The sequence below is a fragment of the Pagrus pagrus genome (assembly GCF_965226575.1).
Source record: "Pagrus pagrus genome assembly, chromosome: 22".
NCBI lineage: Eukaryota > Metazoa > Chordata > Actinopteri > Spariformes > Sparidae > Pagrus > Pagrus pagrus.
Window position 1 is genome coordinate 2,339,682 of NC_140204.1, and position 72,089 is coordinate 2,411,770.

The 72,089-nt window shown below is 39.2% G+C and overlaps 4 protein-coding genes and 2 long non-coding RNA genes across 6 annotated transcripts; 2 read left to right on the plus strand and 4 right to left on the minus strand.

The window, feature by feature from the left end:
- Nucleotides 1–3,547: 3,547 nt before the first annotated feature.
- On the minus strand, nt 3,548–4,766 carry LOC311251841 (high affinity immunoglobulin gamma Fc receptor I-like; the record flags this gene model as incomplete). The annotated part of the gene is made up of 5 exons (XM_084344486.1): nt 3,548–3,695; nt 3,840–4,085; nt 4,223–4,477; nt 4,586–4,630; nt 4,736–4,766. The coding sequence occupies 5 exons, from the start codon at nt 4,764–4,766 to the stop codon at nt 3,559–3,561; spliced, it is 714 nt and encodes a 237-aa protein (XP_084200612.1). The 3' UTR covers nt 3,548–3,558.
- A 4,780-nt stretch (nt 4,767–9,546) lies between these two features.
- LOC311251444 lies at nt 9,547–10,210 on the plus strand. Its single transcript, XR_014621407.1, has 3 exons — nt 9,547–9,617; nt 9,862–9,966; nt 10,162–10,210. It is a non-coding gene; the product is annotated as an uncharacterized lncRNA (long non-coding RNA).
- Nucleotides 10,211–10,537: 327 nt separating this feature from the next.
- On the plus strand, nt 10,538–15,162 carry LOC311251843 (lamin-B2-like; the record flags this gene model as incomplete). The annotated part of the gene is made up of 6 exons (XM_084344488.1): nt 10,538–10,660; nt 11,560–11,664; nt 14,290–14,403; nt 14,628–14,735; nt 14,908–14,997; nt 15,139–15,162. The coding sequence occupies 6 exons, from the start codon at nt 10,538–10,540 to the stop codon at nt 15,160–15,162; spliced, it is 564 nt and encodes a 187-aa protein (XP_084200614.1).
- Nucleotides 15,163–33,747: 18,585 nt separating this feature from the next.
- Nucleotides 33,748–36,371, minus strand: LOC311251844 (Fc receptor-like A; the record flags this gene model as incomplete). Its single annotated transcript, XM_084344489.1, has 5 exons — nt 33,748–34,158; nt 34,428–34,673; nt 34,888–35,133; nt 36,205–36,287; nt 36,361–36,371. 5 exons carry the CDS (start codon nt 36,369–36,371, stop codon nt 34,022–34,024), a joined length of 723 nt encoding a protein of 240 aa, XP_084200615.1. The 3' UTR covers nt 33,748–34,021.
- Nucleotides 36,372–36,393: 22 nt separating this feature from the next.
- LOC311251417 lies at nt 36,394–36,799 on the minus strand. Its single transcript, XR_014621399.1, has 3 exons — nt 36,774–36,799; nt 36,618–36,677; nt 36,394–36,471 (listed from the first exon to the last, which is right to left on the minus strand). It is a non-coding gene; the product is annotated as an uncharacterized lncRNA (long non-coding RNA).
- Nucleotides 36,800–38,484: 1,685 nt separating this feature from the next.
- On the minus strand, nt 38,485–43,210 carry LOC311251845 (uncharacterized protein; the record flags this gene model as incomplete). The annotated part of the gene is made up of 10 exons (XM_084344490.1): nt 38,485–38,626; nt 39,388–39,476; nt 40,151–40,225; nt 40,325–40,399; nt 40,573–40,650; nt 40,969–41,022; nt 41,183–41,350; nt 41,632–41,871; nt 43,026–43,085; nt 43,180–43,210. The coding sequence occupies 10 exons, from the start codon at nt 43,208–43,210 to the stop codon at nt 38,612–38,614; spliced, it is 885 nt and encodes a 294-aa protein (XP_084200616.1). The 3' UTR covers nt 38,485–38,611.
- Between the last annotated feature and the right edge of the window lie 28,879 nt (nt 43,211–72,089).

Here is a 72,089-nt window from a genome sequence, read left to right on the forward strand (position 1 = left end):
CATTATGGCGAGGTGCTTCGCTACAGGAGATCTGCAAAGCAGCCACCTGGTCAACGCCCTGAACCTTTGCAAAATAATATACTTAACATAGCAGCAAGCCCATCCTTTGGAGAGCAGGTGCTAGCCGCAATGCAGCCCTGAAAGGGAGCCTTATTTTTGTGTTTTTGTTACTCTTGCCCCCAACACTGAGGCCCAAGGGGCCCAATCTATCTTTTCTTCAACTCAGGCAGACTTGCGTCTGGCAGGTATCTGAGGTTTATTCCCCTCCACTACACCCTTGCGTCTTGCGGGGCTGGTAGGCCCAGGTTGGCGTCTTGCCACTGGGCTTATGGCAGGGAGCATTTGCATCTGGCAGCGCCATCAGCGGGGGGGTGTCTAAATAGTGTAAATAGTTCATTTATCTATCTATCTATCTATCTATCTGCACTTGTGCTTGGTCCGGACGGCCTCCTCACAGGGTGTCTTACAGAGGTTCCCCATACATATGTAATGGGTGGAGAGATAGTCTCGATACGATAGAGAACGCTCGGTTAGGGGTGCAACCTTTGTTCTCTGAGTGAAGAGACTATCTCTCCAACAAAGGGCCGCTCGGAGGCGTGTGTCGATCAGTATGAAGCACTAGTCCCACGGCAGCACAGGTGTTTTAAACAACACTTATCAAGGGCGTGGCCGGTACAACCAGTGCGTCTTAAAGAGTATCCACGTTGCACGATCCAGTAGGTCGATTCCCCATACATATGTAATATGTAATGGGTGGAGAGATAGTCTCTTCGCTCAGAGAACAAAGGTTACACCCGTAACCGAACAATGAATCTGCAGCCTTTGACTTGAGGAGTGCCACAGGATCATTACATCACAACTGTTGAGACCTCTAGATTGACACATGCACCTCAGCAGGATGATATTATTTATTTGTGTCTTCTAAAACTGTTACAAAGAACTGAAAATCATAATTACTATTGCCATTCTGAGTACTATACCTAACCATAAGTTCAATTTTACACATTATACACATAGAAACATGAATAAAGAGCCACTGTACACCACCTGCTCAGCAGCAAACAGCAGACAGACACAGTTAGAGACTAACAAAGTGGAGCATTTAGCTGTTAAAGAGACAGACTGCTGGAGACTAACAGCTGTAAGATGCTCTGCTGGTCATTGATCCACCTGATAAACTAGTTGATGTCAAGAAGCTCACAGAGGAGCAACAGAAGCTGCAGACCAAGACGGAACATCAGATCAGACCATGCAGTACCTTTCTGTCATGTCTTCTTCTGTATTTTGACTCACATACTTTAACAAGAGAAAAGATCCCTCATCATGTATCTTTTGTTCAGTCTCATCATCACTACTTTATTTTATCTGAAGATTATTTATGTGTATGACATCACATCACATTTGAGGGCTCATTCAACCTCAAGGCTGGAAAAGTTTTCACCATGAGTTTTGATTTCTCGATAAATGTTGTGAAATGTATCCTTTTGTTTCTCTTTTATTTCACTACTGTTGATGTGTTCCATTTGAAATAAAAGTAAACTTAAGGAAATAATAATAATAATAATAATAATAATGATTCAGTTTGTATGTTTGTGTCACAGGTGGGTTACCATAGTTATAGCAAGAGTAATCCTCCCGCTCACCTGGTGTTGGAGGACCATCACCTATCCTGGAAAGATATCGTATTAACTGAGAGATAATAATTAGCCCCGCTGTCACAGCATTATTTAGCTTCCCTCTTTTCTCCATATGAACTCTGACCGTCTCCTCTTTTAGAGGTTAGAGCCATCAGAGAAATGAACCATCCATAAACACAAAGATTCACTCTGAGGGGAAACAGAGCTGAAATCCAGCAAACTGAAGACATGAAACACCTGGAACAGCAGGACTCAGATGTTCCTGTGAAAACACATGTTGTGCTTGTAATGCAGTAAACATGACATCACATCACTTTGTTATCTGGAGACAAGACAGAGTGACCTTTGTTATTAATATTGAATCAAACATTATTACATGTTTCTCTTGTGACATATTAAAAATATTCAGTTGTTTTAAAGGATAAAATAAAGTCAACAAACTGAATATTTACATTAAACTTTATTTTACAACACAAATGTATATAAGGTCGTTATGTAACAGCAAGTGTATTCTGGATCTTCTTCACAGTAAAGATATTTTTATTATTGTGTTAACATTTGTAATTCAGTTTTAACTTTCTGTTTACAATTCTGTCAACTGTTGAATCTTTTCACCGTGTTTTTGTTTTCTATTTGCTCTGAGTGATATTGTTCCTTGATGATTTGTTGACCACCACATCTTTTTTATTCACACATTTTCTGTTCAAACAAAACAAATATGATTCTGTGTATAATCTGAACTTTATTAATACTAATAAAGATATTTAAATAAATTGAGCGGAAGGATGGCTGCTGTTCCTTTTTAGTGAACGATCATAAATGTCAATGAACATCTGATGAATGTAACGTTCACACAATAACATGTTGCCTGATTCTCTCCTGAACTATATGTGGATATTGAACAAACTGAAGCTGTGCTACTCTACCAGAGTTATATATTAATAAAGTCCTTCTGTAAAAATATCAGGGACTGTAAAATGCCAGTTTGAAGGAAAGAGAGAATTATGTTTAATATTTATGTTCCTGTTTGGATCCTTATGTCCTTATTTTGAGACAAACATTCACTGACTTCATGATAACTTAGCAGAACTGTTATTGGAAGTTTGCTGACTTTCTTTGTAAAACATGACCTTGTGTACTTCCTACTGAGAAACCAACCTCCATTATTACTGCCCAACATTTAATTCTGAAACTGAACTTTTACAAAGAAAACAGTTGAAAAATACAACTCAAGATAATTACAAAGTTCTCTACGTCTCTAAAGTCTCTGGTCTCTCACTACGTTCAGCTTTCTGTTATATTCTAATTTCATTATTTCAGTTTATTAGTTCAGTTTGTTCTGATATTTTGGGACTGACAGATAAAAACACAAACTCGGTTGACGCAGTAACACAGCAGATGGTTTAATGTGAATATTTAGACAGACTGACTTTACATTTCCTTATATACATTCGAGACACATCTGACACTTCAAGCTACTCAAACCATGAACTATTTGTTGTGTCCACTGAGCCTCCTGAAGCCTCGTCTACATACATGCAGACGTTTTCTCATATGGTTTGTGTCTGAGGAGCTCAAATTATCACCAGCATCTGTGACTCTAAAACAGAACCCAGAACAACATTTACTGACTGAGAGAACTGACATGTGGCTTTGTAAAAATAGTCAATGCATCAGTCAGTACCGCTGTGGATTTTAAACCTTGTCTGAGCGTGAGAAAGTCAAACAGCCACTGCAAGACTGAACACGTAGCACAGAGAAGCTCAACACCAAACTTAAACTATGATAAAAGTAAAAGACATGAAGATGAAATGTAAAACAATCTTTCTGACTGTCTCAGACCCAAAGCATGATGGTGGATCGTAATGACTAAAGACTCTGTTGGTTATTTATCAGTCCGTTACTTGTATATAAGTTTGAGTTATTTGAGTGTAACTCTGAGTTTCCCACAGTGAAGCAGTCCCACCAGCAGCAGCAGCAGAGGCACCATCAAAATGGTGAAAACAGTCCTTAAGAGGAGGAGGACATACAGGGAGGGACATGTCTCTCTGGGAAGAGCTGCAAAGACAAATTGAAAATCTATTATGTTGTTGCTATTTTGTTCTGATTGTCCTGAACAAAGACTTAGTCGATGGAAAGACTGCAGACATGCTACAACATTTTAATCTAATTTTAGCTACTTTAACTTTTGTCATGTTTTACCTCTGACAGCCAACCAGCTCTCTGGTGATTCTCCACCTCCAATGATCTGACACTTGTAGAGGCCTTCATCAGACTTGGAAACACTGCGGATGATCATCTGTCCTGTGAAAGTGCTCCCAATATTGACGCCTTCTTTATAGAAATCAGCTGTGAGGTTGGAGATGGTCGTCTTGTTTCTGCAGCTCAGCGTCACATTGTTGCCCTCCGTCACAGGGCGGACGGGACTCTCCAGGATCACAGAACCAGCTGGAAAACAAACGTTTTGTAGCATTTTCTGAAATTTTATGAAATATAATTTGTTTAATCTTCTTCTTCTAGCTCTCTCTACATTGTCTTTAACATTTTCAGAGATGATCTCATGGATTTCATTGCTGTAAACATACCAGTGACAGTGATCTCCACACTGTTGCTCCTCTCTCCTTCTTCAGTCTCACACCAGTATTCTCCGCTGTCTGCTCGATAGGCTCTTTGAATAGTGCAAAACACTACTGACATCTTCTCGTCACACGCTGTCATGAACCCCGCAGTGTTCCTGATGCCTCTCAACTGAGTGGAGCCATCGAGACCCTCACAGTGAAGAAAGACGGACTCGTATTCAAAGACCTGCAGTCGGTTTGAAACGATATGAACAGCTGCATCTGACACAGAAAGACAGTGAAGAAAGTTACAAAGGAAACATGCATGAGACCAATCTGCACCTTGTGACTTGTAATGTGTATCTTCAGCATCGACTGAGTTCTGCTCACCTCTGTTCTGAACATGTGCACCCAGCAGAATGAATACAAGCATTACTGGATAGACAAAGAAAACAAAATGAATGTCACCCATAGACTCATTTACTGCATACAGTACACCGTATATACACAGGAACAAGAAACCTGAGAGTCAGTACTCACACAGTCTGAAGCAGAGCGCTGCAGCCTCCATGTTGTCTCGCTGCTGACTGAACATCAGACTGAACTACAGCTCAAGTGTAACGCAGATGAAACTTCCTCTTCCTGTTCACTTTATTTCTCATGTTGATATAGAAGCTGAACTCAGTGTGGCTTCATCATTCGGCAGTGTGGTGCAGCCCTGTGACGTGGTTACACCCCGGCTCTCCGAAACCCAGCTGTTCCGAAGATAGACTTTCATTCTTCACAATGGCGTGGTTTCCCATTATTTCTAAAGACCCCGCTATTCCGAAAAGGCTATTGGGGAACCCCTGACCCTGACCGTAACCCTATTGAGAAGTAATTGGAAGTTGAGAGTCGGATTCGGAACAGTGTGTCAGAGTGGAGGGGTTACGCTATGGAGGTGTTTCAGAACATCAAGCTGTCCTCCTGTGCGTAGGGTCAAGGACTTGAACCATGAACTGCAAAGGGACGTCCACTGGCCTTAGATGTTGTACTTGTGGTTCTACTACGACATGGCTGAGAATCTTCACAGACATGATCGTCATCAACCTTTACCTCCTGCCAGGAGTTTCTTGTTGTCTACTCATTAGCATGATCGTGCACACTGGACAGATACAATATGCACTGGTAGGTGAATTTCTTTGAATAAGCAGTGCCACATATTTTGTCAGTAGGTGATTGTAAAAATGGCTGTGATGGATCAGAACGTAAAGCTGAAAGACAATCTAACATTTAGCTTGCAGTCAGAAACTCTTTTGTGAAGATCTTCTGCAGTCAGTATTAATATCACAGTTTAAAATTGGATCTGTATGCTGTTGTCCTCAATCAGCATCCAACCAATGTGAACCTGACACAGAAGACCTGCTCTGCCCCCTACAGTAAGATAACAGACCTAACACCTCACGACCGCTGTCGTTTTCTCAAGACATCAGAAGAACAGTGTTATCGCTCCTTATCCTCCTGTTTACAGCTAAGGTATTATAAGGTTATTGTAAGGTTTTATACAAGCCATCAGTTGCCTAGCAACAGGTTCAAAGTTCAGTCATGTGTTAGAAAGACACTCAAAGTGAAACTTATTTAAACCAGACAGAATTACAACACTGTGTTTAAAGATAACTGATCGATTAATGAATACATCATCTCAGCCATGGTGCTCAGACGTAAATCTGAAATATAATTTGCTTTACTTGTTGATTTGTTGATTCTGGTTTGAATTAAATCTAGTGGATCAGATTGTAGTTGATAAACCAGAATGAATTAAGATCACAAACTGCCAATGATTTACAGACTTTGGTCACGCAGTCAGGTGAAGTAACCGACACATCATACTACAGGTACGTCGTCTTCTTTATTTATATTTGCTTATTCTACATATTGTAACTTTCTACTTTGAAAGACACTATCACCTTCTAGAACGAACATAGCCCTGCATTTAGACCACACATGTATCTTATAAAAGAGTACTGTAGTTATATTTATAGCCTTTGGGTCAGTTGATCTGTTTGTGTTCAACCTACTCAGATATGAGGACATGGGTCATCTATGTTGAAAGGTGAAAAGAGTGTGATTTCATATATTTGTCCACACATGTATTTTAATTGTTCGATAGAGAGAAAATTGCCAGGATTGTGTGTGCTGTTCCTTTTTTTCATACACAACACAAACACAACATTACTACAACAATATAAGATACAGGACGTCTCGGCCTCGGCTGCTTTGATTTCAACATTTACATTTGTTATCATTTAAATCTGTGTCACAAGTTCTTCAACTCCACGGAGATTAAACACTTCATAGGTGGCCTGTCCCTTTACGTCTGCTCATGAATGTCTGAATTACTTATTTGACCTAAATATCAATTCAAAAGCGTTTCTTTTCAAACGCTGTATCCTTGGTCCATTTTCAGAGCTGCAGGATGCCTCACCAGACCCACAGACTGTCCTGTCCTTCACTGCTCAGACCCCTCCTCAGAGTTTGGGTTTTAAATCTGCTCCTGACACACTCTTGTAGAGGTATGACCCATGAATCAACCATTACATGGAAAGTGTTCTGTTCAGTGTTCAAACATTTTTCCTCTGAAGGCAAATTTAATGCAATTGGTTCAGTGAAGCACTCAGGGGCAAATGACTTTGTAATGAAAATGTTTTTGCTGTTGCAAATGAAAACTCTGGGAGTGTCAAGGTTTAAAAAAGGACCCAAATGCAAAACTCAGGGCAGGTAGGTTGTAGAAACAAAAGTCAGGCACAGAGAGACATCAGGCAGACCACCGAACAGCTGGAAAATGGGGGCACTGAAATTTTGGGAAGGAGAGGAACCAGAGTTCTCATTCAGACTGCCCAGGAGCTGCAGAGCAGGACCGAGATGGAGATCTCTGAGGGGCAACTGGGAGGCAGGGCAAAAGGGCAAAGACGGTCTGGAGGGTGATCATGTAGCTGAGTAGACTGAGGAGGCTGGCAGGTTAGCTGAAATGTGGGGGAAACCCCGCTGGGGACTGGTGGCAGGGGAGCCAGTGGAGTCAGGGGAGCAAGAGACCGCTGGAGCACAGGAAAAGTGGACGGCTGTTGGGCAGATCAGGAGGCGGGCAGCTGGAGATCTTGCTGGGTGTCGGCAGGGGCTGCCTACTGTGGGTGCTGTGATTCAGGGACTTCCAGCTGGAACTCGGCAGGGATGGTTACCTGGAGGTCCAATGGGTAATCAGGAGCAACAGTCATCTGGGTTGCTGACAGTTAACTGGGAGCAGACAAGACGTGAAGAGGTGGAGCTGGGTAGATGTCTCGGGGAGCAACAGTTCCTCCTGGAGGGTTTCCAGGGCAGGGCCAGGAAAAGAACTGGCTGCCTCTGTGGTTTCAAGCTGGCTGGATGCTTGTGTTGGATTCTAGTGCATATAGCCAGCGGTTAGCAGACTGAGGAGCTGTAGCAGGTAGGAGGCTAGCAGGCTTAGCTGTCTTGGAGGTAGACTCAGAAGTACTGGATTGGAGGCTATCATGCTGATGAACATTTTAACCTAGTTTCTTTGACACTTCCCTGTGTGCCATTCTCAGTGCAGCCTCCTCGTACTCTCTGCCACAGTCTCTTTTATACACTCCCTAAATACATGTAAGAGTATAACAACAAGTTATATAGCTCCTTCTCAAAGTCTCAGACTCCTCAGAGTCTGCTGGGCCCTGAATGGTCAGTTCATATTAAGGTTAATGACAAAGGACCCAATCACAAGCCTCAGGACAGGTAGGTTACAGAAACAAAAGGCAAGCTGAGTAAAAATTCTGAAACCATGATGGATGGAGTTATTTGGTTTCCTGCATGTGTTTATTAAAGCTGCATTGCAATGAATGAGCGATTGCAGGAACTGATGATTCAGTCTCAGCCAAACTGTCTCCCCCTCTCACTTTTCTATTGATTTATGGAAAACTGCTATGACTGATACTTCACTTTTAATTTACTTAAAAGACAAATGTTCTTGGAAACTGTCTCCTACAATACAAATTAATAAACACATCTATTTTCTTTCCAGGTCAGTCTCAGTTAATTGGTCCACCTCGGTCAATACTGGCAGGAATTGGCGATGACATAATTTTGCCGTGTCACCTAAAACCTGCGATGGATGTTAATGCAGAGACGATAGAGTGGACCAGACCTGACCTTGACCAGAGATTTGTCCACGTGAGGCGTTCTGGTCATGACCTCGTAAATGTGAAGAATCCATCCTACAAAGGAAGAACATCACTGTTCCCTGATGAACTGAAGAAAGGAAACATTTCACTGAAACTGTCCAAAGTACAACTTTCTGATCAGGGAACATACGTGTGTGACATCCCGCTAATGAATAAAAAGTCTTCTGTTAGGCTTGTTGTTGGTAAGTTGACATGTACAGTAACTGTTGATGTTGGTGTGGACGATATGACAGAGTTATATACGTATGTATGAAGTTACATAAGGAAAATGAAAGAAGATGTTTTCAAACTAACAGTTTCACAAAGGTGTTTTGCATATCATCAATGTTTTCCTTCCACTGATATCACTGTTTTAAACTTCTCCTCCTGCTCAGCATTACATACTGCATCCATACCTGTCATCAGTCTGTCAGGGATTGACAGAAACAGAGGAGGGGTGATTTTAAACTGTGACTCTAACAGCTGGTATCCAGAACCTGAGGTGTTCTGGCTGGACGCTGAGGGAAACCTCCTCTCTGCTGGACCTACAGAGACAGTCAGAGGTCCTGATGACCTCTATACTGTCAGCAGCAGAGTGACTGTGGAGAAGAGACACAGCAACAGCTTCACCTGTAGAGTCCAACAGAACCACACCAACCAGACCAGAGAGACACTCATACATGTTCAAGGTAGTGAATTATAAAATTAATGATGTGATCACTGTTTTAGTTTCAAACAGCTGAGGTCCAGTTTTCTATAACTGCCATGTTATTCTGTGTTTTATCATTTCAGATGATTTCTTTGAGGTTCTGTCCAGTGTTTCTTCTACCACAGTTGGTTTGGCTGTTAGTGTGGCTGTTTGCATCCTGGTTATTCTGATTCTTGGCTCTGTTGTGTGGAAATGGAGACAAAACCTATCCTGTAAGTCAAATGAAACTAATGAAGGAGACGAGACGAACGGCTCTAACCGTAACAGACCTGAAGACGAAACAGAGAGTGAGCCGCTCATGACAGACACAATAGTGCAAATGGAGGGTTTAAACAAGGTAAAGGCTGCACAAATCAATCCTGAGGTACATATGCATGTGTCACTTTGTGGTATCATCACTTACCTTCCATAATAAAATGTGTTGGTCTCGTCTCTGGTCATCTCTCTCCAGCAGCAGCAGAGGAGGGAGGCAGCTGAGAACAGAGGGGAGCTCCTGAAAGAGCTGGAGACCAAGAAGACTGAGGTTCATCTTCACTTTCATCATTTAAGATTGTGATTTCAGTTTAAAGTCACATCTTTATGTCTTTAATAGTGTAGAGAGGTCAATGCTGCAGCAGTCTGGCAGGTCAGTCACAAACTAAATGTCCACATGAGGCTCAGCAGGCTGAATCCAGACACATGTTGTTTTTTCTGTCACAGATTTAAAGTCAGTTGATAAGTGAACATGTCTGTCATTGTGTCTCTGAACCTTCTCTCTGTCCCTCCAGCTTAAACAGAAACAAGCTGATCTGCAGCAGCTCCATGAAGAGAAGCAGAGGAAGGAGGAGAACCTGCAGAGACTGAAGGAACATCTGGAGAACAAGAACACAGAGGTTCATGTCTTCATCTGCATCTGTTTTATTCTGACTGACACTTCAAATCATCTTATTTACTTCTACTCAGTAACATGTACTATATACCATGTAGTGACTGTATACAAAGATACTTGTTGTACTTAGATTAACTGTCATGTTGTATAATTATTCATCAGCTTTAATGTTCTCATGTCACTTTATCTTCTCTCACAGGTGGAGACATTACGAGCTGCAATAGCCAAACATTCTAGGTTATTTTGGGTAAGTGTTCATGATTTAAATACAGTAACACACTCTGATGTGTCCTCAAATAGAAATAACAAACAGGCAATAATGGTAATATATTCATTACTTTTACAAAGGATCCCTCAGTGCCTTTTATAACTAGACTGTGACTGAGATCAGTGCTGAGACAGACAGACAGACAGACAGACAGACACACAGACAGGCAGACAGACAGACTCTCTGCTGGTTGTTAATGTATTTTCTTCATCAGTTTCATTAACAGTTAACTTGTGCAGATTATCAGAGGCCTAATTTTTTTTACCATATGAGTCACAGTATTGTACATTCAGTCATGTCTCTTAATATGATCCAGGGTTCAAAAAAGGAGGAGCAGCAGCAGAAGAAGAAGGAAGCTAAAAAAGAAGTGGAGACACTGAAGAAGCAGCTGGAGACTGAAGAGACAGAATTAGCCACCAAAACCAAAGAGGTTTCTGTTCTATCTTTTCCTTTGAAACATTTGTTTCAGCCTCAAACTTGTTTGTTTTCACTTTTCTGTCCAAGTCACTTCCACAAACAGCTCAAGTAAAAAAGGTCTTGAGACAAACAGAGGAAGTTGCAGCGACTGCAGTGTGACTGTAGAGGCTGTATGTTCATGTCTGCACTCAGTGGAGAGACTCAAGCAGGTGGTTTCATTCAAATGCAGCAACATGAAGAGAGTTTTTGGTGCTTTGACTCAGACTGAGTCTTAAATGTTGCACAGAGAGCAGACATGTGAAAACATCTGTCTCCAGATGTAAAGTCTCTCTGCTGCTGAGATGATTGTCTCTGTTTATGACACAAAAACAAAACAAAAAACCCAGAACAGAATGCAACAATGTCAGTTACTAGTGTACAACCAGTGGATGATCTACAAACTGTGGATTGATTGTCACAGTGTGTCTGCAGCTGCTGTTCCCTGTAAGAAAAGCTTCAGTTCACAGATATATGTGATGAATCTGCAGCCTTGACAAAGGATCATTACATCACAGCTGTTGAGCCCTCTAGACTGACACATGCACCTCAGCAGGATGATATTATTCATCTGTGTCTTCTAAATCTGTTACAAACAACTGAAAATCATAGTTACTATTGATGCTTTGTCACTTAATGTTCATGTTGCTGTGTGACACTATCTGAAGGATTCATGTTGTTGGGAGGACAGTGTCTGTGTTGCTCTGACACTATCTGAAGGATTCATGTTGTTGTTGGGAGGACAGTGTCTGTGTTGCTCTGGTCGTTGCAGTTGGCCAATAAGAGTCTGAGCAGTAACTGAAATGTTTTTCTGTCTGCAGCAGCTTAACGTAGACGTACAAACTGAAATGGACTCTTATCTTTCTTTCCTTCCAGATTGATGACAAACAAATTGAAGTCCAGAAGCTGCAGGGCAAGATTCAGGAGATGGAGACCGACCTGAAGACCCTGACGAAGGACCTGGAGTCCAACAACAAGGAGGTTCATCTTTTGACCTTTTTATTGGTTAGAGCAGTGCTATACCCACAGAGTCCAGTAGAGCATGTAGCCTGTGTGAGCTCATGGTGCTACTAAAGGTCTAAAACTTCACAGAGAAGCTTTGAGATGAAATATTTTAATGTTAATGATTTATATTTTATTTTAATGTATTTTTAATGAAAGAATATGTCTCTATAAATCTCCCTCTTTCTCCTAAGTTGGAAAGAAGCCAGTCTGTCCCAGTCCAGTCTGTTCTAGTCCAGTCTTCCTCCTTTCTTGTAAGCTGTCTTGATGAAGTACAATTTCTTCACTGTGGTTTCCTCATCACATCAAAAATTCTGCAATAAAGTAGGTCCACTTTAGACAGCTTCTCTGCCTGAATTTTAGTCTGCAGCTGTTCAGAGGAAGTCCATCTCTGGGCTGAGGCTGTGAGGGTACAGAGAGAGCTGCTACCACTTCTGAGTCCAGGTCTGCACACTGGGACTCCAGCTAAAGCAGGAAACCCACCAGCAGACAGAACAGACACAGACAAGGAAGGATAAAATTAACACATAAAAACCTGAGATCATAACAAGTGACATATCTTATTAAAAGAATCAAATTAGAGCAGTAATTTCTGTTAGATTACTTCTGGTATACTCACATACTTTGCCATGTGATAGTGGATTTGTTGAACCAACAGCATTGATGCATTCATTTTGATGCCGAGTACAATATTGTCGATGAGAACTTTAACTTGCTCGGGGTCGGATTTCTTTTTGTGTGACAGCTTGTTCCTCTTCTGTCGATCTTTTGCGCTCTCCTCCAATAATGTACCGATGCCCATTCCCGTCTTGCGTCTTCGTACAATTCCAACAGCATTCAAATGACTTTTCTGCTGAATGTGACGCTTAAGGGTAGTTCAACTACCATTCAGTCCACACCTTTCCCTCCGAAAACTCGCTTGCTACTTTGGCTTCGCAGCATGTTTTGCAGAGCAGCCCTTTCTCACTCGAAAAAGATAAAATCTCACCCAGTTTCACCTCTTGTTCTTTTCTTCGCACATAGTCCGACAGCCATTCCATCTTAAAAGAACTGCATCTCTTTTGTACTTTGGCTTGATGAGTGGATGTGCCATTGCCCGTTCGTTTCACCATAATAATGGGTTAGCAGCATTTACCTCTCTTAACTCCGCCGCACCGTTAGCTATAAGCTAACCTGCAAAACAGTGGCACGTACACATAAAGCGATGTTAATGACATTGATTGGCTGAGTAAGTAAATACGTGTGAACCGCATCATATCATTGGCTGGACAGTGTTAGTCATTGTTTTACTGTAGTTACCGCTTGTTGTCACCTGTCACTCACTGAGTTGCATTGCAAAATGGTACAGAATAAATTGTTATGTGTTTATTTTATTTACAGTTCAGGTTGGATTTTATTTTATGCGCTGCATAGATTTGCTGTGCACGGAGAACGCGGGAGCAGTGCACAATTGCGCAAGCACACAGCTTAGAGGGAACATTGCAGCCAATTATTGTAGTTTATTCATAACTTTAACAAAAGGATCCCTCAGTCCTTTTATAACTAGACTGTGACTGACATCAATGCTGAGACAGACACACAGACAGACAGACAGACAGACAGTCAGTCAGTCAGTCAGACAGACATATTCTCTGCTGGTTGTTAATGTATTGTCTTCATCAGATTCATTAACAGTGAACTTGTGCAGCTCTGAACTCATTTATCAAAGCAGCAGAGAGGATCTGAATTTATAAAGCAGAATTTTACTACATGTCGGCCTGAGATTTCTCACCTGTTTTTCAGTAAAAATCAGAGGCTTCATTTTTTTTACCAAGCAAGCTTAAGAAATAAGTACACACACAATGGACCACTGTCAGTTCTTTGCAGCACTCTATAAGTCTAAGTCTCGTTTTTGAAAAATTATTCTACTATTCTACTAAACATTAATGATGAAGTTACACTTTTGGTCCGCTGAGAACTGGAGTTTCTGCATCGGTCATTGCTCTTTCCAAATTAATAGGTGTTGACAATCCTGAATTTTGTCCTCAAGAGCCTTTCAAACCTCGCTCCATCCTTTATTGTGAACGACTGAGCCTTTTGAGGATGCTCCTTTCATACCCAATCATGATCCCATCACCTGTTAACAGTGAGCCAGTTCACCTGTGAATGTCTTTGGAGCGTAACACAACTTTCACAGTCTTTTGTCGCTCCTGTCCCAACATGTCTGAAACATTTGGAAAATTCAGAATAAGCATATATGTATGAAAATCAATAGAAACATTAAATATATTAGTTTTTACTGATTTCTGAGTAAATGTTAAAACAACTGTATGTTTTACACAGCGTCCTCACTTTTTTGGAATTGATGTTATAAGACAGACAACAGTCTGAAAACAAAGTGTGTTTCAGTCGGCAGTGAAACAGTTCAGGTTCTGTCAGTCCGTCACTTCCTGCTGTGAGATCAACATCCATCTGTCTGTTTGTTGGCTGGAGAAACCTGAGAGGAAGCACTGAGGCTCACACATGCACAGACACACACACACACACACACACACACACAGGGATATGAGCAACATATTGAAATAAGTTGATTACTGACTGATCTGTGTGTGTTGTCTCCCCCAGAGAGAGTCTGAGGAACAGGAGAGGAACAGTCAGAGCTCAACCACAGGACCTGCAGTTGGCGTTAAGGTCTACCCACAAGACAAATATATCCAACTCATAAACACATCCACTGAGGTAAAGATGTTCATGTGTGGATAAACAATTGATGAGTTAACCAAGTGTATCAGGAACATTTCACGTGTTCAAACCAAACCAACATGAATCCATGTTCTCGTTTTCACATAAAGAGTGAAATGTAATCATTTATAAACACAAGAGATTTAACACTCGGTCACATTCATTTGTTCTCTCGTCTTTCTTTCTCTTCCTCCACCTGGCAATGAATTTCCCTCCTGCAGGACCAACGACTGGGAGGCTGGGCCTTACACATACAGGTCAACGACAATGAACCCATCAAACACACATTTAAGGAACCATGCAACCTCAAGGCTGGAGAAGTTTTCACTGTGAGTCTTGATTTCTCAACTGATGTTGTTAAATGTATCCTTTTGTTTCTCCTTTCTTTCACTACTGTTGATTTGTTCCATTTGGAAAAAAAAGTAAACTTTAGGAAATAATAATAATAATAATTATAATAATAATAATAATAATAATTCAGCTTGTATGTCTGTGTTACAGGTGGGCTGCTGTGCTTATGTCAGCAGTTATCCTCCCGCTGACGTGGTGTTGAAGGACCTGAGGTTCTGGAGCTCTGCAGACAAAGTGCAGGTCTCCCTCATCAGCTGTCCTGGAAAGATTCTCTATAACTTAAAATCGTATTGACTGAAAGATAATAATCAGCCCCGCTGTCACAGCATTATTTACCTTCCCTCTTTTCTCCATATGAACTCTGACCGTCTCCTCTTTTAGAGCTTAGAGCCATCAGAGAAATGAACCATCCATAAACACAAAGATTCACTCTGAGGGGAAACAGAGCTGAAATCCAGCAAACTGAAACATGAAACATCTGGAACAGCAGGACTCAGATGTTTCTGTGAAAACACATGTTGTGCTTGTAATGCAGTAAACATGACATCACATCACTTTGTTATCTGGAGACAAGACAGAGTAACCTTTGTTATTAATATTGACTCAAACATTATTACATGTTTCTCTTGTGACATATTAAAAATATTCAGTTGTTATGAAGGATAAAATAAAGTCAACAAACTGAATATTTACATGAAACTTTTTTTTACAACACAAATGTATATAAGGTCGTTATGTAACAGCAAGTGTATTCTGGATCTTCTTCACAGTAAAGATATTTTTATTATTGTGTTTCACATTTGTAATTCAGTTTAACTGTCTGTTTACAATTCTGTCAACTGTTGAATCTTTTCACCAAGTGTTTTTATTTCTATTTGCTCTGAGTGATATTTGGACTTTGATGATTTGTTGTTGACCACATCTTTTTTATTTACACATTTCTGTTCAAATATGATTCTGTATATAATCTGAACTTTATTAATACTAAGAAAGATATTTAAATAAATTGAGTGGAAGGATGGCTGCTGTTCCTTTTTAGTGAACGATCATAAATGTCAGTGAACATCAGAGGATTTTATGGTGCACCAGGAATCAAATTCAGAAATCATGATGAATGTAACGTTCACACAATAACATGTTGCCTGATTCTCTCCTGAACTAAATGTGGATATTGAACAAACTGAATCTGCTACTCTACCAAAAGTATATATTAAAATGTACATTTACATTTAGGGCATTTAGCTTTTACACTTTTGTCCAAAGTGACTTACAATAAGTACATTTGTCACAAGAAAGAAACCACAACATATCATCGTTGATAAAGTAGAAAACATAGAAACAATATTCAAGCCCTCTTCCGAACAAATATATTAATAAAGTCCTTCTGTAAAAATATCAGGGACTGTAAAATGCCAGTTTGAAGGAAAGAGAGAATTATGTTAAATATTTATGTTCCTGTTTGGATCCTTATGTCCTTATTTTGAGACAAACATTCAGACTTTCCTTGTAAAACATGACTTTGTGTACTTCCTACTGAGAAACCAACCTCCATTATTAATGCCCAACATGAAACTTTTACAAAGAACAGTTGAAAAATACAACTCAAAAAAATTACAAGTTATCTACGTTTCTAAAGTCTCTGGTCTCTCACTGCGTTCACCTTTCTGTTATATTTTTATTTCATTATTTCAGTTTATTAGTTCAGTTTGTTCTGATATTTTGGGACTGACAGATAAAAACACAAACTCGGTTGACGCAGTAACACAGCAGATGGTTTAATGTGAATATTTAGACAGGCTGACTTTACATTTCCTTACAGTATATACATTCGAGACACATCTGACACTTCAAGCTACTCAAACCATGAACTATTTATTCTACTGAGCCTCCTGAACGCCTCGTCTACATACATACAGACGTTTTCTCATGTGGTTTGTGTCTGAGGAGCTCAAATTATCACCAGCATCTGTGACTCTAAAACAGAACCCAGAACATTTACTGACTGAGAGAACTGACATGTAGCTTTGTAAAAATAGTCAATGCATCAGTCAGTACCGCTGTGGTTTTTAAACCTTGTCTGAGCGTGAGAAAGTTAAACAGCCACTGCAAGACTGAACACGTAGCACAGAGAAGCTCAACACCAAACTTAAACTATGATAAAAGTAAAAGACATGAAGATGAAATGTAAAACAATCTTTCTGACTGTCTCAGACCCAAAGCATGATGGTGGATCGTAATGACTAAACAAGCTTCCAAGACTCTGTGTTGGTCATTTATCAGTCCGTTACTTGTATACAAGTTTGAGTCATTTGAGTGTAACTCTGAGTTTCCCACAGTGAAGCAGTCCCACCAGCAGCAGCAGCAGAGGCACCAACAAAATGGTGAAAACAGTCCTTAAGAGGAGGAGAAGATAGAAGGAGTGATCCGAGACGGGACACGTCTCTCTGTGAAGAGCTGCAAAGACAAGAGGATATATCTGCTGTCAGAGCATGACAGCATTAGCAGGTTGTCTCTAAGGGCTGCTGACAATCTACTGGGTTGATGTTCTGCTCTTTTGTCTATTTATCTATTTTAGCTATTTTAATTTTAATCATTTGAATGTTTTACCTCTGTCTGCCAACCAGCTCTCGAGTGATTCTCTAACATCAGAGATGTTACACTTGTAGAACCCTTCATCAGACTTGGAAACAATGTGGATGGTCACGTCTCCTTCAGAGCTGCTCCCAAAGAGGAGGACACCTTCATGGACACCAGCTGGGAGGTTGGAGGAAGTCTTCTGGTTTCTACAGTGCAGAGTGCCCTTGGTCTGAGGGAGGACAGGACTCTCAGGGGTCACAGAACCAGCTGGAAAACAAAGGTTGGATAGCTTTGTTCTTAGATTGTTACACTCATTAAATCATGTTGTGGGAATTAGCACAATGGTTGATAACAGTTTCATGTCTTCTTTTAGCTCTCTCTATTGTTCTTACACAGTCAGGCGATAATCTCATGAATTTCAAGCAATGATTTATGATAGAACAATTAACACACCAATGACAGTGATAATGAGTTGGTGTTCTGTTTTTAAAGAACCATTAGAAGAAGAAATCAACATTCAGTTGCGTTCTGGTGACACTGCAGACTTGCTAAACTTAGTTACAGCTTAATTATGACCTGAAAAAGTACAGAGTATAGTTTTACCTTTGACACCCAGCCAGCTTCCAGGTGATTCTCCAACACCAGGGATGTTGCACCTGTAGATTCCTTCGACAGACTTGTTGACATTGTGAATGGTCATTTCTCCTGTAGGACTACTCTCCATGAGGACGTCATCTTTGTAGAAGTAAGCCTGGAGGTAGGTTGTCTTGTTTCTACAGTGCAGAATCACATTTCTGCCCTCCCAAACAGGAAGAGCAGGACTCTCCAAGATCACAGAACCAGCTGAACAACATGATAAAAAAATGTAATATTAGTCTTTGCAGATACGAGAAAATAGGCTGAACATAACATGTAGGGTTAGGTGGTGACATTCACAGAATGGAGAAAAAATAGTGCATCATCTGCATAGAAATGAACTTAAACCACATGTGATATTTCCAAAGGCTGTGTTAAGCAGTAATGATTGAGCATTTTAACATTTTTCTACGTATTTTTGCATGACTGTAAAGAAAAAAAACCAAAAAACCCCACTTTGAAATAATATGTTAATTACATGAATTTACGGTCTGGTTGGTCTGAGAATAATGAATATATCAGTTGAGAGTCCAGTATGTTACTGGACATACTGGATTAGATACCTACAAGATAATTACAAATAGTAGTAGTAGTAGTAGTAGTTACATATAGTTACAGTATGTATTGGTTTTAAAAACACAACAATCATACCAGTGACAGTGATGTTGACACTGTTGCTTCTCTCTCCCCCCGCAGTCTCACACCAGTATTCTCCACTGTCTAATGAATAGACTCTATCGATTGGGCAGGAAGACCCTGTTGACGTCCTCGTAATATCACATTCTGGATCAAATTCCTTAGCACTCGTGATCCCTCTGAGTTGAATTGAATCATCAGTCCCCTCACAATGAAAAGAGACAGGCTGGTTTTCAAAGTGCTGCAGTCTGTTTGGAGCGATACGAAGCACAACTGCATCTGAAACCAAGAAAAAGATGATAGTGTCTGTAAAGAAATATTCAGAACGGGAATTTTATGATGTCTTTAGTATATACAGATGAAACAAGATCAGTGAAGTCTCAATATCTCTGAATTTTGGCAGAATAAATTGGATTTTTTGTTAAATATATTCTGGTATTTGCTAGGAACATGTTCATTAATTCATTACATTCAATAAATCTTGAATATCTATTAGAGCATTAGATACAAACAGATTTAAAAGGTTTAGGTCGATATTCAGTGTGGGTCCTTTAGGTAGAAAGTATAATACTAACAAAATGTTAAAGAGTATCTTTCAGAATTTTCTATTTCTCACTCACCACTTTTCTGAGTATAACTGTCCTGAACTTGTGTCCCCAGCAGAATAAATTCAAGCATCACTGGATAAAACAGAAGTAAAGTTAAATATCAGACATAGATGGTTTGATCTACAGGATTTAAAACTTAGAAGAAAAGAAGAAAACCTGAGACTCACACAGTCTGAAGCAGAGCGATGTGACCTCCATGGTGTCTTCCTGTTGACTGTCTGACTGTCAGACTGAAATACAACTGAAGTGTGTTGGTGACAACTTCCTCTTCCTGTGCAGTTATTTCTGATGTTGATGCAAGAGCTTGAGAGTCACAGTCACTTTAACATGATCTGTCAGTCCTTCAGTTACAGACACTCACTCAAGAAAGATCTGAACCTGCCCCTGCAGTTGGATCATGAATCCTTTAGTTACCTTAACCTGGGATGGCTGAGTCCTTGTGTAAGACACTAAACCCCATATTGTTCTGAATTGCTAAGCCAGGCTGTGCACGGCAGCTTGCTGCCATTGTTGTGTGAGTGAAGTCTGATTGTAAAATGCTTTAGATAAAACCGCTGTGTCAATGCATCCTGTAACTTCACTTCTGCAAGAATCCCAGAAAGCAATTTTGCAACTGAGCTAAATATAAATTCTCCCAGTGATGATGAAAGTATTCAGGTCAAAGATCCAGTCAGATCTACTGAGGAAACAGTAGAGGCACGTTTCCACGGGGTAATTTTAAGGGGCCGGCCCCGTTGGTGCGTGTCTCCACTGCAGGAACCTCCCCCACAGGGCCATTTACAGGAACTTTTACGGGGGCCAACGGAGTACCTACTCCAGGTTCTACGGTGAGGCTGGTGAAGTCTAAAGCTAATCTGACTCCCTTGGACCATAAGGGGGAAGCAGTCAAGGCAGAGCTTTGTGGAGCAGTGTTCGCCGCCTGTTTAAAGAAGTACTTTGAGCAACATGGCCGAATTCAAGTCAAGCAGTGGTACCACTTTGTTGACAGCCAAACAGTCCTTGGTGCAATTCAACGTGAGAGCTATGGCTTCCAGACCTTCTTCGCCAACAGGATTGGAGAAATCCAAAGCAGCACGCAACTTCAGGATTGGTGGTGGATCCCTGGACCACTGAACATCGCAGATTATTATCACTCGTGGGGCTGGTCCAAGAGACTTGGGTGGAAATTCACCATGGCAGCAAGGACCAAAGTTCCTGAGTCTACCAGCCAATGAGTGGCCGAATAAGTCTGCAAAGGATGTATCAGCAACTGCCAGAGAGAGTGTTGGAAAGATGCAGAAGAAATCATTCACTGCTGCACTCTCAAGAGCTCAGGTGAAGAAAGAGCCACCAGATCTGGAGTGTCAGAGGCCACCTGCTGGTGCTCTACATGCTCTACAAGGACATCTTGGGGCCAGAAGTTGTCATAGCAGTTCCATTATGAATGTAATACAGTACATGAAGATCAATATGCATGACCTATAGTTACATAAAGGTTTGTGACTAACCCTGACTGTCTTTTTAAATGTTACCCTAAGCAGAGTTTTACAGTTTGTTTTACTTGTTATTGAGTATTTATTTTACATTAAAGGACTACTAAGCTGTGTTTCCACTGCAGGAGTTCCTGGCAAAAGGAGGGGGTAGGAACTTCTGCAGGAACAGTCCTCTCACTCGGCCCTCTCAATGGTTGTGTCTCCACTGCAGAGTCGGACCCCTCGGCGATGTCATGAGTTTCGATTGCCACGTAATCGTGTGACAGTTTCGATCGTGACGCCTGCACCTCGTCGTCGGTCCATTTGTCGTACATCTTGTGTTTTCTTGTTGTCTGCTAGGCTAATGCTCCCCTTCTGCTGGATTTTAAAAATGCCGGTTGTTTTGGTGCTTTCTGATGGCATCAGAGCCTGCTCTAGCTTTAGCCAATCAACGCCAGGTTAACCTCAAGCCCCACCCAGGAGGTTTTCAGGGCCGAATGGAGTACCTACCCTTGGTCACAGGCCCACCGCAGATACAGGACGGCACCATAAGCATTCTCGCTGCCATCGGAGAAGGTGATTGCATCAGGTTCAGCCAGTGCGCCCACTGGTGTCAGTGCTCTATGAAACTTGACCTTGCTCAGCTGAGCGTATTCTTCAAAGAGGCGGATGGCATCTCCTCTGAGCTTTCCTGATAGCGCAAGGTCCCAAGTGTCTTTGATGGTGCTACACTTGGGTTTGGCCTCCTGAAATGCTCTCTGTACCAAAATGGCCCCTTTCTGCTTTACAGGTGTCGTTAGACCAATTGGGTCATACAGCCCAGAAACTTGGCTGAGTAACTCTCGTTGTGTCAGTGGGTCTGGCGTCTGAGCTCTCACCTGCTCCAGTCGAAGGTCTTGTGCGAGTCTCATTTTCCCAAGTTCTCAAGTTTATCCCAACCATGACATGAAGCTTGACATCTTCCAGCGTGTTGCCGAGGCCAAGAGCTTTGTTGTCCTCCTCCTTTGAGCTGATTCGGCAGAATCACAGTCATTGGAGTAGCCACTTGTTCCTGTTTTCCAGAAGACTCCCTCCTACTTTGACCAGAGAATACCCACGGCTTCAGCTCGAACCCTCCTGCTTTCAGGATCTGCTCCACATTTTCTGAGATGACTTTAAGCTGGTCCAAGTTGTCATGGGAGGTTAAGAGGTCATCGACATAGCTGTCTTCATGTAGCACTCGCCGCTCTTCCTCAAGGTGGCTGAACTGGGAGATATTAGCTGTCCCTCTCATGGCGAGTTGAGCGATACAACCTGCTGGCTTGTCTCCAATGTTAACTCTCATGACTGCATATTCACCCAGCTCCTCCTCTTCAGAGTCACACCACAGGAACCTATGCAAATGCACTTCTTGGTCTTCCAGCTACACTGAATTATACGTTTTTTTTTTTTTTTTTTTATGTCTCCTAGAGCAGCAAACCCTCCCCTTCGGAATTTGAGAAGCACAGCACGGATTGAGTTGAGGACGTCTGGGCCTTTTAGTAGGAGATCATTGAGACTCACCCCTCTGCACGTTTGACTACTGTTCCAGACCAGTCTCACTGGAGTTGTGACGGAGTGTGGGTTGAGTGCGATAAGGTGGCTGATGTACCATACTGGGCCAGTCCAAGCATGAAGGACGTCTTTGGTCAACTTCATTGTGGCCTGGCGCTTGACCATCTCGTGAACTTGAGCAGCATAGGCGGCCTTCCACTCTGGCTCTCTGGCCAGCTGCCTCTCAGTCCTCAAGAATGTGGCCTCAACTGCACTCCTGTTGCTCGGTAATGTGGTTGGATCTTCCACCCACGGGTACTTGGTGTGCCACTGAGGCCTCTCACTGTGGTCATCCGCAGCTATTTATGTGAGCCCACTCTTTACCACCTCCAGCTCTCTTTCTTCAGCAAGGGTTATTTCTTTGCCGCCTGGCTGACAGTTTCCACACCGACAGCCCCCACATCTCGGGACACAGCCAGCACAGATGCTGTCCCATTTCCACCAGTCGAGGAAGTAGGATGTAGTAGTAGCACAACTGGGTGCTGAGGTTGGGCAGCAACTGGGGCTTGCTGGTTTTGTGGGGGATGAATTGGGACTACACAGGTGTGTTCTGGATACTTCACAGCAGCAGTTCTCATAGATCTTGTGAAGTGCGAAGTCCTTCTTGGGGCTGATGCGGTGACCTCCTCAAACAGCCCAGGATGGGAGCCGACAACTGTCTTTCCCATTGGTCCGTCCTACAGCACGAGGTCCCCCACTGTGCGGATTTTCTGCGGAGCCAGCTGACCCTCCTTGTGACTTACAAGGAGCTGGATCTCTCTTGGCCTTGCCAGGTCACTGAGCGGGATGTCTGGGAAGAACTGGATATCTGCAATTCTGTCCAAGCCGTAGCAAACCAGCTGGTGGGACTTGAGAGTGCCTCTAGGGGTGTTAATATGGATTTTCAGGAGGTACCGCTTTGTATTGACGAAGACTTTCATGCCTCCTACACCATGGATCACAAGCGTGATGTCTTTGCTTCTGAGATTGAGCCGGCCTGCTGCCTCATGGGTGATATAATTGGTGTCAGAAGCTAGATCAATCAGGCTCCCAATTTTCTGGCCAGCATTGGCTGTTACCTCCAAAAGTATCATGATGACAGGCCACTCCACTAGCCCGCTCTCTACCAGAAGACTTGAGTGACTCTTTGCAACATGGGAGGTGCTCGCTGCTGTGTTGCAGAATGCGTCCAGGCATTGTTGGGCTAATTCATGTGAGAGCTTTCTGAAGAATTCTTCCTGGGCCTCGGTGAAATTCCTCTTGTTGCCACCTCCCACTGTGCTGCCTTTGCTGCTCCTCTGGGCCGTGCTGCCTCTGGATGCTTCAGCATTGGGACACAGATAGTAGTGGTGGTCTGTGGCTCTCTTGTCCTCACACTCAGGATTTCTGCACAGGAATTAAGTTTTGCAGTGAGTCTCATCATCATGGACCTCCAGACATTTCCAGCAGGCTCCCAGTTTTTGCAATGCATCCTTCTTTTCTGTGAGCTTGAGCACGCGGAACTTTCTGCAGAAGTACAGCTTTTTCTTATGCCTAATGTCGCCACAGACGATGCATCCTGAGAGATGATTACTTGACTGGTTTGAGGCTCTGGTTCTGGCTTGCCTTTGCTGAGGTCGGATTTCCTTCCTTGGCGGCTCTTCATCCCTCAGTTGGTCCAGCTGCTCATAGATCCTCTCTTGACTCTTGAGGAAGGTCAGAAGACTGTCAAAACGTCTCTCTGGATCAGCACTGCTTCTCTCTGCTGCATAGAGAAGCCATTCTTTCTTCAATCCGTCAGGAAGCTTGCTTTCTATTGACTTTGTCACCAGAGGGTTCTTTACAGCACCAGTGTCACCAAGGTCACTCAGGTCTTCAAGTGCTTTCTCAACAGCTTGAATGAGCTCAACAACTTTCTTGGGCTGATGACTTCTGACAGCTGGAAGTCTCTGGAGCTCCTCAACTATTTCGATGGCGATGGCAGTTTGGCTTCCAAACCGGTTCTCCAGAACCCGAAATATGTCATCTGCTGTGTTATAGGTCATTAATCGAAGATCTCTCATTATTTTCTCATCCAAACTGTCAAGGAGCCGGAACTTTTTGACTTCTCTTGACCCGGTGGGTTCTCCTTGCCTCTGAAGGGCCTCAAATTCTCTTTTCCAGCGCTGAAAGTCTCGCCTGATGCCAGTAAACCTGGGAAAGGGAGGTTAGCTTCAGTCTAATGGCTGATGTTGGGTAGCTGATGGGAGCTGCACTCACAACTCTTTTGTTGTCTTCTCTCCTCCTCCCAGTTGGAGAAACAGCTCCAGGATGAGCAGCAGAAGGCAGAGGAAGCAGAAAGAGAGGTAACAAGGTTCATCTTTTCATTTTTTACTTAGATCAGTAACCATGAGGGCAAATCTGAGACACCAAATAACTGAAACTGGACTAAAGTTCCACTGTAGCACAAACAAGTGTACCAGGGAATGTACTTATAATATAAATACAATACAAATCTTATTTTGTTGTACATTTTCAAATTAAACATTCTTTGTTTATTAAATATTTTTGACAATTCTTCTTTCACTTCAGTGCGCTTATTTTCTAATTACTTGATGATTTCATTTGTAAAGTAAAGCACTGACTGTTACATAAGCTATGTACTTGATATATATACAGTATTAATGTGCTCAGACCAAAACAGAGCTTAAACCTCAAACAATATGCACATTAAAAGGTAATCACAACCTCCAGTCCTTCATTTAGTCCAGGATGTTGTTTCACTAAATGAAGTGATGAAAAGTCGTCTCTCCTTTCCCTCCAAGTGGGAGAAGAAGCTCAATGAGGAGAAGACGAAAAGAGAAAAAGCTGAACAAGGACCTGAAGAGGGACCTGGAGACCAAGGTTATTTTTTTTATTATGATCTAAAATATTCTAACTAATTTAGCTTTGTTGTCCAATTTGAACTTAGATTTTATGCAAACCAGGATATTATATGCACTAATTTAAGTACTAAATAAAAACAAAATGTCTCTCAGCTTGTCTTGGAGAAGCAGCTCCAGAAGGTGAGGATAAAAAGAGTGGAAGCTTGGGAAGCAGTGACCTGAAGAGGGAGCTAGAGACCAAGGTTAATTTTTAATCTAAAACATGCTTTAACAATTTCTGTTTCTATCACACTGATTGATTGTCTGACACCAAGAATTCAAACAACCTATGGGAGCAAATCTGGGACAACAAACAACTGTTTATGAGACTGAACAGACTCAAGTGTCACTGCTGTCCATAACCCTAACAACAAGAAGTCAGCATAACTATTGTCCTGTGTGAGTCTAAAGTTGTTCAGACAGCAAGTAAAACTGAATTGATCCCACTCTCTTCTTTAATTGACTTCACTTTGACCTGGTGTCTGTCTGAACACCTGACTGTGAGAGTGAACACTTTCTCATTCTAGAGACATGAGTCACCATTAACAACAACAATGCTGCTAAATGGTGAATATCCTGTAATACAGTAAACAAGAGCTGACCATGGATTGGGTCAAATGATCAATAAACTTACATTCTATGTCTTTTCCTGAACACTTTTCCTTGACCTCAATGGGAATCATGAGTTGATGGAAAGATTTGAAGGAGGATTCATAAGGATTTAGAGAGGACAACCGTGGTGCTGAGAGAATCCAACTGCACTTCCATTAAACTATGTGATAATGTGATGATCTGAAGATGGACTGCTTGACGATGGAAGTGCATTTAAGAGACTTTGCTCTGTTCGTCCGGACTGTGTTGTTTTATACGGGGCATATAAATGCAGACAATCCAGTGAACATATCCCTGAAAAAACACTTCTTATTGTTGAAGTAAAAATTCATTGTGAAATCTCAAATATTGAACTGTTCAAAATGTGAGCTAACATAACTCATAACGTTTTTGTGCTTTTTTTTACTGGACTAAATATTAATATTAAAATGTAATGTCCTGCAACACAAATATACATTTACAGTAGTTATGTTGTTCATGTATTTTATGTTTTACATTGTTTGTTATTCAACTTTTCACTTTAGAAGTATCTATTTTTCTGCATAATGAGATGAGAAATGAGAAAGTTTGTATGTAATATGTGGTTGAGTTCAATCCTAGAATTACAGGTGCTGATGTTGACAACATTTGCTTTGAGAAATATTAACTTCAATGTATGTTTTTACAAAACATAAATGAAGATATTTTGTTTTTACAGTGATATTTGTACATTCTTTGATGTTCTGCAGTTAGCTGTGTGGACAGATCTTTGTTACTGAAACCATTCAATTATTTTTCAGATTTTTTCATTTTCAGTTACAAGATGATTCTGTGTGTTTTCAGATTACAGATTTAAAAATACTAACTCAGACAGTTGCTGCAGCTGCGGAAGTCTACATCATTCCTATTTAGTGAAAGGAAGCTGATCATAAATCTCATGAATGACATGAAAGCCTTTTGGTAAATTAAGTATTTTAAAATGATGTGGTCAAAATGAGTATTACAGAATGAAAACACTTGAGCCTTAGTTCCTCTTGAAAAATATTTTTTTCACTGGGTTTCACACACATTTTTTTAGTCCTCTCAGCACCACAAATTCACTTGGCTCAGCACATGAAAACACATTTTTTCACTCTGTTTCACACTGTAATGTAGAAATGTAGAACTTAGAAAATGGAGCACCAGAAGAAAATTGAAATTGTTCAAATACTAAAGGTCTAGGGAGTAAAACTGAGTCACCTTTCTGAATTGTTCCTTTTTTGTGAAGGAAAGGAAATTCCATAAAGATAATCATGACTTCATTTGGTTCAAAACCACCGGTCTGCAGCCATGCTTTGGCTACACTTAGGCACTACTGTATGCTAACATGATCATAGTGACGATGTTAACATGCTAGCAGGTATCATGTTTACTGTGTTCACCACTCATAATCATTGTCATATTATTGTCAATTTTTTTCTGCTATTTTTGGAAAGAAAAAAAATGCAGTTGATGCAGCAACAAAGCAGATAGTTTAATGTGAGTATTTACAAAGGCTCACGCACTTCTACCAAGTCTCCTGAATACCTCATCTACAAACATAAAGACATTTTCTCATGTGGTTTGTGTCTGAGGAGCTCAAATTATCACCAGCATCTGAAGAGTCTAAAACAAAGCACAGAACAACATTTACTGACTGAGAGAACTGACATGTGGCTTTTTAAAAATAGTCAATGCATCAGTCAGTACCGCTGTGGTTATGAGCCTTTTCTGAGCGTGAGAAAGTCAAACAGCCACTGCAAGACTGAACACAAAACACAGAGAAGCTTAACACCAAAGTAAAAAAATCATAGAAGTAAAAACATGTGAAGATGAAATGTAATAAATCTTGGTGATTGCATATTTCCGACCTGCCAGATTTGCCAGGTCAGAAAAGATGCTTGGTTACTAAGCAAAAGTTGGATCGTAATAACCAAACAAGCTTCCAAGATACTATGTGTTGGTTATTTATCAGTCAGTTACTTCCATATATGTGTATGAGTTATTTGTGTGTAACTTTGAGTTTCCCACAGTGAAGCAGTCCCACCAGCAGCAGAAGCAGAGCAACCATCAAAATGGTGAAAACAGTCCTTAAGAGGAGGAGAAGATAGACAAAGTGATTGGAGAAGGGACACGTCTCTCTGTGAAGAGCTGCAAAGACAAGAGAATATATCTGCTGTAACAGCATGGCAGTATTAAAGAGCCATTAGTAGATATAAAATCAATAAAAACTGATCAATGAATAGATGAGCTACTCTTGGTCCAAGCATGTTAAAATTGTATATTTTAATACATTTTTGGCAATTTTAATATTAAATAGTGCAATGATTTACCTCTGACAGCCAGCCAGCTCTCTGGTGATTCTCCAGCTTCAGACATTCTGCATTTGTAGAGTCCCTCGTTACACTTGGAAACACTTTGGATGATCATCTCTCCTGTGGAGCTGGTCCCAATGACAAGGCCATCTTTAAAGAAATCAGCTGTGAGGTTCAAGGAAGTCTTCTCCTTCCTACAGCTCAGAGTGACATTGTTGCCCTCCATTACAGGCAGGACAGGACTCTCCAGGATCACAGAACCAGCTGGAAAACAAGAGATTTGTAGCATTTTCTGAAATTTGATGAAATATAGTCTTACTTGTTGTTACTTAATACTTGTTAAATTAGTTAGTGGGACTTAGACAAGAAGATTAATATCAGTTTCATCTCTTCTTTTAGCTCTCGGCCTGTTTTTTTGTTTGTTTGTTTGTTTTTTTTTCTTTTTCTAACACTTTGAAACATAAAATGACAGTGACCAATGACAGGAATGTTGTTTTGGTGCACTGCTTTTTGATCTGAAACAGTGCATTGTTTTACCTCTGACATCCAGCCAGCTTCCAGGTGATTCTCCAACGCCGGGGATGCTACACATGTAGAGTCCTTCATCAGACTTAGAAACACTGTTAATGGCCATCTCTCCAGCAGAACTGTTCTCCATGAGGAGGTCATCTTTGTAGAAATAAGCTTGGAGGTTAGGGATAATTGTCTTGCTTCTGCAATGCAGAGACACAGTGTCTCCCTCAATCACAGGAGGAGCAGGACTCTCCAAGATCACGGAGCCAGCTGGACAAAATGTTAAAAATAAAAAAGTTACTCCTATGTCTTACGCACAACCCTGTAGTTTTTAGAATTAACACAGAATAAAGTAGGGTTGGGTGGTTACATTCACATGATAAAAAAAGGCAAAAATCATTGCCAATTACATATGTATAGTACTGTATCGTCTGCATAGTGATGCAAGTAAATTATTTGGTGATTTAAAGGATTTGTAAATGTTATTGTATAATTATCACTCAGTTGCAACCACACAAATAACATCAAGTGATTTAACACTGTGTGGTAGCTCAACTCTCTGAAGTGTATGTACAAGTGTCTGTCAGCAAAAGCCAAATATAACTAGTTACATAAGTTAGATCAGATCAGATAAGATCAGACTAAATACTGTTAAATCGAAAAGCAAATATTGAAATTTTGTGTTAGTAATAATAGAAGCTATTTAGAGGCTAAAAAGCTGCTTGATGTAGGGTAATGCAAGTACAGTATTGTCTGGGGATTTATAACTGCTACTCTTGTTACAACTATGACATTTTTTGTCAACAGTCCTAGCTTACTGCAATATATTTACAGAGAAAATGGTAAAGCTTCACATACATCTGTTCAGTAGTTTATTGGTGATTTCTTTTCATGTTTAAACACTAAAATATAATGATTAAAGAATTTTTGATTTCCCTGTGGAAACATTTAAAATACAGATTTGAGAAGAACCCTGCATGAGTTCTCAGGTTATGCAGACTAAAGAAGCATTAATGTTGAGCGCATGAGTAAGTAAGTTTCTCCAAGTTTCTCCTTAGGAATAGGCTACTCTGGAGCATAGACAATGGTTTATTACAATTATTGTTATTTCTGCTATTATTTTTCCTTTCATTTAAACATGGGTCCCTCAGGATAGTGGTAGACTTTCACCGCCTTAAAATATATATTATCGACAAGTTACATTCAATAAAAAATCTGTTCATGACATGAATTTACAGTCTGGTTGATGTGAGAACTTTGAATTTAGTTAAGTTTCATACTGCACATACAGGATGAGAGACCTCAGGTAGTTAGAAATTTAAAACAGAAACAGTATTAAGGGGTTTCAGTAATACATTAAACATACCAGTGACAGTGATGTTGACACTGTTGCTTCTCTGCCCTCCTTTAGTTTCACACCAGTATTCTCCACTGTCTGCTACATAGATGTCCCTGAGAGTACAGACGGACCCTGTTGATGTCCTCTTATTTTGACATGCTGGATTAATTTCCTCTGAACTCCTGACTCCTCTTAACTGAGTTGAACCATTACTTCCCTCACAATGAAATGAGACAGGCTCATATTCAAAGTACTGCAGTCTGTTTGGATGAATACGGAGAAAAACTGCATCTGAAACCGAGAAAAAGATGACAGTGTCTGCATGTAAAGAGCAATCAGAGCTGGAATTTGATTATGTCCTTATTATAACAGATTAAACAAGATCTAAATCTGTGTGGCTTCGAATTGAAAAGAATAAACTTGGATTTTTTGTAAAACATATTCTGGTATGCATTTGCAACATGGCCATTAATTCATTACATTAAATAAAACTGAAATCTATATTACATCATAGATACAAACACTGATTTGAAAGGTTATATTCAGTGTTGGTGCTTTAGATAGAAACTGTAATACTAAAAAACAAAATGTTAAACAGCATCTTTCAGAATTCATATTTTTCACTCACCACTTTTCTGAGTATAACTGTCCTGAACTTTTGTCCCCAGCAGAATAAATTCAAGCATCACTGGATAAAAACAGGAACAAAGTTAAATATCAGACATAGATGGTTTGATTTACAGGAATTCAAACTTAGAAAAAAGAAGAAGAAAGCCTGAGACTCACATAGTCTGTAGAGGAGAGCTGTTAGGTCCATGCTGTCTTCCTGTTGACTGAGTATCAGACTGAAAAACAACTATGTAGTATGTAGCTGAGTACTTCCTCTTCCTGTCCAGTTTATGCTCCTCCTCACGAAGTGTTCTTGACACAAAACATCACAAAACCCTAAATTGCTCCCAGGGGTTGCACCTGAAGTGTCCTGCATTGCAGCATGTTGCTATTTTTTATACATGACCTCTTGTTAATTTAATACATGACCTCACTTCTACTTATTTCAGTTGCTTCAGGTCAAACCAATGTAAATTTATCATGTGGGGGTTGACCACAGTGTGAGCAGCAGACTGTCTGTTCTCATGAACAGGGTCTTCGCTCATGTGAACAGATAGATCAGATAGAGCGATGTGGTTTAACTCTTGACACTGTAATAAAAATGATGTTGATGTAAGTGATGTTTACTTAAAACTGTTCTGTCTGATCTGATCTAACTACATTTATTTAAGTTTTGTCAAAGACAAAACACAAAACAAAAATGCAACACTGTAAGATGAAAAAGCTTTATTTATGTAAAACAAAATATAGGGATTCCAGGTTTGTGGTAAAGTGATGATGTTTTCTAATAATTTTAATAAGGAAATATACAGACAGAGCAGTCTCTCCTCTCTTCTTCAGGCAGGTGTCTGTGGCCTGTGAGACAGAAAACACAAAGAGGATATTTGTGGTATAAATATAATAAACTCAATGTTCTATTTCTCAGCTTTTCTCTGAGATGTCAGCCATATCTCAGGTCATTTTGATTGAATGGTACCTGCTTGGATGTATCACATGACCTAAACAAAAACATAACTACAAAACATCACTTCACTCCATGACACCTGCGAATAAAAAAGGTGTTTTTATAAAAATAATAAATAAAAAACTGGTTTAAGCAGGTTCTGAAAATCCCATTTGTAGATTACACACCTGTGAGTTCCAAAGCCACTGACTGACAGTTGCCTGGCTGATCTTTGATGGTCACCACTTTTTGAACAGAGGAGCATGTCATGTAGCTGTGACATACATGCAGCTCGAGAAGCCTGAGAAAGAGAAATCAGTTAAATTAAGAGGGCGATGCTGCTGGAGGCTAGATTCCCATCAGTCTTACCTTCTGGACTGCAGAATAGACAAGGTCTGACTCTGTTGAATTTGGGTCTGTGGTTGCTTGTTAGAATCAGGGTACCTGTGGAGTTGGATAGTCCTGACTCTGCTTAAGAAACAAGAAGATTTTATTAGCTTTGTCCAACCTTTTTTTTTACAGGTGTAATCGAAAAATGGGGACCTTGCACATATTCCAGCAGTAAGTGAGACAATGTGCAGAATTTTGTTTGTGTTGTTGTTTTGGGGTGTTTCTCTTTCACTGGTGTCACTGGTTCCAGTTCAAAGTTGTCCAGACTATATTAAAACAATATTATTTTCAAAGTGGATTGCTGAGGATGAATTAAGGAGTCTCACAGCCGTAGTAAAGAAGCTTTGTCATCTGATTGTATGATACCAAAACAAAACCGACTTTGTTTCTGTAATAAAATATTAGCTGTGGATAAAATGTCAAAGCTCTGTCACTTGCAGATGAAGATTTTGGTGCATCACTTAACTTTGCAAATAGACTTGTGAAAAAATGTGAAATGTTATAAATAGTCCACATCTTTTTAATCACATACAAACCAGGTTGGAATCATAATAAGCCAAGCTGCTATAATTGTTTCTTTCTTTTTAGTTTGTTTTTTTAAAAAGCATTATAAAACTTGAAATGACCAAACATTAAGTTAGTATTAACATTAACTCAGGTCTTCTTTTGAAACTACATTGTAGTAATGCACCGAACACAACATCACATCAGTTTTCATCTAGAATTCAAAATTTGAGACCATTGTTATGAATATAGAGTCACAACAATTTCCTTTGTCTTCTTGACAGTAAAGATGTTATGCTTATGTTTATATTTAAACATACAAATAAACATATTTTTTAAATTGTTTTTGATTCAATTTAAACTGCTCCATTTTTCAACTTTCAAAAATTGTTTTTCAACAATATATACACACATTTGTTGTGTATTTATAGATTCATATTTGTACATTGTCTGATGCTTTGTAAAATTCTTATTTTGTGCTTTTCTGAAGTTGCTTGAATACTAAAAAGGTAGAGTAAAAATATGTCACTATTGTTAGTTGTTCCTTTATAGACTGATTGTACTGTAAATCTCAGTGAACATAAGTTGATTTTCTCATGCAGCAACATTTAAGCTCCAGAATCATCTTGAATGTGAGGTTCACTTATGAAAAAGGTTAATGTTAGAACACAGAACAAGAAACTGCCTGGTTCTTTCCTAAACTGTGTGAAACTGAAGCTCTGCTACTGAGTGTTTCTTTGGGATGGGGAAGGATTGATCCACCCTACTGTATACCTCTGATTGTCTAGTACTAGTTGTCTCAAGGTAGTGGTTCTCAAACTTTTGACATCAAGGACCCAAAATCAGCTTTTTAAAAAAACAAAACAACAAATGAAAAAGCAAAAAAACAATCTTGTTAAGTGTAACTTATATATTACACTTAGGTTCTTAATTTTCTGTCATTAAAATTATGCAGATTTAACTGTAAATCTAAAATCAAAATCTTTGCCAAAATATTATTAATACTATGTGAATAATGTTGAATGTCCCAAGTATGTAAAAGGCAAAATAATTAAGGACTTTGTTTGGTTGGGAACCACTGGTCTGTAGCCATGCTAGACCCTCTGAGGCTACACTAAGGCACAGCTGTGAGCTTTGAGCTCCATGCTAATGTCTGCATGCTGTGATTATCATTGTGACAATGCTACAGTAACATCTGGCATGTTATGTATAGCAGGTATAATGTTTACCATGTTCTCATAATAATAATCATATTGTATTCTTGTCAGTGTGTTCTGCAATTTCTGGAGAGCCTAAAAAAAACACAGGTGACACAGTAACACAGCAGATAGTTTAATGTGAATATTTAGACAGGCTGACTCAAGTGACCATCAGGTAACTCTATCAAAGCATTAACTGTTTGTTGCTGAACATTTACAGAGCGAGAGAGCAGACGTGGCTTTTTAAAAATAGTCAATGCAGCGGTCAGTACCTCTGTGGTTTTTAACTTTACTGAGCGTGAGAAAGTCGAAGCTACTGTAAGACTGAACACGTAGCACAGATAAGTTTAGAACCAAACATTAAGACAGATAGAAAGATAGATTGCCCTTAAAGTGCCTCTTTGACCCAAAGCATGATGGTCGATCGTAATGACCAAATAAGCTTACGAGACACTCACTGTATCGATCATTTATCAGATCATTACTTGTATACAAGTTTGAGTTATTTGTGTGTAACTCTGAGTTTCCCACAGTGAAGCAGTCCCACCAGCAGCAGCAGCAGAGGCACCAACAAAATGGTGAAAACAGTCCTTAAGAGGAGGAGGACATACAAGGACGGCCACGCCTCTCTTGGCTCTTCTGTAAGGACAAGAGGATATATCTGCTGTAACAGCATGGCAGCATTAATAGTATCTAACAGGCTGTCTTAAAAGGCTGCCATAGCATTACTCTGGAACAAATGTAAAGGAAAATTGGAGATATGCTTCTTAAAGAGCCATTAGTTGATGTAACACTAAGAAAAAAATGATCAATGAATAGATACGCTGCCTTCAGACTGCAGGCATGGTAAAAATGCATTGTTTAATCAATTTTTAGCTATTTTAATATTAAATAGTGCAATGATTTACCTCTGACAGCCAACCAGCTCTCTGGTGATTCTCCAGCTCCAGAGATTCTGCACTTGTAGAGTCCTTCATTACACTTGGAAACATTGTGAACAATCATCTCTCCTGTGGATCTGCTCCCAATGAGGAGTCCATCTTTATAGAAATCAGCTGTGAGGTTCAGGGAAGTCTTCTTCTTCATACAGCTCAGAGTCACATTGTTGCCTTCCATCACAGGAAGGACAGGACTTTTCAGGATCACAGAATGAGCTAGAAAACAAAAGTTTTGTAGCATTATCTGAAATTTGGTGCAATATGCTTGTTTAATCACTTAATGGGACTGAGACAAGAAGATTGATATCAGTTTAATTTCTTCTTTCAGCTCTCTCATGTATAACATTTCATAACACAATCTAATGGATTTCAGGGAATTAATTTTGATAAAACATAAACACACCAATGACAAAGTTGTTTGTTGTTTTACCTCTGACAGCAAACCAGCCTCCTGGTGATTCTCCAACACCAGGAATGCTGCACTTGTAGAGGCCTTCATCATACTTGGAAACACTGTAAATGGTCATTTCTCCTGCCGGACTGCTCTCCATGAAGACATCATCTTTGTAGAAGTCAGCTTGGAGGTTCGAGATAGGAGTCTTGCTTCTGCAGTGCAGAGTCACATCCTCTCCCTCCAAATTAGGAAGAACAGGACTGTCCAAGATCACAGTACCAGCTGGAAAACATGTTGAAAAAGACACAACAATAAAGGCTACACTTAAATTACGGTGTGGTGGTAACATTCAAAGAAAGTAAAAAAGAAGCACAATAAATGATTATCCATGAATAGCAGTGTGTCATCTGCATCATGATTGATATTAACCAAAGGTTCCTTGATGTGCCCTTGGCAGCACTGAAGGCTTTCAAACCTACTTTCATTCTGTAGAGCTCAACAAGATATGCACATTTTAATGTATAATTAACACCAAGTAACAGCCATCATCTATGCAAGAATCTGGGTTTGTACAAGTATCTGGCAACAAAAGCCAAATGAAACAATCATATATAGCCTATTCTAAATTTAAAGTAAATATTGAAATTTTTCTGAAGTGGTTATTCATAATATAATCTATATTTCTATTTATATAGCACCTTTCTAAAACAAAGTTGCAAGGTGCTTTACAGTAAAAACATGTAATAAGCAAATTACTTAACTTAGGATACATTTTCAAACCTTAGAAGCTGTTTCTACAAAAAATGTCAGCAGTCAACTGCAACTTCTTTACAGACAGAGAAAAAGACATCCCAGACAATGACTCACACACGTCTGTACCGTAGTTTATCAGTGATTTTGTTAGGTTTAAGTTTAACCCAACACAATCATGTTTAAACAAACTAATCGACAACACATGTTCCAAAAGACAGAAAAGTTTAACCAACAAAGCCTTTAAAACTCATATTTGTATTTGTATATTTGCATTGATTTATGAGTCTCATTCCCAACCCGTCAAATACTTACACTTTGGGTTAGTGACCGACCTGACCTACAAAACCAAAGCATCAGTATTTGACGAGTTGGGAATGAGACTCAAAAATCAACTATCTTACAAGACCTTTTAAATGCAATTTAGTTCTTCAACATGTTCCTATAACCTATATATTTTTGCATAGTTCTGTAAAAATACACAGTAGAAAAAAATCTGTTCATGTCATGAATTCACAGTTTGGTTGAGAAACCTCAGAAAAATTCCAAATTGATTCCAAACTGATACAGTGTGTTGTGGTTTTAGAAATATAATAAACATACCAGTGACAGTGATGTTGACAATGTTGCTTCTCTCTCCTCCTTCAGTCTCACACCAGTATTCTCCGCTATCTGTTGGATAGGCTCTGTCAATCGTGCAAGAGGACCCTGTTAGCGTCCTTTTAATAGTACCACATTCTGGATCAATGTCCGTAGCACTCTTTATCCATCTCAATTGAGCTGAATCATCAATCCCCCCACATTCAAAAGAAATGGATTCTAATTGAAAGTGCTGAAGTCTATCTGGAGTGATACGGAGAAAAGTTGCATCTGAAAGCAAGAAAGAGATGATAGTGTTCCCAAAGAAACATTCAGAGCTGGGGAAATATGTTGTTTGACACATGAAACAAGATATTAAAAAAAGGTTTTGGATGGTTATATGCAAAAATAAATAGAGGATTTTCTATTTCACTTACCACTTTTCTGAGTATAACTGTTCTGAACTTGGGTCCCCAGCAGAACAAATTCAAACATCACTGGATAAACAGAGGAGGAAAGTGAAATATTAGACAGATGGTTTGATCTACAGGATTTAAAAATCTTAGAAATAAGAAGAAAAACCTGAGACTCACACAGTCTGTAGAGGAGAGTTGTTAGCTCCATGCTGTCTTCCTGTTGACTGAGTATCAGACTGAAAAACAAATATGTAGTATGTAGGTGAGAACTTCCTCTTCCTGTCCAGCTTATGCTCCTCCTGTCGAAGTGTCCCCACATTGCTCCCAATGGTTGAACCTGAAGTGTCCTGCATGGCAGCATGTTGCCATTTTTGGGTATGTTTGAATGAAAACACACATTTCAGTAAGTAGTAAAGAGGAGGTCACATCACTTTTTTTTATCTTGAAACAACAACATTTCTTTTTTTTTTTTTGTATGAATATTGAATCAAATATTATTTGGCTGACATGACATGATTTGTTTGAAATTTGGCGGCGTGCATCATAAATGTACATTGACAATAGTTATGTAAAAGCTGTCTTCACGATCTTCTTGACAATCAATTTTTGTTTTGTTGTTGCCGTTATTCTATGTTTTGTAATATTTGCAAGTCAATTATACCATTCAAAAGAGTTGTTGTCTTGAAGAAAGCTCTCTATAAATATCAGTTATTTCATTTTTCAGATAAAATTATCCAGTACCTCACAAGAACCAATAGAGGAAAATCTGAAAGATAACCTGGATTTTGTGCGGCTGAATCACATTTTTGTTTCTGCTTTACCCTATAACATATGTTTAAAATCTTATGTTTATGTAAAATGTTGAACATAGCTGACTAGGATATCTACCTACTAACACAAAGCAGACACACACTACCCAACATTACCAGCAGCGCCCCAGTCATTTTAACCCATGCCTCCTGAACATTCAAAATAATTATGATTAATACAGTACATATTGTCTATATGTTAATTTTCTATGTCAGCAGGTGTGCACTTTTCCTGGAGGGGGTAGAGTAAGAGTTTAAAAAAAACATCCAGGAGCCTGTGACAATATTCAAAAGACTGCACTTAATGTGACAATTACTAATAGTTCAAGTATATAGCCTCAAGTATAAATGATGAAATGATTTTATATTTACTTTATATATACTTTTTAGCAATAAGCATATTTATAAGTGTTAACATTTTCACTACAATAAAATGCAGCAAATAACTTTAGTGTGTGTTGTGCTCACATCTTCACATTTTTGTTCAACTTATTTATTCAAAACGGCGAATAACACACCACCAGCTCCACCTCTTAATGCTGTAGCCTGTTAGGGCTGTGCGTATTTAACAGCTTGAGAAAATATCATTTCTTATCTATTAGTCTGACAGACTGCATCAGTGTAGCTATAAACTTATTTCAGTTGCTTCAGGTCAAACCAATGTAAATTTATCATGTGGTGGTTGACCACAGTGTGAGCAGCAGACTGTCTGTTCACATGTGTGAAGATGCTGTTCATGAGAACAGACAGATCAGATAGAGCGATGTGGTTTAACTGTGACACTGTGATAAAAATGATGTTGATGTGAGTTAAGTTTACTTTAAACTGTTCTGTCTGACCTGATCTAAGTTTACAATCTTGTTTAATAGGATTAAATTTATAACATTTATACATTTATAAGCTTCCACAAAGTGCACGTGTACATGATTATTACATTTATTTAAGTTTTGTCAAAGACAAAAACACAAAACAAAAATACAACACGGTAAGATGTAAAAACTTTATGTATGTAATAAAATATATGAGATTCCAGGTTTTTGTTAAGGTAATGATGTTTCGTTATAACTTTAATAAAAAAAAATATTTTCGTGCATATCATACTCGAATAAAAAAAATACAAATAAACTTTAAAACAAATCTACAATTATTATTTGTTACTTCTTCTTTTGCAGACATTAACATAACACAGCAGTCTCTCTTCTTCAGTCAGGTGTCTGTGGCCTGTGAGACAGAAAACACAAAGAGTATATTTGTGGTATAAATATAATAAACTCAATGTTCTATTTCTCAGCTTTTCTCTGAGATGTCAGCCATATCTCAGGTCATTTTGATTGAATTGTACCTGCTTGGATGTATCACATGACCTAAACAAAAACGTAAGTACAAAACTTCACTTCATGACACCTGCACCTGCATATATAAAAATGATCTAAGCCTTATACCTGAATTTTGTCTTAAGATCATTTCCAATGATGTGTTTTCAATTCATAAACGATGCTGAGTATAAAATCAGGTTCTGAGAATCCCATTTGTAGGTTACACACCTGTGATCAATACCTTTCAAATCAACTTAAATTGACAGCACCTGCCCTTTAATTTTGAGGGTTCAGTCAGGAACATCCGTGGACCAAAAGAGAAAATCTAACTTTTTGGAAAATGAGATCATGGTAATCGTAGAGGAAACTGAAGCTGTGCAACACATTATTCAGTGGATTCAATATTGGGTTGACACACAGTTTGGGAACATTAAAGTGAATGTTTATGGATGACTGTATCCAGATTTACTTTTCCAAGTCAACACTTATGTACTTTTCGAGTTCCAAAGCCAATTGCCTGGGTGATCTTTGATGGACACCACCTTTTTGAACAGAGGAACATGTCATGTAGCTGTGAGAAACATGGAGCTCAAGAAGACTGAGAAAGAGAAATCAGACAAATTAAGAGGACGATGCTGCTGGAGGCTAGATTCCCATCAGTCTTACCTTCTGGACAGCAGAATAGACAATGTCTGACTTTGGGTCTGTGGCTGCTGTGGGATTCAGGGTCCCTGTGGAGCTGGATAATCCTGATTCTGCTTAAGAAACAAAAAGATTTCATGTCATTTTTTTGGATTCAGAGAATCTTATAACATGACAAAATGATTTCAATAAGATGAACAATAGTCAGGATAATTCCTTTTTTTTTTTGACTGTCATGAAAGAATCCTAAAATATTGAGTAATTGCTATTTATTAGCTTTGGCCAACTTTTTTTTTTTTTTATTTTTTTTTTTTTTATTACAGTCCTAATCAAAAACATTGGGACCCTGCACACCTGGATATGAGACAGGTAAGAATATAATGATATAAAGGTTCACAAAGACTGACATTTTGTGAATAAATAAATATTCCAGCAGTAAGTGAATAAAGTGCAGAATTCTGCTGGTGTTTCTCTGTATCACTGGTGTCACTTGTTCTGGTTCTGGTTGTCCAGATTGGATTGGTCATTAAAACTAAAATATTTCACATAGCGCCATGCTGAGGATGAATTAAAGAGTCTCACAGACCGAGTAAAGAAGCTGCTCTATCATCTGGTGGTATGACACTAAATATAAAATTGACTTTGTTTCTGTGATAAAATATTAGCTGAAGATAAAATGTCAAAGCTCTGTCACTTGCTCTAGATGAGGATTTAACTGTGTAGATAGATTTTAAGATGATATGTGAAATGCTATAAATAGTAAACATCTTTTTAATCATATACGAACCAGGTTGGGGAGCTTTTCGGATCTTACTTATGGTCACAGCAGCGTAGACAGGTTGGTGTGAGGACTTATCCTCATCTGAAGCAGAGAAACCAACAGTAAGACTGACAGATAGATTAAACTGAAAAGAGCTAATTTTAAATACGGACAGACTAAAGCGATGAGAGGCCCACTCACCCCCTTCACTCTGTGGTTTTCTGCCGTGGCTTGTCTTGAGGTGGAGGCTCAGATTCTCAGCAGCGTCTGCTGTGTCTAAAACAAAACACCACGTACACACTGAGAGGACTCAAAAATAACTCATCTGTGCTGCTGTGGAGCATGTCTCAAACTTTACTGGTAACAGCAGCTCAACCACGACTTTCAAAATGGATGACAGCGACACAAAGCAACTCTGGTTTTTAAAGTCAATATGAGGTCAAGTGAACCTGTGTTTGTTCTCTGTTTTGTGACTACGACTGCATACGTCACACCATTTGGATCGTCTGCAACATCATCCCCAGACACTGAAACAGAAGATATAATGTTTGTGAAAAGACAGTAAAAAAGACAGAAAAATGTAATAATATAGATTTACATACCAACAAGAAGAAGGTCAGCAGATAGACACGTACAAATGTTATACATAAATAGAAACTTTTTTTTTCACATTTATACACATAATTATATTTACAGTACATACTGTACATATAAACAACTTCTATTGTTATAACAATTACTATATACTGTGTGTGTGTGTATATATATATATATATATATATATATATATATATATATATATATATATATAGTCAGTACTACACATATGTATATGGTGCACTCACCAGGATGATTGTCCTCTATTGAGTGTGATGCTCCTATAGGTATCTTTGAGGAAGCTGATAAGAAAGCAAAAAATATTGATAGAAACAGAACATATATAAGGAATGTAAAGTTTGATATGACGGAGCAGAATGTTTTTTTAAAATCCTTTGTAGTTTTGGTTACACCTTGCACAAGATAAAAACATGGTATGGTGTAGTAGCTCCTCTTACATACCTCTGCATTTACTAATATAAACAAATCCCACCACCACCAGCACCAGAACCGTCATCACAATGGTGACGGCAACCCACAAGAGGATGAGCACATGAGGGGAGTCGGAGCCATTTTGAAGGGTCTCGTTACGAGGGTGTGTAGGGATGATAGAAACAGGATTTGCTGTAACTAAACAAATAAACATGTTGATAAAGTGAGCCCAGGTGATGAACAGTGTGTGGAATTTTTGTGTTAATTCAACTACAGTTCAACTACATCCTGTCAAGCTAGCACACATGGTCACAATTTTTCCCACACTGGCATGTGTTGTACAAAATTTAACATGTTTTACCATGCTTAAAAAAACTAGACTTTTCATTAGACAGGGTACCATCACCATGTATCATCATCACCCATCCTGACCATACAACCTGCAAAATATCATCTTTGTGCTGTTTTGACATTCTCACCTTTGACAGCCAGCCAGCTTCCAGGTGATTCTCCAACACCAGGGACGCTGCACTTGTAGAGTCCTTCATCAGCCTTGTTAACATTATTTATGGTCATTTCTCCTGTAGGACTACTCTCCATGAGGATGTCATCTTTGTAGAAATCAGCCTGGAGGTAGGTTGTCTTGTTTTTACAGTGCAGAGTCACATTTCTGCCCTCCCAAATAGGAAGAGCAGGACTCTCCAAGATCACTAAACGATCTGGACAACATGATGGAAAAACTTTAATATTAGTCTTTGTTTTAAGTTACTCACAATACAAGAATGGGGAGAATTTAGACAGATGAGGACTAAAACAGCAGATACAAGATGTAGATACAAGAATATAGGCTAAACGTAAAATGTAGGGTTAGGTGGTGACATTCACAGAATGGAGAATTAAAATAGACGGCAAAGACAATTATACTTTAAATACAAAATTATCAAAATATAGCAGTGCATCATCTGCATAGAAATTGATTGAAACCACGTTATCTTTCTAAAAGGCTGCGTTAAGTAGTAATGATTGAGCATTTTAACATTTTCTACAGATTTTTGCATGATTCTGTGAAAAAAACAAAGAAACAAAACAAAAAAACACTGAAATAATATGTTAATTACGTCTGATAGTCTGGTTGGTCTAAGAAAAATAAATATAACAGTTGAGTGTCCAGTATATTACTGGACATACTGGATTAGATACCTACAAGATAATTACAAATAGTTAGATAGTTACATATTACATATAGTTACAGTATGTCTTGGTTTTAAAAACACAACAATCATACCAGTGACAGTGATGTTGACACTGTTGCTTCTCTCTCCCCCCGCAGTCTCACACCAGTATTCTCCACTGTCTAATGAATAGACTCTATCGATTGGGCAGGAAGACCCCGTTGACGTCCTCTTGATGTCACATTCTGGATCAAATTCCTTAGTACTGGTGATCCCTCTCAGTTGAATTGAATCATCAGTCCCCTCACAATGAAAAGAGACAGGCTGGAATTCAAAGTGCTGCAGTCTGTTTGGAGCGATACGAAGAAAGACTGCATCTGAAACCAAGAAAAATATGATAGTGTCTGTAAAGAAATATTCAGAACGGGAATTTTATGATGTCTTCAGTATAACATGAAACAAGATCAGTGAAGTCTCAATGTCTCTGAATTTTGGCAGAATAAACTTTTTGTAAAATATATTCTAGTATTTGCTGTTCATTAATTCATTACATTCAATAAATCTGGAATATCTATTAGAGCATAGATACAAACAGATTTAAAAGGTTTAGGTCAATATTCAGTGTGGGTCCTTTAGGTAGAAAGCATAATACTAACAAAATGTTAAAGAGTATCTTTCAGAATTTTCTATTTCTCACTCACCACTTTTCTGAGTATAACTGTCCTGAACTTGTGTCCCCAGCAGAATAAATTCAAGCATCGCTGGATAAAAACAGAAGTAAAGTTAAATCAGACACAGATGGTTTGATCTACAGGATATAAAACTGAGAAGAAAAGAAGAGAACCTGAGACTCACACAGTCTGAAGCAGAGCGATGTGACCTCCATGGTGTCTTCCTGTTGACTGTCTGGCTGTCAGACTGAAATACAACTGAAGTGTGTTGGTGACAACTTCCTCTTCCTGTGCAGTTTTTTCTGATGTTGATGCAAAAGCTTGAGAGAGTCACAGTCGCTTTAATGTGATCTGTCAGTCTTTCAGTTACAGGCACTAACTCAAGACAGATGACCATCCCTGCCCCTGCAGTTGGCTCATGAATCCTTGAGTTACCTTAACCGGGGGTGGCTGTGGGTCATTAGGGCAGGACACCAAACCCTAATATTGCTCTGAACCATTAAGCCAAGCTTTGCATGGCAGCTTGCTGCCATTGTTGTGTGAGTGAAGTCTGATTGTAAAGTGCTTTAGATAAAAACCACTGTGTCAATGCATCCTGTAACTTCACTTCTGCAAGAATCCCAGAAACATTTTTCGCAACCGAGCTAAACATACATTTTCCCAGTAATGATGAAAGTATTCAGGTCAAAGATCCAGTCAGATCTACTGAGGAAACAGTAGTAGTCCTTTAATGTAAAATAAATACTCAGTAACAAGTAAAACAAACTGTAAAACTCTGCTCAGGGTAACATTATAAAAGACAGTCAGGGTTAGTCACTAACCTTTATGTAACTATAGGTCATGCATGATGATCCTTCATGTATTAAATTCATAATGGAACTGCTATGACAACTTCTGGCCTCAAGATGTCCTTGTAGAGCATGATGAATCAAAAAGTTGAACAGAGAACAAGAGGTGTCATCAAAATGCTGTTGGTAAAATCTGAATAAAAGGAGTGTAAACACTAACTGTCTAAACCAACACAATTAAAAACAAAGGCAAGAATTAAATGAATGAATCATTTCAAACAAAATGACTCTCATTTCAGTCATGTACTTTGCATTAATGCTGCACATGCACAGTGAAAAACTGCTGTACACAGCAGAATAATAGAAAAACTGAAAAGACTCATGTTTCACAATAAAAGTCTTTTCACAACAATGATGAAGTTGTGAAATGTTGAGTTTTGTAAAATTATGTTTTGTGTTGCGAAATGTTTTTGTGTTATGGCCCTCAGGGCCACTTTATGTTTTGGCTTTGTTGTTTATTATTAATACAATGAAAAAAGAAGATTCACATTTCTGACCCCTGAAAAGAAGCTGGAAGTTTCTTCAGGAACATCTGCCTGTTTAAATTGCTAATACTACTGGTGGTTTTAATTGCAGCTGTATAACTTTATATGAGTGAGTCTGTGCTGACAGGCTCAAAGTTCAACCGTTGCCATAGACATTAAAAGTTAAACTGAGCTTAGGAAAGTAGAAACAATTACCATACAGTGTTTATAATTCAGTTGGTCTTATTTTTTTTATTATTATGTTTGAACATGAGCTTTCGTCAGCTTTAGTCTTATATACATTTTTTGTAATAATGACATTAAATTAGGTGCACATTTTAAATATTTACTATTAATTTTGCCAAACAGGAAGGCTTTCTTAATAATGTTGTTTCGATAGTGAATCTTGTTCCACAAAAAATATCTGAAAAAATAAAACACATGTAATGCAGGAGTGGTTGGCCGTTGATAAAAGAGTGTGATAGTCACAGCCTGTCAATGATTTACAGACTTGGGCTGTGTAGTCTGATAAAGTAACCGACATCATGCAGCAGGTACGTCGTCTTCTTAATTTTTGGGCTATTTTATCAGCTTTCAACTGTGTAATATTCTACAACACTATATTACTTTACTGATTTCTTTACCGGTCTTCATTTAGAGTTGTGGGGTCTGTGATAATACTCTGCAACTCTGCATGACGTCTGTGTTGTCAAAAGTGAAAGTTAAACTGCACTACATGTTGGTGTCATTATTTATAGTCAGTGAAGGTGTTTTTGCAGTTGTAGTAGTATATGTAAAGTATATATGAAAATATATATAATGTGTATATAAGGGTGGGTCCAAATGTCTGAGACCAAGATACTTTTAACCTCTATGTCAATGAATTTCAGAATATCTCAGTATCAGGTCATGACAGCATGCACTCGAGGTCTACAAGTTGTTCTGTCAAAGTTTTAAGGTGGGTTTGGGTTCATTATCATGCAGCAGTATGAATCCTTCTCCACAAAGATCAAACCAGAGGGTTGAGCATGTCTCTGAAGAATGGAGTGGTGCTTCACCTCGGTCAGGGTGGAGTCAGTTCTGTGCAGGAGCCCAAAAACGCAGGTGCAGACCCAGGGGGGTCTCAAAGCTATCCCAGGGGATAACCACAAAAATCACAGTAGCGATGGATTGGAAAAGGGGGGGGGCTGGGGGGGACAAAATTGTATAGAGCCACTACAGGCTTCCTTAAAGAATAAAGCACCAAAAATGATTAACTGAACCACTGCTGCCAAGAAGCCAACTCAAAACTAAAATTGTCCAGGAGACCCAGAAAATTTGAAATGAAAGGCAAAGGCGAGACCTTTGATAACCAAAAAGGCTGGAGTCACAGCACACTCTCCAGCACCAAGTTATTCACTGGGAAATATACACACAAAATTCTTAGTTGGGTGTTTTCAGACACACAGACAACAGGGAGAACCTCTCACCACCTCTGAAGGTAAGATAATGAGTCAGCACAGGGCACTGGAGACTATATGGGGGTATATGAAGACTCCCCACACCTGGGCTTAATCACAGCCAATCAGTGCCACACACACCTGATTGCAGTTGATTCTCTCACCACTCTCACAGAGCAAGATTGAGTGCCCTCACAGGACTAGTTAATCTGCATTTTTTCCCCAAATAATGTCTAACTACTCCATGTTGGTTTTTGTACCCAGGGAAATGGACTTCAGTCTCCACTCAGACCCCTCAGTGTTTTGTTCTTCCATCTTCTCCTGGCACACTTGTGTACAGGTAACTCACACACAAATGTACCCTCAATGTAACAGTTTAATTGAACACTAACAAATCAAATCAATGTACTAAATAGTAGGTGAAAGTGCAGTTAAGACCTTTTGGGCTTTGTATCATTAATTACTCAAACAATTTTCCTCTGAAGGCGAGAATAATGTCACCAGTTGAGTTGATTGTGGGCGTATAATGCGCCATCAGAGACTGGAGGTTTGCATGAAAAGGCCTCTGTGGTTAAGTTAATGCTAATTTAACACTTCTAGGTTATATGTCTCTAGGCTCTGCTGCTATGAGCACAGTACAGTGGTGGATAATTTAACTTGTCTCGACAGAATAACCATATTTGTTTCTTTCCAGGTCAGTCTCATGTAATTGCTTCGTCTCAGCCAATAGTAGCAAAAGTTGGTGATGACATCATTCTGCCCAGTCACCTGGAACCTGAAGTGGATGTTGTTGCTATGACGTTGGAGTGGACAAGATCTGACCTGGATCCTAAATTTGTCCACATGAGGCGTGCCAGTCAGGACCTTGTGCGTATCCAACATCCATCATACAAAGGACGAACATCAGTGTCCATCAATGAACTGAAGCACGGAAACGTTTCACTGAAACTGTCCAGAGTGAAACCTTCTGATGCAGGAAGATACCAGTGCTACATTCCAAAACTGGACACAGGAGCCTTTGTTGAGCTTGTTGTTGGTAAGTGGACACACACTGTGTGCCGTAATTAAAATATATATAGTCTTGTGCTAAACACACATGGTGCAAGTGCATTCAGAGCATGTCCAACTCCCTTTAGACACAAGGTACAATGGAGTTGTATTTTGTCCTAATTAATCATGGGTGTTTTGGATGCATATTAATTAAACCAGTCAGTGTGTCATCTACTGTTCCCTCTTAAGGCCAGGTCCACATATACCTTGCGCATTGCTATTTAAACAGCAGCACTTGTCCTACTGTACCAAAAAGATAGGTATGTAGTCCTTGGCTGGTGGCCCCATCTCCCAGACCTTTACCTCATCAATAACTCATGTTGCACTAGATATGTTCATCTGGCCCATGTGCCACGGGAATGAGGGCTGATCCAAATGCATCACTGTTCACTGAACATCTAAGAGCTGAACACATGGTCCTAAATCTGACAATGCTGAGGACAACGAGACACACAACATCTGTTCAACCTACCCTTGATGTTATGTGTGTAGTGTTGGTCACAGAGCCTGTTGAGACTAACAAGGGTTAGCTAGCTAGTTTTAGCAAACTTAAATAATATGAGGCCTGTGGCAAACTTCTGCAAGGTGATGTTGTTCTCTCAGGAGAGAAAAATCACCTTCCACTGTGTCAGTTAAAACCAAACAGCTAATCAAAAGATGGTCAACATTCATACTGACCAGTCAAATGAAAGATATTAGTCACTCTTGATTCCTTCTGCGCCCTCCAAAGTCTCAAATGTCAACTTGACAAGTGAGCATACACTATGAAGCACCGGTGACTGTTAAGCAGTCATGCATGCATAGGAAGGTTCGAGCTCACGCTGACAGCCGTGGAGCAGAAATGCTTGCTCGTGAGGAACACTCACAGATACTGTTCTGTGCGCTCATATCACATGCATGCACCTGGTGATGCACCCTTTGATTTCATGTAGCACCATGATCTGGTCGGGGATGAACTGTCTGTTGGTCAAAGAGCTGGTGTTACATGTAAAAGACTGATCTGCTGGTGTGAAACATTAAACTGAAGGTCAAAGAGACTGAGTGGTCCGAAGAAAATTAGTTTAAAGGCAATTTTACTATGATTACATGTTTTACCACATTCAATTAATAGCTTTTTTAATTGTACCTTTACCCCTCATCAGGTGCCGCTTCCTCACTGGTCATCAGTCTATCAGAGATTGACAGGAACAAAGGAGCAGTGGTTCTACAGTGTAACTCTACCGGCTGGTATCCAGAACCTGAGGTGTTCTGGCTGGACGGTGAGGGAAACCTCCTCTCTGCTGGACCTACAGAGACAGTCAGAGGTCCTGATGACCTCTATACTGTCAGCAGCAGAGTGACTGTGGAGAAGAGACACAGCAACAGCTTCACCTGTAGAGTCCAACAGAACCACACCAACCAGACCAGAGAGACACTCATACATGTTCCAGGTAGGATTTTATAAACTGTGTGATGTGATCACTGTTTTAGTTTCAAACAGCAGGTCCAGTTTTCTATAACTGCCATGTTATTCTGTGTTTTATCATTTCAGATGATTTCTTTGAGGTTCAGTCCAGTTCTTCTTCTACCACAGCTAGTTTGGCTGTTAGTTTGGCTGTTTGCATCCTGGTTATTCTGATTCTTGGCTTTTTTTTGTGGAAATCGAAACAAAACATAGTCAGTAAGTCAGAAGTTATTTTTTGTAAATATCTAAAAGGTTTTATACAGAATAGTGATATGAAAATACTTTCAGTATCTTACAGGATATAGTGCTGATGAATAAGACTTGGTAGTTTATCTACTTTTATTTCCACTTAGTCAAATTGCCAGTTGTCTCAGTTGTATAACTCATTACCTGAGTTTAGACTAAAATGCTGTGATACCTTCCTGAAATCCAAGTTCAAGTTTTTTATTTCACTGCCTGTTTTTACACAGAGACCAAGAAAAGCCACGGAGGTAAACCTGACGAAGAGGTAAAGACAAACACTCTCAAAGTAACAGAAATGAAGATCAGTTTTTATTTGATGATTTTTATTGGTCCAACTGTGGAGCTGCAGAGTTTTCAACACAGTGACATCTAATGTCAACAATCAAATGCATGAAAACAAATCAAAAATCCACAAAAAACTGACCTCCTCCATTACAGATGGAGAAGCAGCTCCTGGGTGAGAAGAAGAAGTCAGAGGAAGCTCAGAGAAAACTAAAGGAGGCGATGAACAGAAACACTGAGGTTCATCTTTCACCCTCATCAGTCTTTGTGTATCGTCTTTATGTGACATTAACTTGTTGCTGAGACCACGATGATCAAATTCACCATGAGAGATAATAACTGGACCTGAAGTTCACCTGAAACACAAACAGGTGTCACACTGAATCTGTTTATTATATAAATGTGATTATTGTGTTCATGTACATTGTTTCTGATCAGTTAAGACTTGTATTAATGCTACAACAATGGAGGCGCCCCCCAGTGGCCAAAAAGTCCACTTGTGCAGTTTTAATCACCTGCTCCCATTTTCATTAGATCAGTGTCCATGTTATAAACACTATGACACAGTGCTGATGTGCTGCTGTAGAGCATCAGGGAGCTGTTGGGTAAAGAGCCACAGCACCATGTAATAATGTGTAAACCTCATCAAGTGTTGTTACAGAAACTCTTCAGCCAGTTGATGTGAATGAGGAAGAACAGTGAGACAGACTGACTGAACTCTCTGCTGCTCACTCATCACTTTTCTCCACTGACCTACACACCAACAGACCTGAGACCAGCCTCTTTCTACAGACTGCTGCTGTTCATTAACATCAGTGTTTCACCTCTCTGTTATACTGACTGTTGTCTTATTGTTTATTACACTGACGTCCTTTAATAAGAGAGACGCTCTCTCATCTTCTGTCTGCATCTTCTCTCTGCTCTCAGGTTGATGGTCTGGACGCTGAGGTCAAGAAGCTCACAGAGGAGAAGACGAGTATTGAGAACATGAGAGAGCAGCTGAAAACACAACTGCAGACCAGGATAGACGAGGTTTATAATTCATTGATAATCATTTTCTTATTGGTTTGTATGCAGTTTAAAATGTTTGATTTATTGCTTCATTTCATTGTCACCACTGAGAACTCATTCACTGATGATGTAGTGTTTGTATTATATTACATAATGTCTCTTCATCTCTCCTCCATTACAGTTGGAGAAGCAGCTCCTGGATGAGAAGAAGAAGTCAGAGGAAGCTCAGAGAAAACTAAAGGAGGTGATGAACAGAAACACTGAGGTTCATCTTTCACCCTCATCAGTCTTTGTGTATCGTCTTTATGTGACATTAACTTGTTGCTGAGACCACGATGATCAAATTCACCATGAGAGATAATAACTGGACCTGAAGTTCACCTGAAACACAAACAGGTGTCACACTGAATCTGTTTATTATATAAATGTGATGAAGATCAGATTGTGTTTCTGATCATCAGTTAAGAACAGCACTGATTGTTACAGCTTGTATTTACAGGATATATTTACAGTAGAAATGTGCTCAAAGCAAACAGAAGCAGATATATGTGACCATTATTAACAGATAATAAACCTTCAGCCAATCAGAGCTCAGTTTACATCCTGAGGACTGAATGAAACTAAATGTAATCTGATCTCTGTTTCCCTCCCAGTGGGAGAACAAGTTCAAGGAGGAGGAGAAGAAAAGAGAGAAAGCTGAACAAGAAGTGGAGGAGCTAAACACAAAGGTAATTTTCTTTCTTCTTACCTTGTTTTTTAATTAAGGTGTGTTTTCAAATTGTAAGTTTTTTTCCACAAAAAAAAACAGAATATTATGTGAAATGTCTGTCTGTTAGCTGGAGAACAGCAGAAAAGCAGCTGACAGGACCAATGAAAAACTGGTGGACTACACGTATCCACAACTTAATTAATGCTTCAAGAATGGAGGCGCCCCCCGGTGGCCAGAGTGCAGTTATTGCAGCTTTAATCACCCTCTCCCATTTTCATTAGATCAGTGTCCATGTTATAAACACTATGACACAGTGCTGATGTGCTGCTGTAGAGCATCAGGGAGCTGTTGGGTAAAGAGCCACAGCACCATGTAATAATGTGTAAACCTCATCAAGTGTTGTTACAGAAACTCTTCAGCCAGTTGATGTGAATGAGGAAGAACAGTGAGACAGACTGACTGAACTCTCTGCTGCTCACTCATCACTTTTCTCCACTGACCTACACACCAACAGACCTGAGACCAGCCTCTTTCTACAGACTGCTGCTGTTCATTAACATCAGTGTTTCACCTCTCTGTTATACTGACTGTTGTCTTATTGTTTATTACACTGACGTCCTTTAATGAGAGAGACGCTCTCTCATCTTCTGTCTGCATCTTCTCTCTGCTCTCAGGTTGATGGTCTGGACGCTGAGGTCAAGAAGCTCACAGGGGAGAAGACGAGTATTGAGAACATGAGAGAGCAGCTGAAAACACAACTGCAGACCAGGATAGACGAGGTTTATAATTCATTGATAATCATTTTCTTATTGGTTTGTATGCAGTTTAAAATGTTTGATTTATTGCTTCATTTCATTGTCACCACTGAGAACTCATTCACTGATGATGTAGTGTTTGTATTATATTACATAATGTCTCTCTTCATCTCTCCTCCATTACAGTTGGAGAAGCAGCTCCAGGGTGAGAAGAAGAAGTCAGAGGAAGCTCAGAGAAAACTAAAGGAGGTGATGAACAGAAACACTGAGGTTCATCTTTCACCCTCATCAGTCTTTGTGTATCGTCTTTATGTGACATTAACTTGGTGCTGAGACCACGATGATCAAATTCACCATGAGAGATAATAACTGGACCTGAAGTTCACCTGAAACACAAACAGGTGTCACACTGAAGCTGTTTATTATATAAATGTGATGAAGATCAGATTGTGTTTCTGATCATCAGTTAAGAACAGCACTGATTGTTACAGCTTGTATTTACAGGATATATTTACAGTAGAAATGTGCTCAAAGCAAACAGAAGCAGATATATGTGACCATTATTAACAGATAATAAACCTTCAGCCAATCAGAGCTCAGTTTACATCCTGAGGACTAAATGAAACTAAATGTAATCTGATCTCTGTTTCCCTCCCAGTGGGAGAACAAGTTCAAGGAGGAGGAGAAGAAAAGAGAGAAAGCTGAACGAGAAGTGGAGGAGCTAAAGACCGAGGTTATTTTCTTTCTCTCTTTTATTTTTTACCTTGTTTTTTACATGAAGGTGTGTTTGTAGTCATTTTCCACAAAGACAGAATATGATGAACAATCCAACAACATCATATTGTTTCCAGCTGTTTTAAGAGCAGAGTGTTGTCCATGCCTCCTCCTTTCAGACATCCAACCAGGAGAACCAGCAAATTTCACCCAACGAAGACGTCGTTTTGGAAGAGGCTGACCCGGAGGGTAAATTTCTTCGTCTCAGAAAGAGTCTGAAAAAGTCTACCACGGTAATGTGATAGTAAATGAGCACTATTTGTGTGCTATATCAAGTGTAATTGGTATAAATTAATATGTGAGTCCTGTCAACAATTGGTTGGTGTCAATCTGAATTACACCAGAAATTCAGGATCTCGCTTATTGATAAAAACAGTTTTGACTGAAGTTGTTTAATATCAGGAATAATACACTCTGAAAGATGTTTCATGATTATGCTCATTGGTGTTTAATTTGTCAGTCTCATGTTGTAACGTCATGTCATTTTTAACCGAGCTTCCTTCAAACAGAAAGTGCTGAGTAACTGCAAGATAGAGGTCAACAAAGACTTGGTCTACAGTTTTCCTAAAGGGTTTGTGCTTGAAGCTGGACAAAATGTCACTGTAAGTTTCAAGTGTTTGTTTAATTTCAATGTCATGTTTCTGTCCTTCATTACTCTGAATGTATTGAAAGACACTGTTGACTCATTATTTTGAACATTGGAAAACTTCAGGGGTAAAATCGGTGGAGAGCCCTTGTGAAGTTCATCAGTGGAGATTTTAGATAACGGCACTATGAAGCAATGTTTTGTTAACAAGATCCCATTTAGTTTTGACCCCAAGCAATGTTGCGACTGCTTAGGTTTAGGCACAAAGACTGATTGACTAGGGTCAGAAAAAAAATCATGTTAGGCTTTCAGTACTTTTAAACACTGGAAAACAGCTGGGAAATGTCCTGATGTTTTGCACAAATGTTCAGTGGCTTCACACTTATGTCTCAGAGCGTTTTCTGGCCTCTTGGCCAGCTGTAACACGACAACCCTTCTGTTTCCTGACAGTCAGCCCAAATAAATGTGATGTGAATGGGATATGACAGAACTTGTACTCTTTTGTAATGTAATTGTAATTTAGTAGGTAGAAACCTACAATGCTAATATTTTATTTTGGCCACTGGGCTTGAGACACTATGAAAAAAAAAAAAATCTTGACAAGGCAGCTTTAACATAAGCTTTTTGGGGGGCTTTTTCAGATCTGGGCTTCAGATGGTGGAGGAAACCACAATCCTCCAACTGATGTAGTTTGGAAAGATCAGAAGTCCTGGGGTGCTACAGTCAAAGTCGTCCTAATATCTGCTACGGGAGAGGTCTGACATCATGTAGCATGTCACATCAAGATGCATTATTTCATCATGCTCATGCCTTTGCTCATGTTATAACTGTGTCTTTTGTTTATCTTATCACCAACAGAGAAAGGACCTGATGTTAGCTGTCCACAGTGATGAAGAGGCACGCTGATATGTTAAAGTGTGCTGTTGTCAGCCGAAGACGATTAATAATTATATACATCAGAAAACTAAATCTACAAACAAACAAACAAAATAAATGAATCCATTTGTTCAAAAGCGTTAAAACAATCATGGTTGAGGTGATTCTGGCAGCAGTGTAATTCTACCTCATCACTGTTTTGTAAAGGATTTGAATTATGTACATACATACATACATACATCTGTCAGGAAGACGGGGGAGGGTTGGGACGCAGGTGCGGACCCAGGGGTGTCTTAAAGTTATCCCAGAGGGATAACCACTAAATCGTAATAAATCGCAGTCGAGATTGATTGGAAGGGGAGAAACGAAACAAAACTGTATTGAGCCACTACCGGCTTCCTTAATGAAACAAAGCACTGAAACGAATAACCAAACCACCGCTGCCCAGCAGCTGATTCAAAACCAAAAATGTCCAGGAGACCCAGAAAACCCTAAATGAAAAGCAAGGCTGCCCAGGAGACCTTTGATTAACCAAAAGGACTGGAGTTGCAGCAAACTCTCCAGCGCCCCTAATTCTACACTGGGAAACAAGCAAATTGATAACAAATGCACCCACTGCTCTGGGTGGGCGTTATAGAAACACTGGCCACAGGAAAAGCCCCAGGGAGAACCTCTCACTATCTCTGATGGTGAGATAATAAGCCAGCACAGAGCGCTGGAGACTCAGGGTATATGAAGGCTCCCCACACCTGGGCTTAATCACAGCCAATCAGTGCCACACACACCTGATTGCAGTGAGCTGATTCACCACTCACAGAGCCAGATAGAGTGCCCTCACAACATCATCCCTCACTAACCATTTTAATATGTTGAACATAATATGTGGTGATAATTCATCATAATATTAATAATTAATGTGACCCCTGAACTTTGTCACTGACACAATGTTTAGTCATTTTGTTTTTGTACACTTCTTGTACTGTACTTTGTTTCAGTGCCATTATTCTTGTTGAGATGAAATGAATCCCTGCAGAGCTGGTATTAATTATTAGTTAGAAGAATAACTGTCATTATGTTTCATAATAAAACATTAAGTTTCATGTATAATTACTGTTTCCGTGCATTTCTTTTGTATTCAACAATAATGCAGATTGTATGTAAGCTTAAACCAACCTTAAGGAAATGATCCCACTTCTCACTTTATTTATTACCTCATTGAACAGTTTGCCTATGAGTTTATGGTCTAAATCACTGGTTTCAATTCTTCTTCAACACAGAATGATATTCATGTTTTAAATTCTGGTCCCATTTAGAGTAAAATAGACATAAAGCAGAGGATACCCTTTTGAAAAGTGTGCCACATTTTGACACATGCATACTTTGAAAACATCTCATCAAACCAATCTACTTGTAGCTTTACGCATACTGATTTTAAACTACCAACATAAAAATACATAAGACTGAAATCCATATTGGACAGTTTCACATCTCACAATTCAAGTCCAGTACCAACATGCACTGCCAGTACAGACACTGGTGTCACCTAGCAAAGTGGAGATCAGTTTCCTATGGCATGGCTGTGACTCAGACTCTGTAGTTTGTATGGTCCATGGTTTTATGTTCTTATTGTCTGTGTTAGTCATCTAACTGTCTCTGTCCAACACAACGGTCAGGATGGCCCAACCCAGGTGAGACTAACTAACAAAACAGAGGAATTAAAAAAAAACAATTTATGTTTTATAAAAGTTCAAACTAATAAATATCTTGCTATCTGTATTACATTTGTGTATTTACCCCAATTTCCAAGAAGACACTACAAAACACATTTGGACAAACTATTCGAGAGAGTCCTGTCCTCCCTGCGTTGGAGAACAACAATGTGACTGAGCTGCATACGACTTCCTCACCTCACAGTCCTTACATCGCAGCATCGCTGTCCTGAGGACTGACAAAACTCGAGGTGGCTGCAATCAACATTTTAACATACCTTGTACAACACTGACAGTGTGAAAAATTATAAAATCGATATGACTATTTTTTTTAACACCTGAGAGAAGAACACAGGCTATAATATGGAAAACCCAATTCTATTAGCACAGGTGGAGCTCTTTAAAAGACTCTAGGGGTAAAAGCTCTCCTTCAATCACATGCATGCAGTCTCCCACTGAACATGTACATGTTCATAGCTGGCCAACTAGGGCTGACTTCACATTGTTAACTCAATCTGCTCAACCACAACTACAGCGACCTAAAAGGGTCAAAAGTCAAACTCACAGTTTCCAGTGGGTTATAACCTGCAGTCACTTCTACATGGAGACCAAGGAGAGGGCAGCACATACACAGCATATAGGCCTTTATTTATGTTTTCTATTTAATGTAGTAGTCCTATAGCACTAGCTGGATGAGCAGGAACAGCTTAATGTAGCACTTTATGTAGTGTTTTATGCACCAGTAGTATATGAAATAAAGTTCAGAGTTTTAAGAAGACATTTTTCAAGTTCAATTTCATATGTGAAGGATGACAATTAATTTAAAAAGAAAACATTATCAGGACTAAACTGTGAAAGAAATCACATTAGACCAAAGAAATTATTTAATTTAACAAAAAGTTTTATCTAAATGTACATACATCACTGAATATTACTTTATTAACACACAACTATCTGTATTTATTATGTATAAAACTACATCAGAATCAATTTAAACATCAGTTCATCTGGTGTATTGTCTCACTATGACACAAACAAAGAGAACAGTAATAAAATAACAGCAGGAAACACACCTTCACTAACAGTTTACATTAGATTCAATACAAAACACAGAATATCTAAAATATCTCTATTTTCAAGTGTCAGTGATATGGCTGCATCAAAGTTACATTTGGGTTTGATCAAATCCTTTTTAATAATAATGTAAACAGGAGACTCTGATTAAAGTGGAGTTATTTAATAAAAAAACAATGAACACGATCGGTGGAGCCATTTCTGTACAGTCATATTTGATCCAGTGGAAACACACACACAGAAACAGAGGAGTGTTTGAGCAGTTGGATGTTACAAAAATATGTGAATTAAAATATTAAACAATTTAGTTCATTTTCAGCCTGTTTGATAAACACTGAAGCTTCATTAGCGTCTCCTTCTTACACTCATCATTCATAATAAAACAATACTAGTTTGTGATGAAATGATGAGACAGTAAAACATTTGATACACTGTGCTCTTAATGCGAACATAGAAAACCTAATGCACCTGCTCCTCGTAGTAGAGTTGTTGTTCATTGTTAATTCTCCCACAACGGTGTCAGCTGATCGGAGATGTTGCCGTGTGAGTCTTAGTTCGTTTGGTCATGTTGTGTCCAGTGTCAGTACCGGACAGTCCAGGATGGTGTCGGTCTGTCCTGGAGAACTATTTCTTAGTGTGTTTGAGCTCCAGCAGTTCATATTTGGTTTCCTTCAACCTTCAACACATACAGAAACACATTTATACCTCTGGAACAACAAGATAACAGAAGGTAATAATTTAGTATTTCTTTTCATGTGTAGAGTACAATAACCTGATTAACTTCAATGTTCTTGGACTCTGAGAGAAATGGAAAGACACTAGAAACACTAGATAAGATAGATAACGACTGACAGGTCCGCCTGTTAACACTGGTGATAGGATAGTAGATGTTAATATCTTATAATATTAACACTACATCCCTTCAAAAAGAGATGACTTGAGAATGGAATTCGTCTTTTTTTGTACGTTCCAACTGTTCTCGTGTTAGAATCATTGCAGTTCCACAGTTTGACCAATAAAAATCATGAAATAATAAACTCTTTAACTGAATGACTCTGTCACTGTCATTTATCTTTGCCAAATCTCGTATTGTCATCTATCAGTGTTTAAATTGTACTTCTACATGAAAACTTACCAAAGAGGAGGAAGACTGGACTGCAGCTCCACTTCTTTCAAACTGGGAAGGATGAGAGCAAGTAATGTCATTAACATTATCCGGCAGATGTTTAAACTAAATGATTCATCTCCATGAAGATGTTATCAATATGACATTTAAAAAGTCATCTTTGCAAATGTTTTTTGCTTCATTTCAACATAGAAAGATAAACCTTCACATTATTGGTCTCCGTCAGGCTCTGCAGGTTGGTCTCCATCTTCTGAATCTCCTCCTGGAGCTGCTGGACTTCATCTTGTTTGTCATCGAACTGGGAGTGAAGAGAAGATGAGAGACAACATGAGAAACATTTTTATTATTAATGCATATTTAAATTAATTACAATGTAATAACACTAAAAGTCAAAACTATGTAACTATGTATTAAATGCTTTTGCATTGCTCAAGGGCACCTCAGTGCTGGTGATGAGCAGATCAACGCTGCCTTTAACTTTCCCCACCCAGACTGATCCTGCTATCCTGCTTGAGACTTTGACCCTCTTCAACCTGATCTTTACTTGAGGAAAAAAAGATAAAAACAGAAACCTCTTTGGTTTTGGTGTCTAATTCCTTCTCTTCAGTCTCCAGCTGCTTCTTCAGTGTTTCCAATTCTTTTTCAACTTCCTTCTTCTTCTGCTCTTCCTTCTTTTTGGAACCCTGGATCATACAAAGACATGTGACTGAACAAACAATACAAAGATCCATGTGGTTAAAAATGAAGCCTCTGATTTTTACTGAGTAACAAGTGAGAAAGCTCAACTCTGCGTGAAGTGGAAAGTGCTGCTTTGATACATTTTTTCAGAGCTGCACAAATGAACTATTAATAAAGTTGATACAATAAATAGATCAGCTAATGAACCAGCAGAGAATCAGTGTGTCTGTCTGTCTGTCTGTCTCAGCATTGATCTCAGTCACAATCTGGTAGTGAAAGGTATTGAGTCATCCTCATGCAACAACAGATATATACAATTATTGACTTGCTTGTTGTTCTTTATATGAGGACACATCAGAGTGTGTTATTGTATTTAAATCATGAACACTTACTGAAGAGAACCAATGTTTGGCTATTGCATCTTTTAATGTCTCCACCTGATAGAGAAGATAAAGTGACATGAGAACATTAAAGCTGATGAATAATTATACAACATGACAGTTAATCTAAGTACAACAAGTATCTTTGTATACAGTCAACTACATGGTATATAGTACATTGTAATAAGTAAATAAGTACATTGTGTACTTGAATTGTCAATCAGAATAAAACAGATGCAGATGAAGACATGAACCTCTGTGTTCTTGTTCTCCAGATGTTCCTTCAGTCTCTGCAGGTTCTCCTCCTTCCTCTGCTTCTCTTTATGGAGCGGCTGCAGATCAGCTTGTTTCTTTTTAAGCTGGAGGGACAGAGAGAAGGTTCAGAGACACAATGACAGACATGTTCACTTATTAACATTTCAAATGTTCCTTTACAAATTGTCGAACACATCCGTCTGGCTGCGTGTGGACCTGGTTTTGGAAGGCCTTTGTTTGTAACAGACCTGCACAAACTCCTGTACGTTAGACATTGTTTACACTGTGGATGTCGTGAAGACTGAAATCAATGATGAACCTCAGTCTTGGCGGCCTCCAGCTCCTCTTTCAGGGTCTTCTGTGCTTTCTCAGCTGCCTCCCTCCTCTGCTGCTCGTCCTGGAGAGAGATGAACTTAACAAGACCAACACATTTTATTATGGAAGGTAAGTAATAATACCACAAAGTGACACATGCATATGAACCTCTGGTTTGATTGTTGCAGCCTTTCCCTTTTTGAAATCCTTCATTTGCACTGTTTCATGTGTCATGAGCTGCTGTCTCTCTGTTTCTTCTTCAGTGGCACACTGATCCTCAGTTCTGTTACGCTTAAAGAGGTTCTTCTTGTCTCCTTCATAAGTTTGATCCCTGCGGCTTCTCTTGGTCTCTGTGTGAAAATAAATGCAGTAAAATTAAAATACAAAAGACATTAACTTGTGTTTTAGAAAGGTATTGAGACAAATGAGACAAATGGTAAAAAGGGGCTATAAAGATAAGAAACCTGACAGTTTCACTGATTGGAAATACAAGTAGACAAACCAATACATTTTATCAACACCATGACCTTTAAAATAGTGATAATTTTGATTTAAGGTAATTCAATCTAGACAAATCACTATTATCACTAATTCCCATAAAACCAGTGAGAATCACTTAAAATCTACAGAGAACTGACATTAATTTCTGACTTACTGAATTTCCACACAAAAAAGCCGAGAATCAGATTCAGCAGGAGGCAAAGAACCAAACCAACAACCAAACCAACAGTGGTAGAAGAACTGGACTGGACCTCAAAGAAATCATCTGAAATGATAAAACACAGAATAACGTGACAAAATTCGACCTCGGTTTTTTTGTAGCTAAAATTGTGATCACGTCAAAAACAAAAAGTTTACCTGCAATATAGATCTGTGCCTCTCTGATCTGGTTGGTGTTGTTCTGTTGGACTCTACAGGTGAAGCTGTTGCTGTGTCTCTTCTCCACAGTCACTCCGCTGCTGACAGTATAGAGGCCATCAGAACCTCTGACTGGGTCTGTAGGTCCAGCAAGGAGGGGCTTTCCCGCAGCGTCCAGCCAAATGACCCAAGGTTCTGCCTTCCAGCCTTTAGACTCACAATTTAAATTCACTCCTCCCGTTGTATCAATCCCCAGTAAACTGATGATAGGGCAGGAGCTGGCATCTGATGCTAACCAAAAAAAGTTTAAAACAGTTGCATTGTGCAATAATTAACTATCACCAAATCATAAAAAACAAGAAAATAACTTGATTGAGAGAATCTTGAAATGTGTGCAGTTGCAAAGATTGCATCTTGCAGAAAGTCCACATTTCCTTATTCCACATGCATTAACTTGGTTTTCAAACTACTTGTCAGCTAGAACACAAATTGTTTTCTGTGTCTCTTCTTCCTTGTTTCCTATATCAAAAGGCATGCCCCAGGGTTACATACTAAGACCTCTAATGTTCGCCATACATGTAAAACCACCATATTCTGAATCAGTTTTCATGCAGATTCAAGCAGTTATTTATTGTTCATCCCCTTCAATAGTACAAACCCTTGAATACCTGCTGTCTGCTGATGACTTTGGTCACATTTATCTGAAGCTAATGATAACGTAAAGTCCTTTCCTCTGTGGTTGATTTTCTAAAATTGTGCTTGTATGTATGCTGGACAAAGGACAAAGGACAGACAGTCCCAGGTTTCATCCAGTGGCTATCAGAGAGCTTTAAGACATAGACACCTTGAAAAGTTTTCAATACAACTACAAAAGATGTATAACTTTGGTCTGATAGTGATCTTTGTGTGCACGTTACCTTTACAAATGTGTGTCAGGAAAAGAAAGAAAACCAAGACACCGAGAGGTCTGAGCGAAGGCTGAAGGGACAGTCTGTCTATCAGGGGAAGCATCTTAAAGTTCTGTAAATGAAGCAGATGACACAGCGTAAAGAAAACAATGCTTCTGGGTTGGTGTCCAGACAAATACCAACTTATCCAGTCGAAGATTATCATTAGTCAACATGATCAGGCTCAAGACTTGATTTCTACTTGCGACGACTTTACCTACCTTCCTATCTCCCAGGCAACCCAATCGCCAGAATAAATGTTGGCAAAGCATGCGTAAACATGATATATGTTTAAATCCAAGTTTTTATGTTACAACTTTACACCTCTTTTGGTTACATTTCCAGTTGCATGTTGGAACACAGTGTGCTTATCGTCTGGTCCTTGGTTAGGGTTAGGAAAAGATAATGTTTTGGAGTAACTGGTTCTGTTGCTAAAAACACAGCTGAATAATGACCCAAGGTCTTCTCAAGGATATCTGGCTTTGTTGCTACTAACACTGCTAAAAAATGTCCCAATGAGGCGTCAAAAATATCAATATCAATATTTTGTTTTGCCTCAAACACAACTTAAGGATGTCCCAACGTTTCTTTGAAATATCCAGTGGTTTCCTGCTTACAGATATTGACATCTCATCTTAAGTAATAGCCTTGTCAAAAATATGAAACATGAATTTACTGAATATTCTTGATTTCATACTTGGTTTAGTGCTTGGTTTAGCACTTACAGATACTAACACAAAATCTCAAACAGTGGTCTCTCATCAAAATATCCAGTGGTTTCATGCTTAAAAATGTTGAGACACCATCTCGAACAGTGGTCTCTAGCCAAAAGTATCCAGAATGTTGAAACTCAGTCTCTTGTCAAACATATCCAGAGGTTTAGTGCTTACAACCGTGGAAAAGCCATCTCAGAAACCCCCTAACAAAAATATCCAGTGGTTTCACACTTGGAAATGTTAAAATGCAGGCTCCAACAGTGGTCTCTATTTTATAATAATATTATATTGTTCACTCTTTCATTCAATGATTCATTTGATCTGTTTATGTACTGCTGAATCATATTAATACAAATCTTACTCTTCCTTGTGGCCTTCTGTTTGAATTTAAACAGAGGCCTACATCTGTGAGGTGCCTGGACGACGTGTCTGTGTAATGGAGTTATACTTTCACTTTGGTCAACACAGACGGTCCTATAGCTATATGTTATCCTATCTATAGTGTACTGTGCAGTAAAGAGAGTGTTACACTTTTACTTTTCTTACAAACAACAAAGGCAGCACTGAAGTGTATTTAAAAGTTTCTTAAAGCTGCCAAATTCAATGAATATTTCAGCCTACACTGACACAAAGCCCCGACTGAAAAGATGAGTTTAAAGACATTAAACACTCTCAGTAACTCAGAGTTTGGTGTTTAAACAAACAAGTGACAGCTATAAAGGCAGACACACTGACAAACTGAAGTTAAACTTCATGTACATTAGGCAGAAATGAATGAGACATACCTGTGTCACAATGTCAGTCACCTCAACAGAGAGTGTGTTCAAATTCTGTAAATCATTGACAGGCTCTGCTCACAACTTTCTTTAACCTGCAATCTTCCCCAACTGACAGTACAATCAGTATTTCCCCATAAGGTGTGTATTAATGGTGTAAGTGTAGGAATTTACAGCCTTAAAACCACATCAATACAAAAGTCTTCATGTTTACCAGATTAACAAACGTAGAGAACATTAGCCCAGGAGCTGAACGAACAGAAAGACTTTGGACAGCACATGTTTCAGATCACTTACCGAATCAGATCCAAATCTGGCAAAGTATCAATGCTTCAACACAGTACGGTGATCTTTTTCTATTATGAAGAGACGGTAGACGAGATAAGCTCTACTGAACAACCAGGAAGTCCCCTACATTGCATTATGGGTACTGTAGTTCTTACTGCTACACTGCCTCTTTTTAAATCAGCAATACCTTTCATAACATGACTTTGAACTTAAGCAACAAGCCAACACATTTTAACATCAGCCTCTCCTTTAACTCCTTTAGCTCAGTACAGCCCTTTTGTTCTCTTTCACACTTGTAACGTCACGCTGTGTGCCACGTCAGTTTTGTTTTGTTTTGTTTCCATGTTGTGTTTTTCCAAACCGGTTTCCCCCGTCCCTCTTCCCTCCCCTGTCGCCTTGTCAGTGTGTGTGTTCGTGGGCGTGGCTATCTCAGAGAGGCACCTGAGATTCATCAGCTCATCACTTCCTGCTACATGGCCCTCATCTCTCCACCACATCAGGTGACTCTCCAGTACCGTATCTCGTGCTGTGATCTGTCAGTGATCAGCTCCATTGCCTTCACCTGCTCACCTGTGATTCCTGCTCCCTTTCTGGAAGCCCAGTGAGACCACTCTACCCCGGCTCTCGTGCGCTCGTCTTCGTCTTTCACCTTTTTATGTTGACATTTTTATGGTACACCAATCCTTGTGTCTCTGTGTTTGGGTCCAACCAAAACCTCACATGTAAATCACATTTCTCATTGCTTCTCACTGATACATCAAGTCTCTCAGGAGCCCTTGAAACTCTGCCTGATCTGCTGACTGTTGGTGACTCAGGGGAGTTTCCTGTGGCTGTTGCCTTCTAACTCACAGAGCCGCCGGCTATCTCAGCCTCGGGGGCGTGCGATCCAACCCATCACTGACAATAACAGTGTTTCCTTGCTGTCATAGCAATGAAGGAACAAAACATCTGGCTTCATCATTAGATCACACCCTCAGATCTCAGGCTGATTTTAATGCTGAGTCTGCAGGAGTGACTCATCTCTGATCAGAGCCTAATAAATGTTCAGCTGTCTTTTAGTTATTGGTCACGGTGGAGTCCGCCAAGTTTACCAATTTGCTTTTCAATTTTTAGGTTTGCTTTTAGTCTTAACTTTTGAGTTACATTTGCATTTATGTTTCATTCATGGTTTTAATCATCCACAGTTCTAAGTATACAAATAAACTTCATTTATATCACTATGATGTGTTATTTGCCTTTTTTTATGTTGTTCTAGTTTGGATTTAAGGGATTTGATGAACTCTGGCATTCTGAAACTAATTCTGAAGACCATGCAGCTGCTCTCACTGGATTCTGTGACAGATATTTATATTTTAGTTAAATTTGGTCTATTTTTAAAAATCTTCTAGTATTTCAGAATGTGTAAATCAGAAAAAAATATTGTTTGGTTTCCGTAACAAAAGTCTGGCAACACAACTAACTTCACAACAAAATATCAAAGAATGTACAAATATCATAATACAAAATGAAAATGTTTTCTTTATTCACACTGTTACATTTCCCCAGAAAGCAAAACCTGAAGGACAGGGGTCGCAGGTCGGGAAACTAACAAAACGCTGCACAAATAAGAAAGAGATTTGGAAGTTGTTAATTTCAAATTGTCTTATTTCTCAAAGCAAACATTGTCAAAGATGAACATCTGCATCTCGAGAGAAATCAATTGTTGATTTTATCTCTACAGCGCCGAAAAAATGAAGTTCTAAAGTGACAGTATAAACTGCAAAACCATTAACAAAAATATCTTTATTGTCAAGAAAAGATACAACCACTGTAAACATTTGTGTGTCCTCACACTTCAAAGTACACAAAATGTGAATATTCAGTCCAGGACAAAATTAAAGTTCCTCAGCTGCATCATCTCACATTATGATTTTACATTTATTTTAGATTTCAGAATGAAACTTTGCCTTAATGAACAGTTTTAAAAAACAAAGAAATGTATATACAGTTGTTACTGTACAACTCGTAGTGTTTGGTAGGACCCAAAAGTGAAGCAGGGACAGGAGGTTTTTTTGTAATTCACAAGGTATAGGTGGTAGGTGGAGGAGTGGAAGCTCATGGTGGAGCTGGTGGATAGCGTGGCGTGTGGAAACTCAGGTGAGCATCAGGCAAGGCTGTTGGCTGCAGAGGTGCAGAGAGCTGGGTTACTAGAAATGGAGCCACTGGTAGCTGAGGACGGTGATCACTGGAGGCAGAAAAGTTAGATCTCAGAGAGAAAGCACAAAAACACTGAACAGAAGCTCTATGAAGCCGTTTAGCTGGAGCCATGTACCATGCCAAACTGAAGAAATCATTTGCTGGCAGGTAGCGTGAAGACCAGGGCTGCGTTCCAAAAACAGGTTGAGTCGCCCTCGCTCACTTGCCCTAAGCACTTGCCCTCGGGGGAATCCCCGCCGCCATCATAAGGGCTGTTCCATTTCTCTGAACAGCTGAAGTGAACTCCGGTGAGATCGACCCTTGAGGGCTGAGTGATCGAGTCAACAACGATGGTCACTCCAGAGCTGTATATCACCCACAATGCATTGCAGTGGTGCACGAAAAATATGTCCATGCGGCGGCGATAATGAACCTGTTTGTATTGTTGTCTGAACAACAATCTTTAACAATTGAGGCCATAAAGACAATGAGGAGGAGAAGGAGGAGGATGGTGGTGGTAACAGGCCTAATAAGTATCAGGGGAAAAAAAACAATCTAAAACTAAAACTAATGTCAACTAAACTTAAAGTAGGTTAAATGTATTTAAACAACAAAACTGTCTACAAATTATAAGGTAAAGAAAAATAAATAAATAATGAATTGCCTGAATAAAATTTGATACATATTGCCATCAAGCGCAGAATACGTTTGTCTCAATGAAATGAGTCTCTGCATATTTTGTGTAATTTGGAATAGGCAGTATAGCGCTACTCCAACAACGTGTGGTCGATCCATGATTGTCTGGGCTGTTAGTGAACGAGGGCAGGTGTGTTCCATTTACCACTTTCCCTCCGCCCTCCAAGTGGCCTCCGTGTGACGTCATAGCAAGGGCTGAGGGAAAGTGAGCGAGGGCGACTCAAACTGTTTTTGGAACGCAGCCCAGGGCTTTTCAGCAGGCGCTGATTGGCAACCTGCTGCAGGTGTGTGTGTGTCAGCAGCTCCGGTGAGGGGAAACCCCACCCAGCCTCTCAGTGCACCTCTGCAAGCGCAACAGAAAGCAAACAAAACACCGAAGCGCAGAAATCCACCACAGAAACTTGACAGACTGTGACAACAGTAACAATAAAACCCACCGCTTTTTACTCCACAATTCAAACAAAACATCTTTTGAACAGTCTAATATACCACAAGAACAATTCAAGGTCCAATTGTCTTGTTTCCAGATGAGAAAGTGATGTGATGTCATGTTTACTGCATTACAAGCACAACATGTATGTATCAGAGTGAATCTTTGTGTTTATGGATGGTTCATTTCTCTGATGGCTCTAACCTCTAAAAGAGGAGACGGTCAGAGTTCATATGGAGAAAAGAGGGAAGCTAAATAATGCTGTGACAGCGGGGCTAATTATTATCTTTCACTTAATACGATCTAAGTTATATTGAGTCTCTCCAGGATAGCTGATGAGAGAGACCTGCACTTTGTCTCTATAGCTCCACTGCTTCAGGTCCTTCAACACCAGGTCAGCTGGAGAAAAGCTCCTGTCATAACCACAGTAACCCACCTGTAACACAGGTACAACATACAAACCAAATTACTATTCTTCTTCTTATTATTAAAATTATATAATATTTATTATTTCCTAAAGTTGACTTTTATTTCAAATGGAACACTTCAACAGTAGTGGAAGAAAGGAGAAAGAAAAGGAGAAATTTAACAACATTCATCAAGACTCACGGTGAAAAGTCGTTCAGCCTTGAGGTTGAATGAGTCTTCAAATGTGTGTTTGATGGGTTTACTGTCGTTGACCTGTATTTGTAAGTCCCAGCCTCCCAGTCGTTGGTCCTGCAGGAGGGAAATTCATTGCCAGATGGAGGAAGAGAAAGAAAGACGAGAGAACAAATGAATGTGACCGAGTGTTAAATCTCTTGTGTTATAAATGATTACATTTCACTCTTTATGTGAAAATGAGAACATGGATTCATGTTGGTTTGGTTTGAACACGTGAAATATTCCTGATACACTTGGTTACAATATTGTTACATCTCATATAAAACTCATAAATTGTTTATCCACACATGAACAACGTTACCTCAGTGGATTTGTTCTTGAGTCTGATATATGTGCCATGTGAGTCGACCTTAAAGAGAACAGGAGGTCCTGTGGTTGAGCTCTGACTGACCGGACTGCTGCTGTCCTGTTGCTCAGACTCTCTCTGTGAGACAACACACACAGATCAGTTATTAAAGATCTTATTTCAATATGTTGCTCATATCCCTGTGTGTGTGTGTGTGTGTGTGTGTCCTTGTTTCTGAAGCTTGCAGACCTCTTAATTTTGTTGTCCAGGTGGAGGACAGTCTTTGTCCCTGTCACTGGTTTCCTTGCGTTGGGTGTCAGCTGCTTGTTTGATTTCCTCCAGCTAACAGACAAACAGACACAAACACACAAGAAAACATATTTAACAGTTTTGTCACCTTCATAGCTTTTCGTTCACCTTTCCCGAATTTTAAGAAAACTTCTTAATGACACCAGTTTGAACTGATTATGTGTTTCAGAAGTCTTCTGATGAAGATGACACATTGTGAAATACTCTGCCTCCTTCATCCCAAACACATCTGTTGAATTCTCTTCTTTGAAATGTAATACAGTTTATTCAAGAGAGATCTAACAGGAAGTTTGACCTCTAACTCACTGCAAACATGAATAACGTAACGGTGTAGAATATCATACTAAGTCCGTGCAAGACTGTTAGGACGTAGAAGAATTCATATCTATGCATAAATACCCATTATAACATATAAAACATGATCTATTCTTATTTAGTGTAGTAAACTAAACATGTCTTCTGTATTTTGTTGCTTTTATCAGATCTGCAGGTCAGTGTTAACATAACAATGTGAATACTTTTCTTCATGTTTTGAGGTCAGAGTAAAAAGAAAAATAATATTTAAGGGAAGAAATTGTTCATCTTGAAATTTCTCTTGTCTGCTGACACAGCGGTTTGGTTCTGTGGGTTCTCAAACAATGAGGAAGTTAAGACAAAGCAAACAAAACCCAAAGACTTCAATTCAATTTAACATCTTAAAATACATTTTACTTGATTTAAGGCTAAAAAACAGACACAGGCTGTATTTGGGAGGAAACAATAATAAATATGATTAAAATATTAACTTCTCTCTTCTTGTTGTCCGGCTCTGTTTGCAGGTTAAGCTTCTCCTCTGTGAGCGTCTTGACATCAGCTGAGAGTTTATCCACCTGAGAGGAGGGAGAGGATAAAGACAGAAGATAAGAGACCTCCTCCCCTTTTAAAGTTCAGATAAAAGAGGAGTGTACTCCATGGTCTGATTTGTGCAGCATTTTAACTGAAGTATAACTGAGAGGTGAACAACTCATGTTCAACAAGAAGAAGAACCTGCAGTTTTCTAGATTTAGTAAAGTCACAGTTCTGTATGTAAGCACAGTCCAGCCCGTCTGTCTATTATTCCTCATTTGCCTTCAGATAACTAATGTGTTTCTGTAATTACATTTGATGAAGTTTTCAGATGTAAATCATGCTAACTAACTGCATCTGTCTGCTATTTGCTGCTCAGCAGGTGGTGTATGGTGGCTTTTAATAGCTTGTTCTTTGAAAACAGCCTGCTGCAGCTAAAGTTAAGCTGGTGCATTATGTTTTATTTAGGGCACCTATCCTGGTCTGGATGAACTAAGTTCTGATTCAAAAACACAAGCCAACAAACAAACAAATAAATTAATTAATTTAATAAAATTAAAAAAGAACCTCAGTCTTGTGCTCATTCTTGAGGGTCTCTACAGCTTTATCCCTTCTCGTCTGCTCCTCCTGCAGCTTCTTCTCCCACTGGGAGGAAAAAGAAAGATCAAGAGAAACAAGATGAGACATTTTGTCATATTCAGTCAGTGATTTAGTTCACATAATACCCTGGTCTGAATGAAAACTAAGTTCTGATTGGCTGCAGGTTGTGATGTATTACCTTTTAGTTTGCACTTAGTTAGGCTCAGGTTAAACCTGTTTGCTCTGTGAGCACATGTACTGTATACTGTTAATATATAAAAACAACTTAATTGATTAACTCAACATGTAATTAGAATATAAGAGCATTCAATGAAAACAGAATGTCTACAAAGTCATTAATGTCAGAAGGACTCCACAAAACAATGTTTATCTTGAAAAAGTCCGACAACAAAGTCTGATCTGTATCATATTCATGTTATCAACAGATTCAACAAACTGTTTGTTTTACAGTGAAACTTATTGTCTCTCATGATTGGTTTGATTATTGGTCTACACAACCAATATGAAGAACATAAAACAAGACTGATGAGGGTGAAAGATGAACCTCAGTGTTTCTGTTCATCAGCTTCTTCAGGTCTCTCTGAGCTTCCTCTGACTTCTTCTTCTCATCCTGGAGCTGCTTCTCCAACTGTAATGGAGGAGAGATGAAGAGACATTATGTAATATAATACAAACATCATCAGTGAATGAGTTCTCAGTGGTGATGATCTGGATGATGTGATGAAAACTGTGTTCACTCACAGACAGTTTGGTTCAGATTCAATCAGTTCACCTTCAGTAGACTCATACTGTAAACACTGAGGACTATAGGACCACTTTCACTACAACTAACATCTTACAAATATTCATGGTGGTTCTGATTCTGATGAGAATTTAAGTATCATAATTTAATGTTGTTGTTCATTTAAATGAGCTAAAGAATAAAATAAAGAAGTAAATATTTGATTTTAGGCTAAAAACAAAGAAATGGTGGAAAATCTTCAGTGGAAACAAAAATCATCATCAATAAGAGACAAACCTCTGTTTTCTTGGTCTCCAGCTCTGTTTTCAGCAGCTTTCTCTCTTCCTCACTCCTCGTCTTCTCCTCTGTGAGCTTGTTGACCTGAGCTGTCAGACCATCAACCTGAGAGCAGAGAGAAGACACAGACAGAAGATGAGAGAGCGTCTCTCTTATTAAAGGACGTCAGTGTAATAAACAATAAGACAACAGTCAGTATAACAGAGAGGTGAAACACTGATGTTAATGAACAGCAGCAGTCTGTAGAAAGAGGCTGGTCTCAGGTCTGTTGGTGTGTAGGTCAGTGGAGAAAAGTGATGAGTGAGCAGCAGAGAGTTCAGTCAGTCTGTCTCACTGTTCTTCCTCATTCACATCAACTGGCTGAAGAGTTTCTGTAACAACACTTGATGAGGTTTACACATTATTACATGGTGCTGTGGCTCTTTACCCAACAGCTCCCTGATGCTCTACAGCAGCACATCAGCACTGTGTTTAAACATCAAAAATCCACAAAATGTATCTGGTTATACCAGCTGAGAAATATGATGGATGCATTATGTAGCTTCATCCAGAGGAAATGTTTGACCATGATCACATAACAAGTACAAACATTGAAATCATTGTAACAATGTGGAACTAAAGGCAAAATAATCAAATCCAAAGGCTTTAAATTCATTTAGTTCATAATTAATTCAAAATGCTTTGACTCTGTGCAGTTAATGTCATTATACATTTAAGCAATCTTCAAAAATGAAAGCATCTGAAGTTAAGTTAATAATGATCAGATTAACCTCTTTCTTCTTTGACTTCAACTGACTCTTCAGCGTCTTCACTTCCCTCTGAGCTTTCTCTTTATCCCGTCTCTCCTGCAGGAGCTTCCTGTTGGTTTCATCTTTGCTTCCCTCCATCTGGGAGTTAAAGAGAGACATGGAGAAAGACTTGATCAGAGAATTTATCTTTTACACAATCAGTCCAATGTGAAGCTCTGATTCATTCTGCACTTGAATTTAATGAGGAAGAGAATAAATGAACATGTGATGATCTCTAAAGACTGTTCCTGTGTTTTGAGAAGGACTCGAGTCTTTCTGCTCTGTCTGCTCCCTGAACTTCAGCTGTTTACTGTTGTTTTATAAAATAAAATATTCATATTGTTGTTTTCTGTTGAACATTGATTAAATTAAAGTGTTTAACCTCGGCAGTCTTTTCCTGCAGCTCCTGGTTCTTCTTCAGAACTTCTGCCTCGGCTTTGTCTCTCCTCTGCTTTTCCTCCTGGAGCTGAGAGAAGAGACAGAGTTTCATTAAGACAAGCAGGAAACACAACAGCAGTGACAGACGGACAACTTTGTCAAGTGACACACTCGTGTTTATCAGAGACAGCAGATAAAACACTCAGAGATGAAAACCTTCATGGTCTAAATGTTAGAAGACAGATTTGAAGGAGGAGGAAAATGAATCAGGTAGGAGGCTGAAAATAAAGTTCAGTGAAGAATACAAACACAAACCTCTCTGGTCTTCTTCTGTAGCTCCTCCTTTAACTTCTGCTGCTCCTCCTTGGACTGAAAGAGAAGAACAGATAAAAATGAATGACAAGAGAATAAAGTTTCTTTTTGTTTTCTTAAAAAAAGCTTCTCATGAATACGAACACATTTCAAACGTGCAATATCTGTTTTTTATTATTCAGTTTTACTTTAGTATTATTTCAATGATCTGATGTTATTGGCCTCGTTGTCTCCTGACATGTTTTAATCCTGGTTCAACCATGTACAGCACTTTGTTAATATTATCATTTCATTAAATGAGTCTGATTGTTGTTGATTTTGGATTTTAAGTACAAATGTCACAGAAACACTCAACTGTTCCTGTGTTTCACAGCTTGACCAGTAAAACTAATGTCATGAAAATTAGTTTGTGAAGGGTTTTACTCCCTGCGCTTTGTGTGACTAAGAATCTTTGAACTGAACTGAATAAAATGAGAGAGTCTGGCTCATGCCGGTTACAGGAAATACATTTTTTCATTTCAAGTCCGAGTTTTGTCTTCAGCCATTTCAAAACCCTTGACACCAAAAGCTGGTTAACTAAAATCTGCGCTGTCATAGTTGCTGCAGATCCTGTTTCTCGATGTAAACATATTGTATCCGCTTTGCTTATAACTGTGTTTTTCTGACTCTTGCTTTTTATTTACTCATGTTTGTTCTTTTTTTTGCCTTTTTCTCTTGTACAATACCTTCATTGGCTTCCTTACCTCTGTCATGAGCGCCTCACGCTCTTTATTCCTCTCTCCTCCCTCACTGTGGCTTCTCCTGGTGTCTGAGTACAAATCAAGTCAGTAAGATTAAAGCATAAAAGACATTTACTTGACTTGGGAATGAACTGCAGCAAATGAAGCAGTCAGTCTAAAATCATGTTATAAAGAAAAAACTCGTGGGAGTTTGAATGATTGAATTAAAAGTATTCAAACCAACATGTATCAACACCATAACCAGTGCAATATGGATCATTTGTTCAAAAGA